A 72,089-nucleotide genomic window follows, 5' to 3' on the forward strand; every position below is an offset into this window, starting at 1 on the left:
ACCTTGTGTGAACTTGTTGATTTGTCTTCTATGGATGAATGTTCATGAATGTATCTTGGCTGAAATTATTCCCCCTTGTGTGAACATGACTATTTGGCTTCTTGCATGAATGGATGAATTTAAAAGACTTTGAATGAATCCTTGCACCTCCTCACAAATGTTCTGATTCATTTTAATATTATTTTCTCGTCCATGCATGTCTTCATTAATTCATCCCATGCATAAGTCCTTTGAAGGAGATGAATGGTTGCAAATCCCGTACTAATTTCCAGCCTGCACTGTCTTCAGTAATTTGGGCATATCTCAAGCTCCCGATATCGGATTGATGTGATTAAAAATGCGTTGGAAAGCTACGTGATGTGATCCAATTCAGCATCATATTTACCATGGCTATTCCAACCTCTCCAGGGAAGAACCTTTCTATCTTTATACCTATAGATGCTTATTTCATATGTTATAAGATAGTTATTTTCATATATATATATATTATACCTATAGTTATTATGATAATAAGTTATCCATTTAAATATGAGATACAAGTTATTATCATATACTATAGTCACATTTTTATAATATACACATTATATAAGTTTATATACTTAGTTTATTTTCTTATGTTACGCATGTAGGCACATTTGGCCAACACTTGGGAGCTTTATTGGAGCTAAATGGAGCATGTAACAGCAAGGAAACTTACCTGGGATCGATTAGGAGAGCACAAGGAACAATTGGTGAAAAGTTATCCGGAGGCCGTGAACTCATAGCTAGATTGAGCTGAAGATTTGAGCTACAAGATGACCTTATTTCAGCTGGGGAGTTGCACCATCATCATCACCACTTAGGACACTTCAAATATGTCCTAAGTTAAAATTTGTGAAATCGTACCTTTTCGCGAATAGTTGCCACCTCAAGAGGTATCTTTTCACAAGGAGCTGCCCAAACGTTCACGATGTTACAAGTCATCTAAGGCCAGCTCACCACCAGCTCATTCACACCCAAAGTATCTCAAACATGAAGGGTTACTTTTCCAAACACTGTGACCTTTCATGAATGATGCTGCCCATGAAGATGCCTTTTCAACAAGGAACACGTGGATGAAGAGATCACACTAATTGGAAGCTTAAATCGCCAAGAGATATGAGCTAAAGGGTCCATGCCTATTCGGCCACATCACATGCCATGCACATGAGAGCCTTTGGCACCAAACATGAAGAGACACACCACCATTCGACCAAGGGAAGAAAATGGCGCCAAGATGAACATGCATGCCTATTCGGCCAAGGGAGATGTCTTCCCATTCATTAAGGCCTTTCATGAAGAGTTAGCCGAACCATCACAAGTCCAAAGGACTTATTCATTCATCTCAAGCATTATGTATTTTCTAGAGACATGTATCTAGCCGAAACAACTTGTAACCATTCGGCCAAGCCCTCTCATTTCCTATAAATAGAGTGGCTTGCCTTCATTTGTACCCATATCATCTCTTATATAAAATATACTCTTGTGAGTTATTTCTCTTCAAAGTTCTTTGTGAACTTTATCGATTAAACAAGTATAGTTCCTATACTTGTGGCGTCATTCCTCCCATTTTGATTCCAAAATTCCTAGATTGATATCTAGTGGGTTGAAGACACTATCACCACCCCTCAAGCAAGTTTGTAAAGACCGGGATTGTGCTTCATAGCATAGTTTCCTCTTTGGCGTGTTTGAGATACAACATCACCACCATTGCCATTTCATCATCAACATCATCCATCTCTTCCTTCAATTCCGCAGCCATCTCTATCCTTTATTTATTTCATTTCATTCTTATTATTTATTTTCATTACTTATATTATTATCCCCTTTATTAAATTCCATTATTAATCATTATTTTCTTATCTTATTTTGCAGCCCAAACTTATAAATTCAAGGACATCATTACTTGTCAAACCTAGATCGGGACACAATAAGGCTATCTACTCTGTTCCATCAAAGCGTGTAGATTCACCTTACATCAAGCGGTAATCAGAGCATAGTTGGATTGACAACAAAAGTGTCATTTGGCGTGCAAAGCTAAAGAAAAAGACTCCTACATCAAAATTAGAGTACAAAAAGAAAGAAAAGACAAAAAAAGAAGAAAATTCAGAAAAAGAAAAGAAGAAAAGAAAAAGAAAGAAAGCCAAGGAAAGTGCTCTACCATTGCAAAGTACATCAAAGAGGCCATCTACACTAAGGGAAGATAACCTTATTATTTCTTGAGAAAGGTTGCAGTAAGTGTTGTTTCTTGAGAAGATAACCATTTTATCTTTTAATACCTTTAAATCCTTTCTTCTATCTTTCCATTTCTTCTATTATTTCTACCCTAACCTATCTGCAGTCGACGCACACAAGGAAGGAATTAACTTATTCTAATCTTGAGTAAGTTCTTCAAAGGACTTAGCAAGAGAAATTGGAGTGGAAAAAGGCTATTGAGAGAGTGAGATCAGAAGGGGAATTGTTAAAAGCTAAATATATATATTCCCGAGAGTAAACACGAGTGTTGAGTGGAGTGATCTTATCTTTTCTTTGGAGTGAAATTGTGAGACTTTGTGAGTGTGCTGGTAAGGTTTATTTTTGTTTTATTTACTAACCATGTCTCAAAGTCCTAAAGGAAATGCAGGTCAACCCAATTTGCAAATGCAAGCACTAATTGGAGAAATGATAAGAATGTTTCGAACAGAATTTAATGCTCTCCATGAGAAACTAGACCAAATATAAGATCAACCACAAACCAGAAACAATGATACTCCTCGAAGGCAACAATCTCTTCCAGAAGATGATGTTCCAAATCCTTATGATGATGAAGAACCAGTAATGATACAAGGACCTAGGCATGCCAATGTTGATGATAATATGAGCAACATCAAAATCAAAATTCCTCAATTTCAAGGGAAGACTGATCCAGAAGCCTATCTTGAATGGGAAAGCAAGGTGGAACTTGTGTTTAGTTGCCATAACTATTCCGAACTCAGGAAAGTAAGATTGGCAGCTATGGAGTTTGTTGATTATGCTTTGATATGGTGGGATCAACTTACTATTACCCGAAGGAGGAATGGAGAGAGACCAATTTTAACATGGCTCGAAATGAAAGGTATCATGCGTAAACGTTTCATTCCTACTCATTATCACCGAGACATGTTTCAGAAATTGCAGAATTTGAAGCAAGGCCAACGGAGTGTGGAGGATTATTATAAAGAAATGGAAGTGGCAATGATCCGAGTTAATATTGAGGAGGATCGTGAAGCAACCATGGCTAGATTTCTAGCTGGACTTAATCCTTAGATTGCCAACACACTAGAATTGTATCATTATATTGAACTTGATGAAATGGTGCAAATGGCTATGAAAATAGAAAGAAAACTACGGAGAAGACCTATCTCTCGTACTTCAGTGCCTACATTTTCAATATGGAGTCCAAACAACAATTTGAGGAAGTCTACCCCTATTCCTACCAAAGAGAAGGCTGAATCATTAATGCTTCCCAAATTGGTAAGGAGAATCGAGGAAAAGAGATCCCTGAACGATCAAGAGACATCTGTTGCTTTAAATGTCTAGGGAGGGGACATATATCCACACAATGTCCCAACAGAAACACCATGTTACTACTTGGAAATGGTGAGATCGAATCTGACCATGAAGAATAAGAAGCGCCACCACCACCAACAGAAGTTGAGGAAGAAACAAAAATTAGTGCTCCGGTGGAAGGTGAAGCCTTAGTGGTTAAAAGAAGTCTAAATGCCCAAGTAATATAAGATGACGCATAACGGGAAAACATCTTTCATACTTTCATGATTATAGACAGTGAGAGTTGTACTAATGTTGCCAGTGCCATCATGGTGGAGAAATTGGGATTGCAAACGTTGTAACATCCAAATCCTTACAAACTACAATGGCTCAATGAACAAGGTGAACTTAATGTCAACAAACAGGTGATGGTTCCTTTTTCAATTGGTAAGTACAAGGACGAGGTTATGTGCGATGTTGTTCCTATGCATGCTAGCCATTTACTCCTTGGAAGACCATGGCAATATGATAGGAGGACCATTCATGATAGTTTTACCAATCGGTATTCATTAAACCATGGAGGAAAGAAGATCATCCTAACACCCTTGACGCCTAAACAAGTCCAAGTTGAGCAAATCAAGATGAAACAAAGTGTTGAGGCCATGAGGAAAGGAAAATTGAAGTTAATCCAGGAAGAAAACATTCCAAAAACAAGTGCTTATACATCTAGGTGCTTGTTAAAAAGATGTTTACTGACGAGGCGCAAGGTCAATGAAGATTTTTCTAACTTTGACAATGCAAGAATTTCCTTTGATTTGCAGGATGATCCAAGTGACACAATCCATCAATTTGGGAAATTAATGGACGTGACCTTTCAAGAGCCAAAAGGTGCGATTTTTGAAAAGCAAAGAGTGGTAATTCTTCATCCAAAGGATGTGATCCTTCAAGAATCAAGAGTTATGCCTAATGAAAATCAGAGGGAATCGATTTTTCAACCAAGGGGCGTGACTTATGAGAATATCACCATTTCAAGAGTTATCATCTTTCACGAATCAATGCAAACATCTATTAAAGAACAAAAGGACATGATTTTTGGAATACAAAAGGGCGTAAACGTTCAAAGCAAAATGACTTCAATAGACATGAACTTTGAACATTCAATATACATGAAGTATTTCTTAACTTTAGTTATGTGTGATCACATTTTTTCTAATGAAAGTTTTCTTTCTTTTCAGGTTAAGAACTTCCAAAGCAGTCTTTCAACGGATATAAACCTTTTTGTAAAGATTGAATGGAAGGACACTAGGAAAAGATGATCATTCGATTTGAGGACAAAACGATTAAAAGAATGGGAGGATGATGTGATCCAATTCAGCATCATATTTACCATGGCTATTCCAACCTCTCCATAGAAGAAACTTTCTATCTTTATACCTATAGATGTTTATTTCATATGTTATAAGATAGTTATTTTCATATATATATATTATACCTATAGTTATTATGATAATAAGTTATCCATTTATATATGAGATACAAGTTATTATCATATACTATAGTCACATTTTTATAATATACACATTATATAAGTTTATATACTCAGTTTATTTTCTTATGTTACACATGTATGAACATTCGGCCAATACTTGGGAGCTGCATTGGAGCTAAATGGAGCATGTAATAGCAAGGAAACTTACATGGGATCGATTAGGAGAGCACAAGGAACAATTGGTGAAAAGTTGTCCAGAGGCCGTGAGCTCATAGTTAGATTGAGCTGAAGATTTGAGCTACAAGATGACCTTATTTCAGCTGGGGAGTTGCACCATCATCATCACCACTTAGGACACTTCAAATATGTCCTAAGTCAAAATTTGTGAAATCGTACCTTTTCACGAATAGTTGCCACCTCAAGAGGTACCTTTTCACAAGGAGCTGCCCAAACGTTCACCATGTTACAAGTCATCTAAGGCCAGCTCATTCACACCCAAAGTAGCTCAAACATGAAGGGTTACTTTTCCAAACATTGTGACCTTTCATGAATGATGCTGCCCATGAAGATGCCTTTTCAACAAGGAACACGTGGATGAAGAGATCACTCCAATTGGAAGCTTAAATTGCCAAGAGATATGAACTAAAGGGTCCATGCCTATTCGACCACATCACATGCCATGCACGTGAGAGCCTTTGGCGCCAAACATGAAGAGACACACCACCATTCGGCCAAGGGAAGAAAATTGCACCAAGATGAACAAGCATACCCATTCGGCCAAGGGAGATGTCTTCCCATCCTTTGCCGAATCATTAAGGCCTTTCATGAAGAGTTAGCCGAACCATCACAAGCCCAAAGGACTTATTCATTCATCTCAAGCATTATGTATTTTCCTAGACACATGTATCTAGCCGAAACAACTTGTAACCATTCGGCCAAGCCCTCTCATTTCCTATAAATAGAGTGGCTTGCCTTCATTTGTACCCATCTCATCTATTATATAAAATATACTCTTGTGAGTTATTTCTCTTCAAAGTTCTTTGTGAACTTTATCGATTAAACAAGTATAGTTCCTATACTTGTGGCGTCATTCCTTCTATTTTGATTCCAAAATTCCTATATTGATATCTAGTGGGTTGAAGACACTATCACCACCCCTCAAGCAAGTTTGTGAAGACTGAGATTATGCTTCATAGCATCGTTTCCTCTTTGGTTTGTTTGAGATACAACATCACCACCATTGCCATTTCATCATCAACATCATCCATCTCTTCCATCAATTCCGCAACCATCTCTATCCTTTATTTATTTCATTTCATTCTTATTATTTATTTTCATTACTTATATTATTATCCCCTTTATTAAATTCCATTACTAATCATTATTTTCTTATCTTATTTTGCAGCCCAAACTTATAAATTCGAGGACATCAGTACTTGTCAATCCTAGATCAGGACACAATAAGGCTATCTACTCTCTACCATCAAAGCGTGTAGATTCGCCTTACAACACTACGAGATAGGGAATTAAATGTTAAGAAGACTTCATCACCCAAAGATGCTTGGAACATGTTCAACAAATGAGATCTCTATGAGTGATGTGAATCTGTCCATTGGATTGCCTTGAATGTACCTTGTACTAAATACAAAATGTATATAAGTTACAATGCTCAAGGTAATTAATAAGTAATAAGCAATATTCTAATGTAACACATGATGCCATGGCTAATATAATAATGCAATTTATATGATAACATAAGTAAGGAATGTGTAACATATGCATGAAACAAGCTAATTAAAGATGTGACATGCATGAATATCATATAGGATGCAAAGATAGGACAATATATGAATATTCAAGCATAGTTTAGAATGTAAAAACATGCTTATAATACATATAAAGCATAAATGAGTAAATAATTAATAAAATATGGAAGAACTCCCATAGAATCAGCTTGGAAGAACTTCAAAGTTGTGAGCATATTTTGTTTGAACTTGGTGGTCGGTATCAGAACCCTTTTGATAAATTAAACTCTTGTGAGATTATTCTCTCTTCAAGTTCTTTTTAGAACTATATCGATTAAGCAAGCTTAATTCCTAAGTTTGTGGCGTCATTCCTTCCCCTTGATACTTCTTGTTCCTAGTTCATATAACTAGTGGGTCAAAGTCCTTGCTACCATCCCTTATAAAACTTATTAGAAACGGGTCTTTGTTCTTTATAACATTAGTTCCTTCTTAGTTTTATAAGATACTATTTCCATCACCATCAATCCTTCACCATAGTCCATCACCTTCACGCCAAACTATATCACCATTCCATTACTATTTGTCATTTCTTCATCCTTGAATTATCCTTCAATCATTTACAAGACATACGTCCAGAAACATTATTTGGAGACCGAATTCATCAACCTTTGAAGGATTCTTCTACAATACTTCCGCATCCTAATTTGATATCATTTCTTTCCATTTCCTTTTTTATCATTTCCATTCATCATCCATTTCTTATTTCATATTTCCATTTTAAACATTTCTTTCTTTTAATTTTGTAGATTAATTAACAATTCAAAGTGTAGCATTTGGTGTCTCTCCTAGATCGGGAAACAACAAGGCTACCAACTTCTTCATTATTGAAGAAGCCTGAATAGCCTTACATCAGTATAAGTGAATAGGAAGTGTCTTTTGACACAACCTATAAACTACATTCCATATACTAATCATACTTCCAAGAACCATTATTCTCTACCTTTGTAGGCTGAACAAATGGAGTTGAATGTTTTACATGGAGTTTATTCATGATATAAGATGTCGCACGCCTGTTGATGATGAAGACGACAATAACTTGATTGTTGGATCTAGGTAGGAAGCAAGGAACTGCAATGCAAAATAGGCTTAAAAAGAGGTTTACAAGGTAAGTAAATGTAATGGTGATTAGGTGGGCTAGAAATATGAAAGTAGAAAGAAATAATGGAAGTATGAATGGGCTATTTTTATGATGATGGTTGTGGTGAAGAATAGAAAGAAATGGTGATGGTAGTATCTTAATGAATGCTCAAAGAAGAACCTATGCTAATGAATATAGACCCAAACTTTATATGCTTCTTTAAGGGATGGTAGAATCGGATTTGTCCCCTCTAGTTATATAAAAACTAGGATGCACATGTATCTATGGAAAGAAGAAGGGTGATGCCACAAGCAAAGCTTGATAAGTCGATAAAGTTCAATCAAGAACTTGAAGAGAGAAAAACTCATAAAGGTTTGATTAATGTATAAAATGAGATGATTACAAATGCCAAATGACTTGGCTATATATAGGAAACTAAGGGCATGGCCGAACCATCACATATCTATTCGGCTAATGCATGCACCCTTATGAAGATACATGACTCTCTAAATGAAAGTACATGATGAATTGAATTGAATAAAGATATCTTCTCATGTTGGCGCTAAATCCATACATGTGCCATCCATGGTCTTGTGTGGACGAATGGTTAGGTTGCTTATCTCGTGTCTCTTCATGATTTGGGCACCCTTTTGGCCGAAATAACATCACCAATGCACTCCTCCCTTCAATGGCGACCTTCCATGGCAGCACCTTTCACGAAAGGTATGATGCAAGGTGAGTGAGTTGATGATGAGCTGGTCATTGATGCTCCTTGATGATGTGAACCGATTCAGCATCATATTCATCCTTGCATCTCCAACCTTTCATTAGATTCAAAGGGGGGCTTTATCTAACTTATTACTTTCCTACACTATGATAATAATGATTATATTCATAATACATGACTCATATCTTTTTTATGAAATATATATATTTATATACATATATTGTGATGCAAGCACGTTTTCAACTATAAAGGGAGTACTCTTGAACATCTTTTAATGCATTTACTTTATAATAGCCTTATAATATATACTATTATATTACATATCATGCTAAGGATATTAGTTATGAAGTTAAAGAATAACTTAGTATGAATACATCTTACACATTGTTATTTTAATATGTTAAGCATGTTAGGATAGCTATATAATTATATTATGCATGATTATAACATATACATCAAGGCAACATACTTATAATGCATTTCATTAGTTCATTTGCATTCATATTAGCTCTTAGGCTTTATATGATACGATCCAAACTAGATCCAATTTTCTCCATGACTTGAACACACCATGGATGTTCTTCAAAGCTGTTTCTAAGGGAGTTCTTCATTACCCTGTCTTATACTATATCATTTATACATTCTATTCTATCATAAGCATGCATTCACATGTTAGTATAAATTATCATATTATTATCCTATGCTTATTTGATCATGTTTTTCATATTATTCAAATATATGTTATGATTACATATCATTTCTTAGGATATTATTTGATGTGATCCGATTCAGCATCAAAAATGGACTTGCATCTCCAACCTTTCTCAATGTTCAAAGGGGGATTTTCTTTAACTTAATCTTTCTTTATACCATAGTTATGATAATGGCTTACATACATTATATTTATAGTTATGATGATGATATTATGAATGTATGAAGTTATTATTATGAACCACATATTTATATCTTATATTACTTAGCTTATAAATGCTTTCTTTTGTAGGTACATGTTCGGCCACATCATGGGAGCTGATTTAAAGCTAGAATTGAAGTCAATGAGCTAGGAAACCTTACATAGGATGACTTGGGAGATCATGAAGAACAAATGGTGAAAAGTTGTCAGCTGACCCTCGAGCTCATAGCTCACTTGAGCTGGACTTTTGAGCTAGCTAGAGACTTCATTTCAGCTGGAGAGTTGCACCATCATCTTCACCACACAGAGCACTACAAATATGGTCTAGGTCAAATTTTGTGAATTCGTACCTTTTCGCGAAGAGTTGCCAAACCGAGAAGTGACCTTTCACAAGGAGCTGTCCTATGACTCATCTTCATGCAATTCATCTATGGCCATCTCATCTTCAGCTCAAACTCATGGGAAGTAGCTCAAATGATGAAAGGTTGTTTCACACAAATGTGACCTTTCATAATTAGTTGCTGCCCCATTGATGCCAAGTCACCTAGACACATGTTTGATGCCAAGTCACACCTAAGTTGTTGTTCATCTACACACCATGGAAGAGTCCACGCCTTAAGCATTCAACACCAACCATGTGAGTGCCACATGACCAGCCACCCATGTGCTTTGCATGTGAATAAATTAGGCGCCAAGATGAATAGGCTTCTCTCTATTCGGCCTAAACATCATCATGCTTCAAATTGGCGCCAAGATGAAGAGTTATGGGAACCATTCGGCCAAAGACATCTCCCCTCATCCAAGCATCATTTATTTTCGTTTTAAGACATGTACTTTGCCGAAAAGGCATCTGTTTATTCGGCCAAGCCTTTACAAAACTATAAATAGGCTTTGGCATTCATTTGTAAACTTAACCCTTTGATAATTAAAAATCCTTTTGTGAGATTATTCTCTCTTCAAGTTCTTTTCAGAACTATATCGATTAAGCAAGCCTTTTCTAAAGCTTGTGGCGTCATTTCCTCATTGATACTTATGGTTCCTAGTTTAAATAACTAGTGGGTCAAAGTACTTTCATACCATCCCTTATAGAACTTATAAGAAACGGGTCTTTGCTCCTTTATAGCATTGGTTCCTTCTTAGTTTTATAAGATACAATCTGTCCATCACCATTATCACGCCTATATCATCACCATATTCCATCACCATATCATGCCAATAACATCATCCTTCCATTACCATTTCATCACCATTAAATCATCCTTCATTCATCAACAAGGCATACTTCATCACCACCATTGGAGGCCGAAGTCAACATCACTTGAAGGAGATTTATTCAACACTTCCGCAGCCCATCTTTGATAACTATTCTATCCATTTCAAATCCTTCCATTTCTATTTACTTTTCATTTCTTAATTATCATATTACTTAATCAATTCTTCTTCTTTTTGTGCATATTACTTTCAATCCAAGGTGTAGCATTTGGTGTCTCTCCTAGATCGGGAAACAACAAGGTTGCCAACTTCTCCATCATTGAAGAAGTCTGGTTAGCCTCACATCAAGCGGTAATCAGAGCTTTGGTGGATTGACATTAAAAGTTCTACAACAAAAAGCAACAAGAAAGAAGAAAAGAAAAGAGAAAAGAAAAGACTCCTACAACAAATTTGGAGTGCAAAAGAAAGAAAAGAAAAGAAGAAATTCAAAAGCAAAAGAAAAGTGAAGCAAGTTGCAAAGTACACTCAAAGAGAAGCACCATACAATCTGCCCAACATCAAACTTGAAGGAGGTATCCTTGTTGTTTCTTGTGAAGGAAGATAGTAAGTGTTGCAACTTGAGTTGTAAGTCATCTTCACTTATTTACTATTTCATTTCCTTTTCTTTCATCTTTTCTTATTCCATTACCTTATCATCTTTCTTAACTTTTTCTAGCCTATCCTTTATCATATACCTTAACCATTTCTAAACCGACGCACAAACTAAAGAAACTTGCTCAATCTTGAGTTAGTTCTTTAAAAGGACCCACAAGAGAGAATTGAGCGGTAAAAGGCAAACGAGAGGGTGAGATCAGAAGGGGGATCAAAAAAAGCCAAGGATCATATCCCCGAGTGCAAACACGAGAGTAAGTGGAGTGCAATCTGAATTTTCTTGGAGAGACCACGTGAGGTTTTTGTGAGTGTGCTGGTAAGGTTTTTAAATTACTTTATTTCACTAACCATGTCTCAAAGTCCCCGAGGAAATGCAGGAACACCAAACTTACAAATGCAGGCACTCATTGGTGAAATGATGAGAATGTTTCGTGAAGAGTTCGATGCTCTTCATGAAAAGATAGATCAACGCCATGATTTACCACCAACCCGACATAATGGAACCAATAGAAGGCAACAACAACCACCCCCTCCAGAAGAAGGTGTTCAAGAAAATTTTGATGAGGGTGAACAAGCAGCATTCCAAGGCCCTAGACGTGCCATTATTGATGACAATTTGAGCAACATTAAGATCAAAATTCCTCAATTCCAAGGAAAGACTGATCCTGAAACCTATCTTGAATGGGAAAGCAAAGTGGAACATGTTTTTACTTGCCATAACTATTCCGAGATGAAGAAAGTAAGATTGGCAGCCATGGAGTTTATAGACTATGCCTTAATATGGTGGGATCAACTTACCCTTAACCGAAGGAGGAATGGAGAACGACCGGTCTCAACTTGGCATGAAATGAAAGGTATTATGAGAAAACGATTCATTCCTGTTCACTATCACCGTGACTTGTTTCAAAAGTTACAGAATCTTAAACAAGGCCATAGGAGTGTGGAGGACTACTACAAAGAGATGGAAGTGGCTATGATCCGAGTCAACATTGAGGAGGATCGTGAAGCAACTATGGCAAGATTCCTTGCTGGACTTAATCCCGAAATTGCCAATACCTTAGAGTTGTATCATTACATCGAATTAGATGAGACGGTACAAATGGCAATGAAGATTGAAAGGCAACTGAAGAAGAGACATACATCTCGTAATGTTGCGCCAACACCATCAAAATGGAGTCCAAACATAAAGAAACCTACTCCTCCTGTTAAAGAACAAGCTGAATCTTCAAAGACTCAACAAGTAAGTAAAGACCCCAACCGAGGAAAGCAAACCACTGAACGATCAAGAGACATTAGATGTTTTAAATGTCTTGGAAGGGGCCATATAGCTACACAATGTCCTAACCGGAATACCATGCTCTTACATGGAAATGGTGAAATAGAATCAGAACCAGAAGAGGAAGAAGAGGCACCCATTGAAGTCAATGAAGAAATAACTCTTGCTGATCCCGTTGATCAAGGAGAAGCCTTGGTAATTAGAAGGAGTTTGAATCTTCAAGTTACGGAAGACAATGCACAACGAGAGAACATATTCCATACCCGATGTCATATAAATGAAAAGGTATGTTTTGTTATCATAGACGGTGGAAGTTGTACTAATGTGGCTAGTACAATAATGGTGGAAAAACTTGGTTTGAAAACAATGAAGCACCCAAATCCATATAAGTTGCAGTGGCTCAATGAACGAGGAGAACTCAACGTTAGCAAACAGGTGATAGTTCCTTTTTCCATTGGCTAATACAAAGATGAGGTTATGTGTGATGTTGTCCCTATGCACGCTAGCCATCTACTTCTTGGAAGGCCATGGCAATATGACAAAAGGACTATTCATGATTGTTTTACCAATCAATACTCGTTCAGCCATAAAGGAAAGAAGTTTATCCTAACTCCTTTAACGCCTAAACAAGTTCAGAATGATCAAGTCAGAATGAAACAGAGTGTTGAGGCTATGAGGAAAGGAAAAGCAACAACTGTGGAAGAAACTTATACAAAAACAAGTTCTTATTCTTCAAAGTGCTTGATTCGAGAATGCCTATTGACAAAATGCAAGGTTAAAGATGATTATTCTAACTTTGAACATGCAGATTTTTCCTTTGACTTGCAGGATTTACCAAGAGGCACCAATTGCCAAAAGGAAGATTTAGGAGACGTGACCTTTGGGAACCCAAAAGATGTGTCCATTAAAAAGCAAAAGGACATCAATTTTCATTCAAAGAATGTGTCTTTAGAAGAACCAATGGACGTGACCTATGAGAATCCAATGATCATGCCTATTGGAGTATTAAAAGACACCACTTTTGGGATATCAAGGGACCACAATATTCAAAGCAAAATTACATGGGCATATCTCACTCAAGAGCCTAAAGAAGGGATCCCAATTTCTGACGAAACAGCAACTATGGAATGGAGGAATGTTGAAAAGAAACCACCCTTCGATTTGATGACAAATCGCTTTAAAGAAGGGGGGATGATGTGATCCGATTCAGCATCAAAAATGGACTTGCATCTCCAACCTTTCTCAATGTTCAAAGGGGGATTTTCTTTAACTTAATCTTTCTTTATACCATAGTTATGATAATGGCTTACATACATTATATTTATAGTTATGATGATGATATTATGAATGTATGAAGTTATTATTATGAACCACATATTTATATCTTATATTACTTAGCTTATAAATGCTTTCTTTTGTAGGTACATGTTCGGCCACATCATGGGAGCTGATTTAAAGCTAGAATTGAAGTCAATGAGCTAGGAAACCTTACATAGGATGACTTGGGAGATCATGAAGAACAAATGGTGAAAAGTTGTCAGCTGACCCTCGAGCTCATAGCTCACTTGAGCTGGACTTTTGAGCTAGCTAGAGACTTCATTTCAGCTGGAGAGTTGCACCATCATCTTCACCACACAGAGCACTACAAATATGGTCTAGGTCAAATTTTGTGAATTCGTACCTTTTCGCGAAGAGTTGCCAAACCGAGAAGTGACCTTTCACAAGGAGCTGTCCTATGACTCATCTTCATGCAATTCATCTATGGCCATCTCATCTTCAGCTCAAACTCATGGGAAGTAGCTCAAATGATGAAAGGTTGTTTCACACAAATGTGACCTTTCATAATTAGTTGCTGCCCCATTGATGCCAAGTCACCTAGACACATGTTTGATGCCAAGTCACGCCTAAGTTGCTGTTCATCTACACACCATGGAAGAGTCCACGCCTTAAGCATTCAACACCAACCATGTGAGTGCCACATGACCAGCCACCCATGTGCTTTGCATGTGAATAAATTAGGCGCCAAGATGAATAGGCTTCTCTCTATTCGGCCTAAACATCATCATGCTTCAAATTGGCGCCAAGATGAAGAGTTATGGGAACCATTCGGCCAAAGACATCTCCCCTCATCCAAGCATCATTTATTTTCGTTTTAAGACATGTACTTTGCCGAAAAGGCATCTATTTATTCGGCCAAGCCTTTACAAAACTATAAATAGGCTTTGGCATTCATTTGTAAACTTAACCCTTTGATAATTAAAAATCCTTTTGTGAGATTATTCTCTCTTCAAGTTCTTTTCAGAACTATATCGATTAAGCAAGCCTTTTCTAAAGCTTGTGGCGTCATTTCCTCATTGATACTTCTGGTTCCTAGTTTAAATAACTAGTGGGTCAAAGTACTTTCATACCATCCCTTATAGAACTTATAAGAAACGGGTCTTTGCTCCTTTATAGCATTGGTTCCTTCTTAGTTTTATAAGATACAATCTGTCCATCACCATTATCACGCCTATATCATCACCATATTCCATCACCATATCACGCCAATAACATCATCCTTCCATTACCATTTCATCACCATTAAATCATCCTTCATTCATCAACAAGGCATACTTCATCACCACCATTGGAGGCCGAAGTCAACATCACTTGAAGGAGATTTATTCAACACTTCCGCAGCCCATCTTTGATAACTATTCTATCCATTTCAAATCCTTCCATTTCTATTTACTTTTCATTTCTTAATTATCATATTACTTAATCAATTCTTCTTCTTTTTGTGCATATTACTTTCAATCCAAGGTGTAGCATTTGGTGTCTCTCCTAGATCGGGAAACAACAAGGTTGCCAACTTCTCCATCATTGAAGAAGTCTGGTTAGCCTCACATCATTATTATTACATGTTTCCATTTATCATTTATGAATACCATATTATATGATATTCATGCATTCACATCTTTATAACTGATGCACAATTTTATTTCAAGGATGTTAAGCATGTTAGGATAGTTTTATTATCATATTAAGCATGATTATTATATATACATCAAGGCAGCATACTTATAATGCATTTCATTAGTTTATTTGCATTCATATTAACTCTTAGGCTTTATACATTATCTTACACATATTAGGAGATGATGTACTTAGCTCATGACCATCATACTTAGCTCACATTACCATAAACAAACATGGCAGCAAGGTATTTAGCTCGTTTTAGCTCAATATCATGAACTTACCTTGTTTCCTTGCACATATAGGTACAATGGAGTGTGATGCACGTTGAGGTAGCTTGGTGAATAATTTGGACGTCATATATAGCTCACAAATAGCTCACAAAGTACAAGGCAGCTCATGGAATGCTAAGGGAAGCTCGATTCAGCTAGAGAAGCTTCAGGCTAGCTAAACTTAGCTAGTTGGACTATTTGAAGCTGAGTTGCTAAAAGTGATGACAAAGGTAGCTGAATGTAGCTGAACATGCTGTTATGGAGCTCAAAAGGACTCGGCTAGGAAGATCATTCACAAACAGCCCCATGCTTGCTAGCTAGCTCAACAGTCAAGCTAGCTTGGAGGAGACACATGCACGCCTAAGAAGAAGCACATGACCAGCCATCATCCAATGCACATGGGTGCACCACAAGGCTTCCTAGAACACCCATGTGCCATGCATATGACCAGCCCCCATGTGCCTTGCATGTGAACTCATTTAGGCGCCAAGATGAAGAGCCCTCTCCCTATTCGGCCAAGCATCATCTTCCATCCAAATTGGCGCCAACTTGAGGAGACACAAGAACTATTCGGCCAAGGATCATTTCCCTCCATCTAGGGCCGAACCTTCCTCTCTTTTAGCATTTAAATTATGTCTTTATAGGGAGATACATAGGCTGGCCGAATCATCTTGTATTTATTCGGCCATGTCTCTCCATTTCCTATAAATAGGAAAACATTCCATCATTTGTAATAGACCTTTTTATTCAATTAAAGTGAGATTATTCTCTTCTTAAGTCTTGGTGACTTTTTATCGACTTATCAAGTATTTTATACTTGTGGCGTCAACCCCTTCCTTTCATCTTGATACTTCTGGTTCCTAGTTCATATAACTAGTGGGTCAAAGTACTTAACACCATCCCTTGAAGAAACAATATAAAGATTGGGTCTCTGCTCTATATAGCATTGGTTCTTCTTTGAGATTTCTTCAAGATACTATCCTCACAACCATCCTTTTATTTCATCACCATAACCATAGCCTTATCAACTATCTTCCGTTTCTATTACTCATTATTTAAATAGCCTACCAATTCACCCATACGTCTACCACCCTTAACCATTCTATTTTGAGCCATTCACTTTGCAGGTTGTTTTGCTTCCTTCTTAGATCCATAATCATTTGAAAAGGTACAAGTACCTTACATCAAGCGGTAATCAGAGCTTTGGTGGAAGAAGCAACGTGCAACAACAACAAAAAGAAAAATACAAAAAGAAGTGCAAAAGTGAAGTGCAAAGTCAAAGAAAAAGAAAAAAAAATCAGCAAAGAAAATTGAAGGACTCAAAAGTCAAAGCACTCAAAAAGAAGAAAAAGCAAAGAAAAGAAAGAAAAGTTGGAAGCACTTATCAACAATTCTCATCACCAAGCATTTTCAAGTAAGCCTTTAAAATTGATTGTGGTGATAGAAGGTTGTGAAGTGACTTGTGTAAGTAACCCCTTTCATTCTATTCTTTCTAATTTCTAAGCCACCTTTTCAATTATATTTGCTTTCCATTCCTACTAACCATTTGCAGCCGACGCCAAACCAGTGAAATTACTCGATATAGTCTTGAGTAAAAGTTCATTAGAACTTGAGACAAGAGAATTGAGGGAAAAAGGCTGGAGCGTGTGTGAGATCAGAAGAGGACAAGTAAAAGCCATTAAAGTCCTAGAGTACAAACACGAGTGGATTGAGTGACATCAAGTTTTCTTGGAGTGACTCGCGAGGCTTTGTGAGAGTATATTCTGGTAAGGTCCTTTTACACATTTTCTATTTTTTTATTTCACTAACAAAATTTTAATTTCTTCCATGGAATACGAACAACAAAGAGTGAATGCATTTCATACTCGTTGCCATGTAAGCAATGGTAAAGTATGTCTTGTAACCATTGATAGTGGAAGTTGTGCAAATCTAGCTAGCACATATACGATAGAGAAGTTGGGACTTGCAACATTTAAACATCCCAAGCCATATGTTTTACAAGGATTTAACGAAGATGAAGAGTTAGAAGTCATAGAGCAAGTACTTGTACCATTCTCAATTGGAAAATATGAAGATGAGGTCTTGTGAGATGTTGTCTCCATGAGTTCGAGCCACCTTCTTTTTGGTCGACCTTGGCAGTTTGATAAACGAGCAACACATAATTGCTTCACCAATCGCTTTTCATTCATCCATAATGAAAAGAAGATTACATTGGTGCCAATGATGCCAAATATAGTGCATGAAGACCAAACTCAACTTAAATCTCGAATAGAAGAATGGCAGAAAACTAAAGCCATGAAGAAAGCTGAAAAAGAAGTCTTGCAAGAGCAACAAGTTCAACAACCGAAAAACCAGATTGATATGACAAAAGTTGGAATTGAAGAGTGTAGAGAAGAGAAGCAAAGTGTAGAACATATTTTAACCAAGTTTTCTCTTCCATCTATTCTTCCTATTGTTTTGCAGGACAATTCAAGAGATTTATCTTTTCGGGAGGATGACTCCAGGATCATGAATTATGGAGGACTAAAGGATGTGACCTTTGAAGAACCAATAGGCGTGACTCTTTGTGATTCACAAGACATGTCTATTGATGTTTTGAGGGTTATACCATTGAATTTCCAATTAAAGGTGTCACTTGAAGTGCTAAGAAATGGAATCATTGAAATCCCAAGTGCAATGCCTATTATTAGGAGAATTCAGCGACCAGCTCCAATTAAACATCCACAATGGTTTGCTAACTCTACTCATTTTGTTATTAGATTTTCATTTACTAATTTTGATTTCTTTGGCAACAATTGGATTCGTATAAGTGGTGTTGTCCAAGTAATATATGATGATAAGATCATTTCTCATTTTGAATTTGATTGGTGCATCAAATACGACCACTTCAATGGAGATCGAAGGTTAGATGATTCAAGGAGACGTGGAGTTACCAGATTCGAAGCCAAGAGGTTAAACATGTCGTGCAAATCATTTATTGGGGGAAAGCATGAGGAATCAATCTCTCCTACACTAAGAATGTCTTCAATAAGAAACTACTTCAATTTGAGGACAAATCGCTCTAAAGAAGGGGAGGATGATACGATCCAAACTAGCTCCAATTTTCTCCATGACTTGAACACACCATGGATGTTCTTCAAAGCTGTTTCTAAGGGAGTTCTTCATTACCCTATCTTATACTATATCATTTATACATTCTATTCTATCATAAGCATGCATTCACATGTTAGTATAAATTATCATATTATTATCCTATGCTTATTTGATCATGTTTTTCATATTATTCAAATATATGTTATGATTACATATCATTTCTTAGGATATTATTATTACATGTTTCCATTTATCATTTATGAATACCATATTATATGATATTCATGCATTCACATCTTTATAATTGATGCACAATGTTATTTCAAGGATGTTAAGCATGTTAGGATAGTTTTATTATGATATTAAGCATGATTATTATATATACATCAAGGCAGCATACTTATAATGCATTTCATTAGTTTATTTGCATTCATATTAACTCTTAGGCTTTATACATTATCTTACACATATTAGGAGATGATGTACATAGCTCATGACCATCATACTTAGCTCACATTACCATAAACAAACATGGCAGCAAGGTATTTAGCTCGTTTTAGCTCAATATCATGAACTTACCTTGTTTCCTTGCACATATAGGTACAATGGAGTGTGATGCACGTTGAGGTAGCTTGGTGAATAATTTGGATGTCATATATAGCTCACAAATAGCTCACAAAGTACAAGGCAGCTCATGGAATGCTAAGGGAAGCTCGATTCAGCTGGAGAAGCTTCAGGCTAGCTAAACTTAGCTAGTTGGACTATTTGAAGCTGAGTTGCTAAAAGTGATGACAAAGGTAGCTGAATGTAGCTGAACATGCTGTTATGGAGCTCAAAAGGACTCGGGTAGGAAGATCATTCACAAACAACCCCATGCTTGCTAGCTAGCTCAACACTCAAGCTAGCTTGGAGGAGACACATGCACGCCTAAGAAGAAGCACATGACCAGCCATCATCCAATGCACATGGGTGCACCACAAGGCTTCCTAGAACACCCATGTGACGTGCATATGACCAGCCCCCATGTGCCTTGCATGTGAACTCATTTAGGCGCCAAGATGAAGAGCCCTCTCCCTATTCGGCCAAGGATCATTTCCCTCCATCTAGGGCCGAACCATCCTCTCTTTTAGCATTTAAATTATGTCTTTATAGGGAGATACATAGGCTGGCCGAATCATCTTGTATTTATTCGGCCATGTCTCTCCATTTCCTATAAATAGGAAAACATTCCATCATTTGTAATAGACCTTTTTATTCAATTAAAGTGAGATTATTCTCTTCTTAAGTCCTGGTGACTTTTTATCGACTTATCAAGTATTTTATACTTGTGGCGTCAACCCCTTCCTTTCATCTTGATACTTCTGGTTCCTAGTTCATATAACTAGTGGGTCAAAGTACTTAACACCATCCCTTGAAGAAACAATATAAAGATTGGATCTCTGCTCTATATAGCATTGGTTCTTCTTTGAGATTTCTTCAAGATACTATCCTCACAACCATCCTTTTATTTCATCACCATAACCATAGCCTTATCAACTATCTTCCGCTTCCATTACTCATTATTTAAATAGCCTACCAATTCACCCATACGTCTACCACCCTTAACCATTCTATTTTGAGCCATTCACTTTGCAGGTTGTTTTGCTTCCTTCCTAGATCCACAATCATTTGAAAAGGTACAAGTACCTTACATCATTATACCTTACCTTACACATATTAGGAGATGATATAATTAGCTCATGACGTTCAAACTTAGCTCACATTACCATAATCAAACATGGCAGCAAGGTAATTAGCTCATATTAGCTCAATACCATGGAATTACCTTGTTTCCTTGCACATGTAGGTACATTGGAGCATAATTAACGTTGAGGTAGCTTGGTGAATGATTTGGATGTCATATGTAGCTCACAAATAGCTTACAAGGTACAAGGCATCTTATGGAACACTAAGGGAAGCTCGATTCAGCTGGAGGAGCTTAAGGCTAGCTAAACTTAGCTAGTTGCACTATTTGGAGCTGAGTTTCCAAAAGTGATGTCAAAGGTAGCTGACTGTAGCTGAATATGATGTTATGGAGCTTATAAGGACTTAGCTAGGAAGCTTGTTCACAAACAGCGAATGATTGCTAGCTAGCTCCACAACTCAAGCTAGCTTGGAGGAGACACATGCACGCCCAAGAGAGAGCACATGACCAGCCATCATTCCATGCGCAAGGATGCACCACAAGCATCCTAGAGGATCCATGTGCACGCCTTGTGACCAGCCCACCATGTGCTAGGCGTGTGACTTCATTTAGGCGCCAAGATGAAGAGTCCTCTCACCATTCGGCCAAGCACTCCTTTCTCTCCAATTTGGCACCAACTTGAAGAGATACAATAACTATTCGGCTAAGGGATATTTCCCTCCATTTAAATCGAACCATCATCTCTATTTGTGATTAAATTATGTCTCTATAGGAAGGCACAAGGCTGGCCGAATACTCTTGTAACCATTCGGCCATGTCTCTCTAATTCCTATAAATAGGAAAGCATTCATCATTTGTAAACAGACCTTTTATTTTAATTGAAGTGAGATTATTCTCTTTCTTAAGTCCTGGTGACATTTTTTCGACTTATCAAGTATTTTATACTTGTGGCGTCAACCCTCTTCTTTCATCTTGAAACTTCTGGTTCCTAGTTCATATAACTAGTGGGTCAAAGTACTTAACACCACCCCTTGAAGAAACAATATAAAGATTGGGTCTTTGCTCTCTATAGCATTGGTTCTTCTTTGAGCATTCTTCAAGATACTATCCTCACAACCATCCTTTTTGTTTCATCGCCATAACCATAACCATTTCAATCATCTTCCGCTTCCATCTCTCATTTATTAAATAGCCTACCTATTAAACCATACGTTTACCACCCTTACCCATTCTGTTTTGAGTCATTCACTTGTGCAGGTTGTTTTGCTTCCTTCCTAGATCCACAATCAAATGAGAAGGTAGAATTACCTTACATCATATTGCATCTATAACTATAATGATAATATTTCATTCATTATTATTTGAAGCATGAAGTCATCATTATAGCCTTAGCCCACATCTTTATATTTAATATTTATTAGGGTAAAGTATAGTAATGGTCATTAAACTTTTCTAAAGCTTTCATTTAGGTCCCTCAACTTTTAAAACTTACAATACAGTCCCCCAACATTTAATCTGTTTGTAATATGGTCCCTCAATATTTAGTCTGTTTGCAATATGGTCCCCAACAATATGTCCCAACGTAACTGTTAGGGACCATATTACAAATGGACTAAATATTAGGGGACTATATTGTAAGTTTTAAAAGTTAGGGACCTAAATGAAAGCTTTAGAAAAGTTTAGTGACCATTACTATACTTTACCCTAATACAAATTGTAGCGGAAATGATGTTATGCGAAATAGGTTATTGGAGATTTCTTTAGCATTACGAACGACAAAAAGAATGATTCATTTTTTTAATGTTGTAGTTGGAGCTAAGGCTGAAGATGATAGGATAGAGTTGCTATTGTCCAAAGTTAAAGGAAAAGATATTACCGAATTAATTGCTTGTGGAAGGGAGAAGTTGGCTTCAGTTCCTTCTGGTGGTGGTGTTGTTGTAGCTGCACCTCCTTCCACTGGTGGCAGTGGTGGTGGTGCTGCTATTACAGCTGAGGCCAAGAAAGAGGAGAAGGTCGAGGAGAAAGAAGATTCCGATGATGTAATTACCTTTTCATGTTGTAATTGTCTATTGATTCTTATTTTGGTGTGTGCTTAACTAATTCAATTTCATTTTCATGCAAGATATTGGTTTCAGCCTCTTTGACTAAGCAGGCAAAGCAAAATATCAATGCTCGACGGTTCCTCGTACAATTGCAGGCTTTGTTTGAGTTTTAAAAGTATTTTTTCATGTTTTTTGATTCTTAGCTCTTCTGGGATCTTTAAGTTTTGTTTGAGAAAATATATTTAAATAACATTAACATTTTTGTTATAATTATGGATTTCCGGATTAAATGGTTGAATTTGGCTGAATGGTTCTTAATGCTTATCATGTTTTAGTTACCTGTAGATATTGTTGTGGTCGACAGTCGTGTCTGAATGAATCTCTATTGTAGTCTTTGTTAAGTAAGTTAAACTTTCTTATTCTAGGCTTGTGATATTTAACTGCTTAATCCTGTTGGGAATTGTTTAGTTCCATTTTGCCTATAAGTGTGAGAAATGGTCTTGATGCCTTTGTTAATGGCTTAGGGTCTAGTCAGTGTTACTTTCTCATGCATTCATGTTATACAATTAGACGCATTTGTATAGAGCTGGTTTACATCCAATATGTTTAGTTTTCTTTTTTTAATTATTCTACAAAAATAAAGGGTTTAACCGGGGATGGTACCGAAGGCTATAGGTTTTTGGGATGCTGTGGATCTATATTTATCTATATAATATTAGTTTTACAATACAAACATATAGATGAGAATGGGTAGTTGTGTATTGTTATTCATGTTATGCAATAAAAGCTCGTGTGCTCCTAGGTTAAAGTAGTTCTTCAGTCCTTCATTGAGCATAAGATTTTGTGGTCTGGATTGTTTTGGAACGGTCTTTGGTTCAGATTCTACTGCCTCTGAATGATGTCTACTTGCTTGTAGAATATTAAATTTTTTTTATAGGGAATTCATAACTCTCCAGCTGATATCCTGATAATTTTAAAGTCGTTTTCTTTATCCTTTAAGTCGAGGGTGTGCCTTGCCTCATTGGTGAGATGATGCTTCTATCCATCCATTTATATGTACCGGGATATTCCCTCACAGTCAACCAGAAACTTGTATAATTTTATGAACTCACACTTTGATGCAATGGATAAGCATTATAGATATATAATGACTTAAACTTGGTTTCTTAAGCATTTAAAATAAAGAGTAAATACACGATAGAGTAAATAAATATAAATTTTTTCATTAATTGAGGATATGCATCGGTGATGTGATCCAATTCAACATCATATTTACCATGGCTATTCCAACCTCTCCAGGGAAGAAACTTTCTATCTTTATACCTATAGATACTTATTTCATATGTTATAAGATAGTTATTTTCATATATATATATATTATACCTATAGTTATTATGATAATAAATTATCCATTTATATATGAGATACAAGTTACTATAGTCACATTTTTTATAATATACAAGTTTATATACTTAGTTTATTTTTATGTTACGCATATAGGAACATTCGGCCAACACTTGGGAGCTGCATTGGAGCTAAATGGAGCATATAACAGCAAGGAAACTTACATGGGATCGATTCGGAGAAGACAAGGAACAATTGGTGAAAAGCTGTCCGGAGGCCGTGAGCTCATAGCTGGATTGAGCTGAAGATTTGAGCTACAAGATGAACTCATTTCAGCTGGGGAGTTGCACCATCCGCATCACCACTTAGGACACTTCAAATATGTCCCAAGTCAAAATTTGTGAAATCGTACCTTTTCGCGAATAGTTGCCACCTCGAGAGGTACCTTTCCACAAGGAGCTTCCCAAACGTTCATCATGTTACAAGTCATCTAAGGCTAGCTCACCACCAGCTCATTCACACCTTAAATAGCTCAAACATGAAGGGACACCTTTCTCAAACATTGTGATATTTCATGAATGATGCTGCCCATGAAGATGTCTTTTCATCTAGAAGCACGTTGGTGAAGAAATTGCAACCATTGGAAGCTTAAATCATCATGAGGAAGAATGCCATGCATATTCGGCCACATCACATGGCATGCACATGAGAGCCTTTGGAGCCAAACATGATAAAGCACATGACTATTCGGCCAAGGAGAGGAAATTGGCGCCAAGATGAACAAGCATGAACCATTCGGTCAAGGGAGATGTCTCTCCACCCTTTGACCGAATCATTAAGGCCTTTCACGAAGAGTTAGCCGAACCATCATAAGCCCAAAAGACTTATTCATTCAACTCAAGCATTATGTACTTTCCTAGAAACATGTATCTAGCCGAAACAACTTGTAACCATTCGGCCAAGCCCTCTCATTTCCTATAAATAGAGTGGCTTGCCTTCATTTGTACCCAATCTCATCTCATATATAAAATTACTCTTGTGAGTTATTTCTCTTCAAAGTTTTTTGTGAACTTTATCGATTAAACAAGTGTAGTTCCTATACTTGTGGCGTCATTCCTTCCATTTTGATTCCTAAATTCCTATATTGTTATCTATTGGGTTGAAGACACTATCACCACCCCTCAAGCAAGTTTGTGAAGACCGGGATTGTGCTCCTTAGAACTATTTCATCTTTGGCGTGTTTGAGATACAACATCACCACCATTGCCATTTAATCATCAACATCATCCATCGCTTCCATCAATTCGGCATCCATCTCTATCTTTTATTTATTTCATTTCATTCTTATTATTTATTTTCATTACTTATATTATTACCCTTTATTAAGTCCATTATTAAACATATTTTCTTATCTTATTTTGCAGCCCAAACTTATAAATTCGAGGACATCAGTATTTGTCAATCCTAGATCGGGACACAATAAGGTTATCTACTATTCTCACCAAAGTGTGTAGATTCGCCTTACATCAAGCGGTAATCAGAGCATAGTTGGATTGACAACAAAAGTGTCATTGGCGTGCAAAGCAAAAAAAAAAGAAATTCAAAAGAGAAAAAGACTCCTTCAACAAAATTGGAGTGCAAAAAGAAAGAAAAGACAAAAAGAAGAAAATTCAGAAAAGAAGAAAAGAAAAGAAAAATAGAAGTTCAAAAAGAGAAAGCAAGCCAAGGAAAGTGTTCTACCATAGCAAAGTACATCAAAGAGGCCATCTACACTAAGAGAAGATAACCTTATTGTTTCTTGTGAAAGGTTGTAGTAAGTGTTGTTTCTTGAATTGTAAGTCACCTCTTCCTTTTCTATCCTTTCATTTTCCTTGTCTTCAACCATTTCATTCTTTTAAATACCTTTGAATCCTTTCTTCTACCTTTCCATTTCTATTCTTTCTACCCCAACCATATTTGCAGCCGACGCACATAATGAATGAATTAACTTGTTCTAATCTTGAGTAAGTTCTTCAAAGGACTTAGCAAGAGAAATTGAGTGGAAAAAGGCTATTGAGAGAGTGAGATCAGAAGGGGAATTGTTAAAAGCCAAATATAGATATATTCCCGAGAGTAAATACGAGTGTTGAGTGGAGTGATCTTATCTTTTCTTTGGAGTGAAATTGTGAGACTTTGTGAGTGTGCTGGTAAGGTTTATTTTTGTTTTATTTACTAACCATGTCTCAAAGTCCTAAAGGAAATGTAGGTCAAACCAATTTGCAAATGCAAGCACTGATTGGAGAAATGATGAGAATGTTTCGAACATAATTTGATGCTCTCCATGAGAAACTAGACCAAAGACAAGATCAACCACAAACCAAAAACAATGATACTCCTCAGAGGTAACAACATTTTCCAGAAGATGATGTTCCAAATCCTTATGATGATGAAGAACCAGCATTGATACAAGGACCTAGGCGTGCCAATGTTGATGATAATATAAGCAACATCAAAATCAAAATTCCTCAATTCCAAGGAAAGGCTGATCCAGAAGCCTATCTTGAATGGGAAAGCAAGGTGGAACATGTGTTTAGTTGCCATAACTATTTCGAACTCAAGAAAGTAAGATTGGCAGCCATGGAGTTTGTTGATTATGCATTGATATGGTGGGATCAACTTACTATTACTCGAAGAAGGAATGGAGAGAGACCAATTTCAACATGGCTCGAAATGAAAGGTATCATGCGTAAACGTTTCATTCCTACTCATTATCACCGAGACATGTTTCAGAAATTGCAGAATTTGAAGTAAGGCCAACAGAGTGTGGAGGATTATTATAAAGAAATGGAAGTGGCAATGATCCGAGTCAATATTGAGGAGGATCGTGAAGCAACCATGGCTAGATTTCTTGCTGTACTCAATCCTGAGATTGCAAACACGTTAGAATTGTATCATTACATCGAACTTGATGAAATGGTGCAAATGGCTATGAAAATAGAAAGGCAACTTCGGAGAAGACCTATCTCTCGTACTTCAGTGTCTACATCTTCAAGATGGAGTCCAAACAACAATTTGAGGAAGTCTACTCCTATTCCTACCAAAGAAAAGGCCGAATCATCAAATGCATCTCAACTTGGTAAGGAGAATCGAGGAAAAGAGATCCTTGAACGAACAAGAGACATCCGTTGCTTTAAATGTCTTGGGAGGGGGCATATATCCACACAATGTCCCAATAGAAACACCATGTTACTACTTGGAAATGGTGAGATTGAATCTGACCATGAAGAAGAAGCAACACCAACCGAAGTCGAGGAAGAAGCAGAAATTGGTGCTCCGGTGGAAGGTGAAGCCCTAGTGGTCAAGAGAAGTCTAAGTGCTCAAGTAGTAGAAGACGATGTACAACGGGAAAACATCTTTCATACTCGCCGCCATGTGAATGAAAAGGTGTGTTTCATGATCATAGACGGTGGAAGCTGTACGAATGTGGCAAGTACCATCATGGTGGAAAAATTGGGATTGCAAACATTGAAACATCCAAATCCCTACAAACTTCAATGGCTCAATGAACGAGGTGAACTTAATGTCAATAAACAGGTGATGGTTCCTTTCTCTATTGGTAAGTACAAGGACAAGGTTATGTGCGATGTTGTTCCTATGCATGCTAGCCACTTACTCCTTGGAAGACCATGGCAATATGATAGGAGGACCATTCATGATTGTTTTACCAATCAGTATTCATTCAACCATGGAGGGAAGAAGATCATCCTAACACCTTTGACGCCTAGACAAGTTCAAATTGATCAAATCAAGATGAAACAAAGTGTTGAGGACATGAGGAAAGGAAAATCGAAGTTAATCCAGGAAGAAAACATTCCAAAAACAAGTGCTTATACATCTAAGTGCTTGTTACAAAGATGTTTACTGACGAGGCGCAAGGTCAATGAAGATTTTTCTAACTTTGACAATGCAGGAATTTCCTTTGATTTGCAGGATGATCCAAATGACACAATCCATCAATTTGGGAAATTAAAGGACGTGACCTTTCAAGAGCCAAGAGGTGCAACTATTGAAGAGCAAAGAATGGTAACTCATCATCCAAAGGACGTGATCCATCAAGAATCAAGAGTCATGCCTATTGAAACCCAAAGGTAAATGATTTTTCATCCAAAGGGCGTGACTTATAAGGACATCACCATTCCAAGAGTCACCACCTTTCATGAATCAATGCATCTATCTATGAAAAGGAGCATGATTTTTGGAATACAAAAGGGCACTAACGTTAAAAGCCACATGTCTTCAATAGACATAAACTTTGAACCTACATTTTTCAGGAAGTATGTCTTAACATTAAATTTGTTTGATCACATTCAAACTAATGAAAGTTTTCTTTCTTTTCAGGTTAAGAACTTCCAAAGCAGTCTTTCAACGGATATGAACCTTTTTGTAAAGATTGAATGGAAGGACACTAAGAAAAGACGATCATTCGATTTGAGGACAAATCGATTAAAAGAAGGGGAGGATGATGTGAACCAATTCAACATCATATTTACCATGGCTATTCCAACCTCTCCAGGGAAGAAACTTTCTATCTTTATACCTATAGATACTTATTTCATATGTTATAAGATAGTTATTTTCATATATATATATATATTATACCTATAGTTATTATGATAATAAATTATCCATTTATATATGAGATACAAGTTACTATAGTTACATTTTTTATAATATACAAGTTTATATACTTAGTTTATTTTTATGTTACGAATGTAGGCACATTCGGCCAACACTTTGGATCTGCATTGGAGCTAAATGGAGCATATAATAGCAAGGAAACTTACATGGGATCGATTCGGAGAACACAAGGAACAATTGGTGAAAAGCTGTCCGGAGGCCGTGAGCTCATAGCTGGATTGAGCTGAAGATTTGAGTTACAAGATGAACTCATTTCAGCTGGGGAGTTTCACCATCATCATCACCACTTAGGACACTTCAAATATGTCCTAAGTCAAAATTTGTGAAATCGTACCTTTTCGCGAATAGTTGCCACCTCACCACCAGCTCACCACCAGGAGCTGCCCAAACGTTCATCATGTTACAAGTCATCTAAGGCCAGCTCACCACCAGCTCATTCATACCTTAAATAGCTCAAACATGAAGGGACACCTTTCTCAAACATTGTGACCTTTCATGAATGATGCTGCCCATGAAGATGCCTTTTCATCTAGAAGCACGTTGGTGAAGAAATTGCAACCATTGGAAGCTTAAATCATCATGAGGAAGAATGCCATGCATATTCGGCCACATCACATGGCATGCACATGAGAGCCTTTGGAGCCAAACATGATAAAGCACATGACTATTCGGCCAAGGAGAGGAAATTGGCGCCAAGATGAACAAGCATGAACCATTCGGCCAAGGGAGATGTCTCTCCACCCTTTGACCGAATCATTAAGGCCTTTCATGAAGAGTTAGCCGAACCATCATAAGCCCAAAAGACTTATTCATTCAACTCAAGCGTAGTTCCTATACTTGTGGCGTTATTCCTTCCATTTTGATTCCTAAATTCCTAGATTGTTATCTAGTGGGTTAAAGACACTATCACCACCCCTCAAGCAAGTTTGTGAAGACCGGGATTGTGCTCATTTGCACTATTTCATCTTTGGCGTGTTTGAGATACAACATCACCACCATTGCCATTTCATCATCAACATCATCCATCGCTTCCAATAATTCCGCAACCATCTCTATCTTTTATTTATTTCATTTCATTCTTATTATTTATTTTCATTACTTATATTATTACCCTTTATTAAGTCCATTATTAAACATATTTTCTTATCTTATTTTGCAGCCCAAACTTATAAATTCGAGGACATTAGTACTTGTCAATCCTAGATTGGGACACAATAAGGCTATCTACTCTTCTCACCAAAGTGTGTAGATTCGCCTTACATCAATCGGTTAATTATCACAAAAAGAAAAGAGTACAAGTATAACATAATTTAAATAAAAGGGTAAAGTATAGTAATGGTCACTGAACTTTTCTACTAAAGATTTCATTTAGGTCCTCCAAATTTTAAAACTTACAATACAGTCTCCTAACATTTAGTCCATTTGCAATATGGTCCCCAACAATTACGTCGAGGACCATATTGCAAACGGACTAAATGTTGAGTGACCATATTGCAAATAGACTAAATGTTGGGGGACTGTATTGTAGGTTTTAAATGTTTAGGGACCTAAATAAAAGCTTTAGAAAAGTTTAGTGACCATTATTATACTTTACCCTATTTATTACTTTAAATACTTAGCTTATATTGTGTTTCCTTTGGAGGTACATTCGGCCACACATACTGATGCAAGCACGTTCTTACCATATGCAAGCATGGTTTAATACATTACTTTCTATATATCATTCTGATCATATATCAACTAATCATGCATACCGTGCTAATGTTGTTATTTATGTGATCTAATAAGTAAAGTAACTTAACATATCCACATCTTTATATTTTCTGTACAATGTTATTTCAAGAATGTTATTATGTTATATTAGTTTTGTATTCATTTAAGTATGTTTCAATTCATTCATGAAATGGTAGCATGCTTAATCATTCATTTCTTAGCTCATTTGCTCATTTGCATTCAATTCAGCTCCTAAGTATTATACATTAGCTTACATATGCTATATCCTATAGTTCTTAGCTCATGACATGCATTCATAGCTCATAAGGCCATAAACATGCACGGCTGCATGGTAATTGATTCATTTCAGCTCATTTCCTTTGATTTTCCTTATTTTCTTTGTACATATAGGTACATGGAAGCTAGGCACACATTTGGACAGCTTGTTGGAATATTTAGCACACTATGGCAGCTCACAATTAGCTCACAAGCTTTATAGCAGCTCATGGAACACAATGGAAAGCTCAAATTAGCTGGAGGAGCTAAAGGATGGTTAAACTCATCTAGGTGGACAACATCATCTTCCCCTTCTTTTGGGTGATTTGTCCTCATATCAAAAGGTGACTTCTCCTTAGCGTCCTCCCGTCCGATAGATGCAACAGGGATCTTTATGAAAAGATTCTTTTCATAAGTCATGTCCTTTGAATAAGTGCTTTAAATGTACATGACTTGAAAAGAAAGATAACTCTCATAAGTAAAAACACGATTGAATACAAATAAAGGAAAATTGTACTTCCTGTTGGTATTTGATGGTTGGTTAAAAATCATGTCTATTGAAGACATGTTGCTTTGAATGATCATGTCCCTTATGTTGCGATCATGCCAATGACCAAACTTCTTCAACACATGATCACTTCATTGACCTTCTACCTTGTTGATTCTAAGAGAGTCTTACCTTATTTTATTATTTATTTACTCATTTATGCATTACATGTCATGCAAATATGTTTATCTTATTCTTAATTTTGTTTGAATATTATATCATGTCATTTATATGTATAATATATGATATTCATGCATGACTTATTAATTCACATCTTTATATAACTCATTCAATGCATATGCATTCATAGTTAGCTCATTTGCATTACTAACATAGGTGGAAGCATGCATTCATAATTATCATAGCTCAATTCCTATCTAATTATTTGTTTACAAACTTTGTCTAGGTACATTGGATGCTAAGAAGACTAAAGGCAACTGAAGAGTTGGTTGGGCAGATTCACGTCACTCATAGAGATCGCAATTTTTGAACATATTCCAAGCATATTTAGGTGATGAAGTCTTCTTAACATTTAATTCCCTACCTATTAGGTTTCCAACACACTTTGAATCATATCAATCCAATATTGGGAGCTCAAGATATACCCAGATTAATTAAGACAGTGCAGGCTGGAAATAAGTACGGGATTTACAGCAAATGAAGAGCCATGTTCACACCTGATGCATTTCCACCTTCATGAATACATTTATGGCGTGTACAATCATACAAGGAGGCTAAAGGACTTGTTCACATTCAAGGGAGATGAATGCATTATTTTCAAACTCATTCACCAAATCCAAGTGCATGAAGGGAGCCTATGAGTCACGTTCACACTTGGTGCATGCATTCCAAAGGAGGCCGAACATACAATGAAACATTCCTCCAAATTCATGAAAGGGAATGAACCAACATGTTCACATCAAGAGAGGATGAATTTGACTATGAAGATGTATTCACTTAAGGATGAACATTCATCCATGAATGTTAAATCATTAAATCTTGTATGTGAATCCTAGACATCTCTTAGGCCTATAAATAGCTTTCCATTTCATTTGTAAAGGAAATTCATTTTGTTTAATCAAATATTTGTGAGAGTTTCTCTCTTTAGTTCTTAAGTGAACTTTATCGACTTATCAAGCTTATGCTTGTGGCGTCACCCCTATCTATGTCACCCTGATACTTATGGTTCCTATCTCTTTATAGATAGTGGGTCTTGTTTACCATCCCTTAAAGAAGCAATATAAAGTCTGGGTCTTTGTTCTTTAACATTGGTTCTTCTTTGAGATACTGCTTTTCATATTCATCTCCATCACCTTCATTCTACTTCCATTACCATACTTCATCATTTCCTTGAAACATATCACCAACTTATATATATTTTCCGCTGCCATATTTATCTTTCCATTTCATTACTTTCATTTAACCATTTTTTTAGTTTTATTGTTTGTGCAGGATACTTGTTGCTTTCCTAGATCGAAACAATCAAACGTAAAACCTTGACTTCACCATCCATCCAAGTGAGGCTAGGTTGAACTGTATCATATGGTAATCAGAGCTAAGGTGGATTGTAACAAGGACAAGCAAAAGCAACATCCTGCCATTCAATAAAAAAAAATCAAAAAGAGAGGTGCCAAAAGAAAAAAATCAGCAAGTTAATCCCAACATCAACAAGGGATTCCAAGTGAAGAAAAAATAAAGAAAGGAAACAAAGAAATCCAAATGCAAATAAGTGCCAAAGGTGACAAGCAACATCATTATTTCAACCGACCCTAAGGAAGTCTTCAAGACCTTTGATTGTTCTTATAGGAAGGTGGTGAGTATCTTTGCACAGTAAGTGAATCTTTCTTTCTTTTTCTTCCTATTATAAGACCACCCTTCATTATTTAATCTTTCTACCTTTCTATTTTTTCCTCTGCATTAACAAATTTTTCAGCCGACGTCCATAGCACTTGAAAGGTCTCGAGTCAGTTCTTTTAAGAACTTTACAAGAGACGAACGAGTGGAAAAAGGCTAATCGAGTGTGTGAGATCAGAAGGGGAATTACAAAAGCCAAAGACATATTCCCGAGTGAAACACGAGTGCTTGAGTGGAGTGACATCACAATGTTTTTTTTGGAGTGACCGTGAGGTTTTGCTGTGTGAAATTTGGTAAGGTCCTAATTTTCACATTTCAAAGTTTTACTAACAATGTTATTTGATCTTTCCTCTTCCCAAGCAATGGAGAACATTCAACAAAGAGAGAATGCATTTCATACTCGTTTCCATGTAAACGGTAAAGATGGCAAAGTATGTCTTGTAGCCATTGATAGTGGAAGTTGTACAAACATTGCAAGCACATACATGGTCAAGAAGTTGGGACTTACAACATTCAAACATCCCTGCCCATACGTTTTGCAAGGATTAAATGAAGATGAAGAGTTTGAAGTCATAGAGCAAGTACTTGTGCCCTTTTCAATTGGGAGATATGAAGATGAAGTCTTTTGTGATGTTGCCTCAATTAATTCAAGCCATCTTCTTTTTGGTCGACCTTGGCATTTTGATAAACAAGAATTGTATGATGGGTTCTCCAATAAGTATTCATTCAAACACCAAGGGAGAAAGATCACGTTGGTTCCAATGTGCCCAAATCAAGTCCATGAATGCCAATAGACCCTTAAGTCACGTATAGAGGAATAGGAGGAAACTAAAGCCATGAAGAAAGTTGAAAGAGAAGTTTTACATGAAAAATAAATAAGAGTGGAGAGAGTTGAACATGCACAAATCAAAGAAGAAAATCGTGAGAAAACCAAGACATTTGGAGTTGAAAATAAGAGTGTGATTTTGCGTGAGAAATCCATTGGGGTAATTGAAAATGAGAGTAAGAGCATTGAGAGTGAAGATGAGTTTGTTGTAAAACATGAGAGTGAGATTGAAGAGAGAATTCAAAACAAACATGAGCATGAGAGAAAAGAATGTGAGGAGAAGGAAGTTTTACTTTATACTAATCAATCTTTTCTTCCTATTATTTCATTTGATTTGCAGGTTATTCCAAAGGCCATACCATTGCAAATTGATGAATCACATTTGGCCATTGAAGTTCCAAAGGTTGTAATATTTGGTATTCCAAAGCATGTGCTCTTTGACATTTGAAGTAAATTCACTTCATATTCAAGATCCAATGAACCTTATGAAATGGAAGTTTCAACGAACTAAATTCCATTCATGAACCTTAATGAATCTTGTACGCTCATTCACATTGTTAATGATGTTTCATGTTCTAACTTATTTCTTTTTTGCAACACATTGAATCATTTACGTGCAAGTGTCCTTGATTGTGATCATCAATTCAAGGAAAAGAAACGAGCATTATCCAACTATTCAAGATTCATAATGTGGAAGGATACAAAGACTAAAGATGGTGTGACTTACCTACTTGAAGGATTCAAAGAAATTCATGCATACCCTGATAGGCATAATGATCTTTATTCATTCTTTCTTACACTAATGGATCAATCAATGGAAGAAGCCTTCGATTTGAGGACAAATCGCTCTAAAGAAGGGGGGATGATGCGATCATGCCAATGACCAAACTTCTTCAACACATGATCACTTCATGGACCTTCTACCTTGTTGATTCTAAGAGAGTCTTACCTTATTTTATTATTTATTTACTCATTTATGCATTACATGTCATGCAAATATGTTTATCTTATTCTTAATTTTGTTTGAATATTATATTCTGTCATTTATATGTATAATATATGATATTCATGCATGACTTATTACTTCACATCTTTATATAACTCATTCAATGCATATGCATGCATAGTTAGCTCATTTGCATTATTAACATAGGTGGAAGCATGCATTCATAATTATCATAGTTCAATTCCTATCTAATTATTTGTTTACAAACTTTGTCTAAGTACATTGGATTCTAAGTAGACTAAAGGCAATTGAAGAGTTGGTTGGACAGATTCACGTCACTCATAGAGATCGCAAATTTTTAACTTGTTCCAAGCATCTTTGGGTGATGAAGTCTTCTTAACATTTAATGCCCTATCTATTAGCTTTCCAAGCATCCCAGATTAATTAAGACAGCGCAGGCTGGAAATAAGTACGGGATTTACACCAAATGAAGAGCCATGTTCACACCTGATGCATTTCCACCTTCATGAATCCATTTATGGCGTGTACAATCATACAAGGAGGCTAAAGGACTTGTTCACATTCAAGGGAGATGGATGCATTATTTTCAAACTCATTCACCAAATCCAAGTGCATGAAGGGAGCCTATGAGTCACGTTCACACTTAGTGCATGCATTTCAAAGGGGCCCGAATATACAATGAAACATTCCTCCAAATTCATGCAAGGGAATGAACCAACATGTTCACATCAAGAGAGGATGAATTTGGCTATGAAGATGTATTCACTTAAATGGATGAACATTCATTTATCTTATTAGTCCATGAACTTGCATAGGGGGCGTACATTGTATCTACTTAAGGATGAACATTCATCCATGAATGTTAAATCATTAAATCTTGTATGTGCATCCTAGACATCTCTTAGGCCTATAAATAGCTTTCCATTTCATTTGTAAAGGAAATTCATTTTGTTTAATAAAATATTTGTGAGAGTTTCTCTCTTTAGTTCTTAAGTGAACTTTATCGACTTATCAAGCTTATGCTTGTGGCGTCACCCCTATCTATGTCACCCTGATACTTCTGGTTCCTATCTCTTTATAGATAGTGGGTCAAAGTCCTTGTTTACCATCCCTTAAAAAAGCAATATAAAGTCTGGGTCTTTGTTATTTAACATTGGTTCTTCTTTTAGTCTTCTTTGAGATACTACTTTTCATATTCATCTCCATCACCTTTATTCTACTTCCATTACCATACTTCATCATTTCCTTGAAACATATCACCAACTTATATATATTATTCACTGCCATATTTATCTTTCCATTTCATTACTTTCATTTAACCATTTTTTTAGCTTTCTTGTTTGTGCAGGATACTTGTTGCTTTCCTAGATCGAAACAATCAAAGGTACAACCTTGACTTCACCATCCATCCAAGTGAGGCTAGGTTGACATGTATCACCTTGGCATCCCAAAAGTCGTGTCCATTGGATCATGAAAATTCACGATTTTATGCTCTTAAAGGGTCGCGTCCATTAAGTCTTTATGATTCACATCTCTTGGCTCTTTCCCTTGACAAATTGTGTCTTTTGTATCATCATTGTCATCACAAATTGATAAGATAATGCCACAGACATGAATTGAATTGCTGCAAAATGAATCAAAATAAGTAAATGTAAAACTATTGACAAGATGAATGGTGATGTAAGGTACTTGTACCTTTTCAAATGATTGTGGATCTAGGAAGGAAGCAAAACAACCTGCAAAGTGAATGGCTCAAAATAGAATGGTTAAGGGTGGTAGACGTATGGGTGAATTGGTAGGCTATTTAAATAATGAGTAATGGAAGCGAAAGATAGTTGATAAGGCTATGGTTATGGTGATGAAATAAAAGGATGGTTGTGAGGATAGTATCTTGAAGAAATCTCAAAGAAGAACCAATGCTATAGAGAGCAGAGACCCAATCTTTATATTGTTTCTTCAAGGGATGGTTTTAAGTACTTTGATCCACTAGTTATATGAACTAGGAACCAGAAGTATCAAGATGAAAGGAAGGGGTTGACGCCACAAGTATAAAATACTTGATAAGTCGATAAAAAGTCACCAGGACTTAAGAAGAGAATAATCTCACTTTAATTGAATAAAAGGTCTGTTACAAATGAAATAGGAAAGCCTATTTATAGTTTTTGAAGGGATTTGGCCGAATAGATACATGTTGGTTCGGCCAGCCCTTGTGCCTTCCTAAAATGACATGATTTTTGTGTGAAAATACATGACTTAATGCAAATACATGCTCTTGGCCGAATGGTTATGTGTTGGTTCGTCCCTAAGGATATTTTGAAAGCATTTGGAAGTTATTTGGGCGCCAAAATGAAGAGGAAAGTCTTTGGCCGAACAGCAAGCATCCCTTGGTGTTTTGGCGCCAATTTGATGTCACATGATGTGCACATGCTTGAATGATGCACATGGCAGCCTACATGAATGCACATGGGTCTTCTTGTTATGCTTTGATGAGGTTGCAACCATAGGATGATGTCTTGAAGTCCATGGAATAAAGATAGGCAACAATTAGGCGTGAATTAGCTTCCAACATGCATCTAGGTGACATGGCATCCATTGGGCAGCCTAGAGATGACTAGCTTCAAGGTAAGCTAGTGAGTGTCTTGGTAGCTAACTAGGTGAGTTATAGCTTGATGAACTCAAGCTAGTTAGCTTTGGTCTTCTCAACTCCTCAGCTACTCTCTCAGCTACTTCCAGCTACCTCTAGTCCACTTTTCAGTAATTTGGTCCAAAGCTCTCCTCCAGCTAAGTTCAGCTACATGCTAGCTCCTCTAGCTAAGTTTAAGCTCCTTATGTGATGAAATGAGCTGCCATAATGTTCATGAGCTAGTGTGAGCTGTTGTGCTTGTCCTTTTAGCTAACCAAGCTACCATAATATGCCTTGTTTTGTGTTTCACCTATAGGAATCACCAAACAAATAAAATAAGCAATGTGTGAGCTCATTTAAGGTAAAATGCATGCTGCCGTGAGGTGTTTGAGTGATATGAGCTATGAATGCATGTCATGAGCTAAGTACATAATGATATAACATATGTAAGCTAATGTATAAGACCTAGGAGCTAGAATGAATGCACGTGAGCTAACAAATGAATGATTAAGCATTCTGCCATTTCACGAATGAATTGAATCATGCTTAAATGAATGCAAGACTAATATAACATACTTAACACACTTGAAATAACATTGTGCATCAATTATAAAGATGTGAATGCATGAATATCATATAATATGGTATTCATAAATGATAAATGGAAACATGTAATAATAATATCCTAAGAAATGATATGTAATATTAACATATATTTGAATAATATTAAAAACATGATCAAATAAGCATAGGATAATAATATGATAATTTATACAAACATGTGAATGCATGCTTATGATAGAATAGAATGTATAAATGATATAGTATAAGATAGGGTAATGAAGAACTCCCTTAGAAACAGCTTTGAAGAACATCCATGGTGTGTTCAAGTCATGGAGAAAATTGGAGCTAGTTTGGATCGTATCAAATGGACATATCAAACCAGGGTGGATGTTTAATGGGAGTTGGTTGTTGAATTCTTTTCATAATTAGCAATGTACTTGGAATGTCAACAGACACAACTCTTGGCACTTCAAGTGACATTTCTCTTGGAACTTCAAATATGTTTCAAAGATCACCAAAAGTAACAACTATTTATTCTTCAAAAGTCACATCTTCTAGTCCTCCAAAAGCCATGATTCTTGAATCATCACCTTGAAAAGATACGTCTCTGAAATTGCCTTGCAGAACATAAGGAAGCATAGGAGAAGAAAGGTTAGATAAAATTTGTTCTTCACTCTCCTCTTTTTCTCCAAATTCATCTTTCTCATTTTCAACTCCAACGTTTTCTTCATCTACTCTTTGATTCTCATTATTTTCAACGTTTTCGAATGTTTCCATTCTTTTCAAAGAAAAGAAAATGAAATAGAGAGAAAAATGAAGATAACTTACAACCCAAGTTGCAACACTTACTATCTTCCTTCACAAGAAACAATGATGCCTCCTTCTAGTTTGTTGTTGGGAAGATTGTTTTGTGCTTCTCTTTGAGTGTACTTTCCAACTTTCTTCACTTCTTTTTTCTTTGAATTGTTTTTCTCTTCTTTTTCTTTTATTTCTTTTGCACTCCAAATTTGTTGTAGGAGTCTTTTCGTTTGCTTTTTGTTGCAGCACTTGATTGTCAATCCAACAAAGCTCTGATTACCGCTTGATGTAAGGCTAACCAGGCTTCTTCAATAATGGAGAAGTTGGCAACCTTGTTGTTTCCCGATCTAGGAGAGACACCAAATGCTACACTTTAAATTGATAAGTAATCTGTAAAATTAAAAGAAAGAAATGATTAAGATGGAAATTGATGCGATCATGCCAAGGACCAAACTTCTTCAACACATGATCACTTCATTGACATTCTACCTTGTTTATTCTAAGGGAGTCTTACCTTATTTTATTATTTATTTAATCATTTATAATTACATGTCATGCAAATATGTGTATCTTATTCTTAACTTTGCTTGAAAATAATATTCTGTCATTTATATGTATAATATATGATACTCATGCATGACTTATTAATTCACATCTTTGTATAACTCATTCAATGCATATGCATTCATAGTTAGCTCATTTGCATTATTAACATAGGTGGAAGCATGCATTCATAATTATCATAGCTTAATTCCTATCTAATTATTTGTTTACAAACTTTGTCTAGGTACATTGGATGCTAAGAAGACTAAAGGCAATTGAAGAGTTGGCTGGACAGATTCACGTCACTCATAGAGATCACCATTTTTGAACATGTTCTAAGAATCTTTGGGTGATGAAGTCTCTTAAAATTTAATCCCCTATCTCTTATCTTTCCAACGCACTTTGAATCATATCAATCCGATATTGGGAGCTCAAGATATGCCCAGATTAATTAAGACAGTGTAGGCTGGAAATAAGTACGGGATTTACACCAAATGAAGAGCCATGCTCACACCTGATGCATTTCCACCTTCATGAATCCATTTATGGCGTGTACAATCATACAAGGAGGCTAAAGGACTTGTTCACATTCAAGGGAGATGGATGCATTATTTTTAAACTCATTCACCAAATCCAAGTGCATGAAGGGAGCCTATGAGTCACGTTCACACTTGGTGCATGCATTCCAAAGTGGGCCGAACATACAATGAAACATTCCTCCAAATTCATGCAAGGAAATGAACCAACATGTTCACATCAAGAGAGGATGAATTCGGCTATGAAGATCTATTCACTTAAATGGATGAACATCCATTTATTTTATTAGTCCATGAACTTGCATAGGGGACGTACTGATACGATCCAAACTAGCTCCAACTTTCTCCATGACTTTAACACAACTTGGATGCTCTTCATTGCTGTTTCTAAGGGAGTTGTTTGTTACGCTATCTTATATTATATCATTTATACATTATATTCTATAATGAGCATGCATTCACATTTTAGTATAAATTATCATATTATTATTTCCATCCTATGCTTAGTTGATCATGTCTTTCATATCATTCAAATATATGCTATGATTACATATAATTTCTTAGGCTATTATTATTACATGTTTCCATTTATCATTTATGAATACCATGTTATATGATATTCATGCATACAACATATACCCACATCTTTATGATTGATACAATGTTATAAGTATGTTAGATTAATCTTACATCCATTTAAGCATGTTATTGTTTCATATTCGTTTTGCATTCATTTAAGCATGATTATCACATATACATCAAGGCAGCATAATTATCATTCATTTTATCAGCTCCTATGCATTCATTTTAGCACTTAGGCTTTATGTATTAGTTCATACATATTATAAGATAATATATTTAGCTCATGACCTTCAATCATAGCTCACATTACCATATTCATGCATGACAGCAAGGTATTTAGCTCATATCAGCTCAATGCCATAGACTTACCTTGTTTCCTTGTACATGTAGGTACATTGGATCATGGCACACGTTGGGGTAGCTTGGTGGATTATTTGGACACCAAATGTAGCTCACAAATAGCTCACAAGGAACATGGCAGCTCATGGAACACTAAGAAAAGCTCAATTTAGCTGGAGGAGCTCAAGGCTAGCTAAACTCAGCTAGTTGGACTATTTGGAGCTGAGTTGTCAAAAATGATATCAATTGTAGCTGAATATAGCTGAACATGCTGTTATGGAGCTCACAAGGACTCGGCTAGGAAGCTTGTTCACAAACAACCCCATGCTTGCTAAGCTAGCTCCACATTCAAGCTAGTTAGGAGGAGACACATGCACGCCCAAGATGGAGCACATGACCAGCCATCATTCCAGGCTGCACCACAATGATCCCTAGATCACCCATGTGCATTCAAGTAGGCTGCCATGTGCATCATTCAAGCATGTGCACTCCATGTGACATCAAATTGGCGCCAAAACACCAAGGGATGCTTCCTATTTGGCAAAATACTCTTTCCTCTTCATTTTGGAGCCCAAATAACTTCCAAATGCATTCAAATCATCCTTGGGGCCGAACCAACACATAACCATTCGACCAAGAGCTTGTATTTTCATTAAAGTCTTGTTTTTTCATTAAAAATCATGTCATTTTAGGAAGGTACAAGGGCTGGCCGAACCAACATGTATCTATTCGTCCAAGTCCCTTCAAAAACTATAAATAGGCCTTCCTATTTCATTTGTAAGGAGACCTTTTGATCAATATAAGTGAGATTATTCTCTTCCTTAAGTCCTGGTGACTTTTATCGACTTATCAAGTATTTTATACTTGTGGCGACAACTCCTTTCTTTCATCTTGATACTTCTAGTTCCTAGTTCATATAACTAGTGGGTCAAAATACTTAACACCACCCCTTGTAGAAGCAATATAAAGTCTGGGTCTTTTCTCTCTATAGCATTGGTTCTTCTTTGAGACTTCTTCAAGATACTATCCTCACTTCCATCCCCTTTGTTTCATCACCATAACCATAGCCATATCAACCATCTTCCTCTTCCATCTCTCATTTTAAACAGCCCACCTATTTCATCCATACGTTTACTACCTTAACCATCTCTTTTTGAGCCATTCACTTGTGCATGTTGTTTGCTTCCTTCCTAGATCCACAATCAGTTTGTTAAGGCATCAGAAGAGCCTTACATCACGTACATTGTATCTACTGAAGGATGAACATTCATCCATGAATCTTCAATCATTAAATCTTGTATGTGCATCCTAGACATCTCTTAGGGCTATAAATAGCTTTCCATTTCATTTGTAAAAGGCAATTCACTTTGTTTAATCAAATATTTGTGAGAGTTTCTCTCTTTAGTTCTTAAGTGAACTTTATCGACTTATCAAGCTTATGCTTGTGGCGTCACCCCTATCTATTTCACCCTGATACTTCTGTTTCCTATCTCTTTATAGATAGTGGGTCAAAGTCCTTGTTTATCACCCCTTAAAGAAGCAATATAAAGTCTAGGTCTTTGTTCTTTAACATTGGTTCTTCTTTGAGTCTTCTTTGAGATACTACCTTTCATATTCATCGCCATCACCTTCATTCTACTTCCATTACCATACTTCATCATTTCGTTTAAACATATAACCAACTTATATATATTTCGCTGCCATATTTATCTTTCTATTTCATTACTCTCATTTAACCATTTTTTTAGCTTTCTGTTTGTGCATGATCCTTGTTGCTTTCCTAGATTGAAACAATCAAAAGTACAACCTTGACTTCACCATCCATCCAAGTGAGGCTAGGTTGAACTGTATCAAATGGAAATCAGAGCTAAGGTGGATTGCAACAAGAACAAACAAAAGTAGCATCCTATCATTCAATAAAAAAGAGAAGTGCAAAAAAAATCAGCAAGTTAATCCCAACATCAGCAAGGGATTCCAAGTGAAGAAAAACTAAAGAAAGGAAACAAAGAAAGCAAAATGCAAAGAGGTGCCAAAGGTGACAAGCAACATCATCATTCCAATCGATCCTAAAGAAGTCTTCAAGACCTTTGATTGTTTCTTCTAGGAAGGTGGTGAGTATCTTTGCATAGTAAGTGAACCTTTCTTTCTTTTTCTTCCTTTTAAAAGACCACCCTTCATTATTTAATCTTTCTACCTTTCTATTGTTTTCCTCTACACTAACAAATTTTTCAGCCGACGTCCATAGCACTTGAAAGGTCTTGAGTTAGTTCTTTTAAGAACTTTACAAGAGAGAAACGAGTGGAAAAATGCTAATTGAGTGTGTAAGATCAGAAGGGGAATTGTAAAAGCCAATTTATATTCCCGAGTACAAACACGAGCTTTGAGTGGAGCATCATCATTTTTTTTGGAGTGATCGTGAGGATTTGTGAGTGATCGTGAGGATTTGTGAGTGATTATTGGTAATGTCCTTTCATCTTATTCAACTATTAATTTTTCACTAACAATTCTCCCATCTTTCGAATGGAATACGGACAAAAAATGAGGAATCCATTTCATACTCATTTTTATGTGAATGATAATGTATACCTTGTAGCCATTGATGGTGGTAGTTGTGCAAATCTTGCAAGCGCATACATGGTTGAGAAGTTGGGGCTTATAACATTCAAACATCTCAATCCATATGTTTTGCAAGGATTAAATGAAGATGAAGAGTTAGAAGTCATAGAGCAAGTACTTGTGTCATTTTCAATTGGGATATATGAAGATGAAGTCTTGTGTGATGTTGTTTCTATGAATACAAGCCATCCACTCCTCGGACGTCCGTGGCAGTTTGATAAACGAGCATTGTATGATAGGTTCTCCAACAAATATTCATTCAAACAAAAAGGGAGAAAGATCGCGTCGGTTTCAATGTGCCCAAATCAAGTCCATGAATGCCAAGTTATCATTAAATCACGTATAGAAGAATGAAATAAAACAAAAGCCATGAAGAAATTTGAAAGAGAAGTTTCACGTGAGAAACAAATAACAGTGGAGGGAGATAAGAATGAAAATGAGAAAATTGATGTGAGAAACGTTGGAGTCAAAAATGAGAAAGTTGAAAAGATTGAATTTGGGAGAAAAGGGGGAAGTACGTGTGGAAGAGAAAATGAAAAGATTCCAAGTGAGGTTGTGGTTAAAAGATATTGTGGAGTTGAACATGCACAAATCAAAGAAGAACATTGTGAGAAAAATAAGATATTTGGAGTTGAAAATGAGAGTGTGATTTTGCATGAGAAAGCCATTGGAGTAATTGAAAATGTGAGAAAGAGCATTGAGAGTGAAGATGAGCGTGTTGTAAAACATGAGTGTGAGAGTGGAACTAAAAAAGAACAGGAATGCAAAGAGAGCAAATAAAGATTGTGTTGGTTCCAATGTGCCCAAATCAAGTCCATGAATGCCAAGTTATCATTAAATCATGTATAGAAGAATGGAATAAAACTAAAGATGATGTAAGGCACTTGTACCTTAACAATTGATTGTGGATATAGGAATGAAGCAAAACAACATGCACAAGTGAATGGCTCAAAAAGAGATGGTTAAGGGTGGTAAACGTATGGGTGAATAGGTGGGCTATTTAAATGAGAGATGGAAGCGGAAGATGTTTGATATGGCTATGGGTTATGGCTGATGAAACAAATGGATGATTGTGATGATAGTATCTCAAAGAAGACTCAAAGAAGAACCAATGCTATAGAGAGAAAAGACCCATACTTTATATTGCTTCTTTAAGGGGTGGTATTAAGTACTTTGACCCACTAGTTATATGAAATAGGAACCAAAAGTATCAAGGTGAAAAGAGGGTTGACGCCATAAGTATAAAATACTTGATAAGTCGATAAAAGTCACCAGAACTTAAGTAAGAGAATAATCTCACTTATATTAATAAAAAATGTCTGAATACAAAATTATATATGCTTTCCTATTTATAGGAAATGGAGAGGCATGGTCGAATGGTTACAAGGGGATTCGGCCAGCCTTGTGCCTTCCTATAGAGATATAATTTAATTACAAAAAAGAGATGATGGTTCAGTTTAAATGGAGGGTAATAACCCTTGGCTGAATAGCTCTTGTGTCCCTTAATGTTGGTGCCAATTTGGATGGGAGATTATGCTTGGCCGAATAGGGAGAGGGCTCTTCATCTTGGCGCCTAAATGAGACCACATGGGGGCTAGTCATATGGCACGCACATAGGTGTTCTAGGGAACTTTGTGGTGCAGCGTTGTGCATGGAATGATGGCTGGTCATGTGCTCCATCTTGGGCGTGCATGTGTCTCCTTCCAAGCTAGCTTGAGTGTGGAGCAACTAGAAAACATGGACTGTTTGTGAACAAGCTTCCTAGTCGAGTCCTTGTGAGCTCCATAACTACATGTTCAGCTACATTCAGCTACCTTTGACATCACTTTTGGCAACTTAGCTTCAAATAGTCCAACTAGTTGAGTTTAGCTAGCCTTAAGCTCCTTCAGCTGAATCGAGATTTCCTTAGTGTTCCATAAGCTATCTTGTACTTTGTGAGCTGTTTGTGAGTTGCATATGACGTCCAAATCATCCACCAAGCTACCTCAACATGCATTACACTCCAATGTACCCATATGTGCAAGGAAACAAGGTAAGTCCATGATATTGAGCTGTTATGAGCTAAATACCTTGCTGCCATATATGATTATGGTTATGTGAGCTATGTTTGAAGGTCATGAGCTAATTATATCATCTTAAAATATGTGTAAGATAATGTATGAAGCTTAAGAGCTAATATGAATGCATATGAACTAATGAAATGATTTATAATGATGTTGTGATATAATCACCTCTAGACCAGATCCGGAAGTCATGCCACATGGTCCCATTACTAGGTCAAGAGCCAAACAATTCAGGGAAGTTTTCTTAACTAAGTGTTTAGAAGCTTTTGATTCATTTGATAACTTAACACCCCCTATGTTATGTTACATAATGTTTTAATAGTTAAAGAATAACTTAGTATAAATACATCTTACACATTGTTAATTTTTAATATGTTAAACATGTTAGGATAGTTTTATAATCATATTAAGCATGATTATTATATATACATCAAGGCAGCATACTTATAATGCATTTCATTAGTTCAATTGCATTCATATTAGCTCTTAGACTTTATACATTATCTTACACATATTAGGAGATGATATAATTAGCTCATGGCCTTCAAACTTAGCTCACATTACCATAATCAAACATGGCAGCAAGGTAATTAGCTCGTCTTAGCTCAATAACATGAACTTACCTTGTTTCCTCGCACATATAGGTACATTGGAGTGTGATGCACGTTGAGGTAGCTTGGTGAATGATTTGGACGTCATAAACAGCTCACAAACAGCTTAAAAAGTACAAAGCAGCTCACGGAACACTAAGGGAAGCTCGATTCAGATGGAGGAGCTTAAGGCTAGCTAAACTTAGCTAGTTGGACTATTTGGAGCTGAGTTGCCAAAAGTGATGTCAAAGGTAGCTGAATGTAGCTTAATATAATGTTAAGAAGCTCACAAGGACTTATCTAGGAAGCTTGTTCACAAATATCCCATGTTTGCTAGCTAGTTCCACAACTCAAGCTATCTTGGAGGAGACACATGCACGCCCAAGAGAGAGCACATGACCAGCCATCATTCCATGCACAAGGATGCACCACAAACATCCTAGAGAAGCCATGTGCACGCCTTGTGACCAGCCCACCATGTGCTAGGCGTGTGACTTCATTTAGGCGCCAAGATGAAGAGTCCTCTCACCATTCGGCCAAGCACTCCTTTCTCTCCAATTTGGTGCCAACTTGAGGAGACATAAGAGCTATTCGACCAAGGGTTATTTCCCTCCATCTAGGGCCGAAACATTATGTCATTTAGCATTAAAATATGTTGATATAGTCACGTCTACACCAGATCCGGAGGTCATGCCACATGGTCCCATTACTAGGTCAAGGGCCAAACAATTCAGGGAAGTGCTCTTAACTAAGTGTCTTGAAGCTTTTAATTCATTTGATAACTTAACACTCTCTAATGTTATGTTATATAATGTTTTAATAGCTAAAGAGTAACTTAGTATGAATTCATATTACACATTGTTATCTTAATATGTTAAACATGTTAGGATAGTTTTATTATCATATTAAGCATGATTGTTATATATACATCAAGGCAGCATACTTATAATGCATTTCATTAGTTTATTTGCATTCATATTAACTCTTAGGCTTTATAAATTATCTTAGACATATTAGGAGATGATGTACTTAGCTCATGACCATCATACTTAGCTCCCATTACCATAAACAAACATGGCAGCAAGGTATTTAGCTCGTTTTAGCTCAATATCATGAACTTACCTTGTTTCCTTGCACATGTAGGTACATTGGAGCATGGCACACGTTGAGGTAGCTTGGTGAATGATTTGGACTTCATACATAGCTCACAAACAGCTCACAAAGTACAAAGCAGCTCATGGAATGCTAAGGGAAGCTCGGTTCAGCTGAAGAAGCTTCAGGCTAGCTAAACTTAGCTAGTTGGACTATTTGAAGCTGAGTTGCTAAAAGTGATGACAAAGGTAGCTGAATGTAGCTGAACATGTTGTTATGGAGCTCAAAAGGACTCGGCTAGGAAGATCATTCATAAACAGCCCCATTCTTGCTAGCTAGCTCAACACTCAAGCTAGCTTGGAAGGAGACACATGCACGCCTAAGATAGAACCCATGACCAGCCATCATTCCATGCGCAAGGCTACACCACAAGCATCCTAGAGATACCATGTGCACACCTTGTGACCAGACCACCATGTGATTGGCGTGTGACTTCATTTAGGCGCCAAGATGAAGAGTCCTCTTACCATTCGGCCAAGCACTCCTTTCTCTCCAATTTGGCGCCAACTTGAAGGGGTACAAGCACTATTCGGCCAAAGGATATTTTCCTCCAATTAAACCGAACCATCCTCTCTATTTGTAATTAAATTATGTCATTTCATAGAGGCACAAGGGCTGGCCGAAACCTCTTGTAATCATTCGGCCATATCCTTCCATTTCCTATAAATAGGAAAGCATATTTCATTTGTAAACAGACCTTTTTATTCAATTAAAGTGAGATTATTCTCTTCTTAAGTCCTGGTGACTTTTTATCAACTTATCAAGTATTTTATACTTGTGGCGTCAACCCCTTCCTTACATCTTGATACTTATGGTTCCTAGTTCATATAACTAGTGGGTCAAAGTACTTAATACCACCCCTTGAAGAAGCAATATAAAGATTGGGTCTCTGCTCTCTATAGCATTGGTTCTTCTTTGAGATTTCTTCAAGATACTATCCTCACAACCATCCCTTTATTTCATCTCCATAACCATAGCCTTATCAACTATCTTCCGCTTCCATTACTCATTATTTAAATAGCCTACCATTTCACCCCTACGTCTACCACCCTTAACCATTCTATTTTGAGCCATTCACTTTGCAGGTTGTTTTGCTTCCTTCCTAGATCCACAATCATTTGAAAAGGTACAAGTACCTTACATCAAGCGGTAATCAGAGCTTTGGTGGAAGAAGCACGTGCAACAACAATAAAAAAGAAAATACAAAAAGAAGTGCACAAGTGAAGTGCAAGTCAAAGAAAAGAAAAAATCAGCAAAGAAAATTGAAGGACTCAAAAGTCAAAGCACTCAAAAAGAAGAAAAGCAAAGAAAAAAAGAAAGTTGAAGCACTCATCAACATTTCTCATCACCAAGCCATTCAAGTAAGCCTTTTAAATTGATTGTGGTGATAGAAGGTTGTGAAGTAACTTGTGTAAGTAACCCTTTCATTCTCTTCTTTCTAATTTCTAAGCCACCTTTTCAATTATATTTACTTTCCATTCCTACTAACCATTTGCAGCCGACGCCAAACAAGTGAAATTACTCGATATAGTCTTGAGTAAAAGTTCATTAGAACTTGAGACAAGAGAATTGAGGAAAAAGGCTGGAGCGTGTGTGAGATCAGAAGAGGACAAGTAAAAGCCATTAAAGTCCTAGAGTGCAAACACGAGCGGATTGAGTGACATCAAGTTTTCTTGGAGTGACTCGTGAGGCTTTGTGAGAGAATATTCTGGTAAGGTCCTACACACATTTCAAATTTTTTTTATTTGCTAACATGTCTCTTCCATCCAATATTTTTGTAGTCAAAAGGACTTTGAACATTCAAAGTCAAGATGATGAACAAAGAGAAAACATCTTCCATACCAAATGTCACGTGAGAGATAAAATTTGTGTGGTGATCATTGATGGAGGAAGTTGTACCAATGTAGCAAGCACTCACATGGTGGAAAAGTTGGGTCTCAAGACTTCCAAACATCCTCATCCTTACAAACTCCAATGGCTCAACGATGTGGGAGAAGCCAAGGTAACCAAGCAAGTGATTGTACCTTTCTCAATTGTAAGATACAATGATGAAGTCCTTTGTGACGTGGTACCCATGAGTGCAAGTCACCTTATACTAGGACGTCCTTGGCAATATGATAAGAAAGCCACCCATGACGGATTCTCTAACAAGTACTCATTCCAACATCAGGGAAAGAAAATCATATTGGCACCTTTGTTACCAAGCCAAGTTCAGGAATGTCAAGTGACCCTCAAATCACGCATAGAAGAATGGGAGAAAGAAAGAAGGCCAAAGAAATCCATACTCCAAAAATGAATATCTATGCCAGCAGAGGAGATATTCGGAAACATTTATCAACTAAGAAAGCTCTACTTATACTTATGTATAGGAAAGTTTTCTTCTTACTAACCCTCCTTTTGCAGGAATTTGAGGATGTTTCCTGAGGAAATTCCTGATGGATTGCCACCGATTAGAGGAATTGAACATCAAATTGATTCATTCTGGAGCCACCATTCCTAATAGACCAGCATATAGGAGTAATCCTGAAGAAAACAAAGGAATTGCAAAAACAAGTCAAGAACTCCTAAAAAAGGTTACATTCGAGAAAGCTTAAGTCCATGTGCTGTCCCCGTTTTGTTGGTACCAAAGAAAGATGGAACTTGGAGAATGTGCGGTGGATTGTAGAGCAGTGAATCAATCACTATCAAATATAGGCACCTATACCTCGGTTGGATGATATGCTTGATGACTTAGCGGGCCAATATCTTCTCCAAAATTGATTTGAAAAGTGGCTACCACCAGATAAGAATGAAGGAAGGTGATGAGTGGAAAACTGCGTTCAAAACCAAACAAGGTTTGTATGAATGGTTAGTCATGCCTTTTGGCTTGACTAATGCCCCTCCTAGTACCTTTATGCGTTTAATGAATCTGTCCTTCGGCCTTATATTGGTAAGTTTTGTGTTGTTTACTTGATGATATCTTGATATACAGTAAGTCATTGAAAGATCATGTTGAACACTTACGATCTATTCTTAGCACTTTGAGAGAAGAACATTTATATGCTAATCTCAAGAAGTGTGATTTTTGTACTAATCAAGTTACTTTCTTAGGCTTTATTGTAAGTTCACAGGGATTATCAGTGGATCCAGAGAAGATTAAGGCAATACAAGAATGGCCAAAACCGGTTAATGTCAGTCAAGTTCGAAGTTTCCATGGATTAGCCAGCTTTTACAGAAGGTTTGTACCAAACTTTAGTTCCATTGCTGCACCCTTAACAGGGATTATTAAGAAGAATTCAAACTCTCTTGGGGCAATGAACAAGACAAATCTTTCAACGAACTCAAAGATTGTTTGACAAAGGCCCCATTACTAGTCTTGCCAAACTTTGAGAAAACATTGAAGTTGAATGTGATGCTTCCGGAATTGGAATTGGTGCTGTCCTAAGTCAAGAAGGAAAACCCATTGCCTATTTTAGTGAAAAAACTAAATGGTGCAACTCTGAACTATCCAACATATGACAAAGAGATGTATGCACTCATTCGAGCATTGGAAACTTGGCAGCACTATTTATTGCCAAAGGAATTCGTGATACACACTGACCATGAGCATTAAAGCATATCAAAGGACAACACAAACTCAACAAGAGACATGCCAAATGGGTTGAATTCTTGAGTCTTTTCCCTATGTCATCCTATAAGAGAGGAAAGGATAATGTCGTGGCAGATGCTCTTTCACGCAGGTATGTCTTACTTAACACTTTGGATTCCAAACTTCTTGGTTTTCATTCATTAAGGAACATTATGCTACTGATTTGGACTTTGGAGAAAGGTATAAGTTATGTGAAACAGGTGCTCATGATAAGTATTATCAGCATGATGGATATCTTTTCAAAGAAGGACGATTATGTATTGCACAAGATTCCATAAGAGAAGTGTTAACCAAAGAAGCACATGAAGGAGGACTCATGGGACACTTTGGAGTTGAAAAGACTCTTAGCATTCTGAAAGAACACCTCTTTTGGCCAAAGATGAAAGGTATGTTGAAAAGGTATGTGAAAGGTGTTTAGTATGTAAAAGGGCAAAATCAAGAGTCATGCCTCATGGATTATACATGCCTTTGCCAATACCAACCATGCCATGGATAGATATTTCAATGGACTTTGTTTTAGGTTTACCAAAAACAAAGAGTGGAAAGGATTCAATATTTGTGGTGGTTGATCGTTTCTCCAAAATGGCTCACTTATACCATGTCACAAGACTGATGATGCTATTTTTGTTGCCAACTTATTCTTCCGAGAAGTGGTAAGGTTACATGGACTTCCTCGAACTATTGTGTCAGATAGAGATGTTAAGTTCTTAAGTCATTTTTGGAGGACTTTGTGGAGTAAAATAGGCACAAAACTGCTATTCTCTACTACATGTCATCCTCAAATGGATGGTCAAACTGAAGTAGTTAATAGAGTTTTATCAACGCTGCTACGATCCATTATCAAGAAAAATATTAAGACATGGGAAGAATGCCTACCACACGTGGAATTTGCATACAACCGAACCATTCACTCGGCAACTAAACATTCTCCATTTGAGGTAGTGTATGGTTTCAATCCTTTAACTCCTTTGGACTTACTTCCTTTACCTTATGATCAGATAGTGAACAAAGATGGAAAGAACAAAGCAGAATTTGTTAAAAAACTCCATCAACAAGTCAAGGACAATATTGAGAGAAGAACAAGACAATATGAACAACAAGCAAACAAAGGAAGGAAGAAGGTAACTTTTGACGTAGGAGATTGGGTTTGGATACACTTTAGGAAGGAAAGATTCCCAAACCAAAGGAAGTCTAAACTATTACCCCGAGGAGATGGTCCATTTCAGATTAAAGAAAAGATCAACGACAATGCCTATAAAATTGAATTGCCCAGTGAGTTTGGTGGCGTCAGTGCATTCAACATCACTGACTTATCTCCCTTTGAGGATGGACACGATTTGGGGACAAATCGCTTAAAAGAAGGGGGGGATGATATAGTCACGTCTACACCAGATCCGGAGGTCATGCCACATGGTCCCATTACTAGGTCAAGGGCCAAACAATTCAGGGAAGTGCTCTTAACTAAGTGTCTTGAAGCTTTTAATTCATTTGATAACTTAACACTCTCTAATGTTATGTTATATATGTTTTAATAGCTAAAGAGTAACTTAGTATGAATTCATATTACACATTGTTATCTTAATATGTTAAACATGTTAGGATAGTTTTATTATCATATTAAGCATGATTGTTATATACATCAAGGCAGCATACTTATAATGCATTTCATTAGTTTATTTGCATTCATATTAACTCTTAGGCTTTATACATTATCTTAGACATATTAGGAGATGATGTACTTAGCTCATGACCATCATACTTAGCTCCCATTACCATAAACAAACATGGCAGCAAGGTATTTAGCTCGTTTTAGCTCAATATCATGAACTTACCTTGTTTCCTTGCACATGTAGGTACATTGGAGCATGGCACACGTTGAGGTAGCTTGGTGAATGATTTGGACTTCATACATAGCTCACAAACAGCTCACAAAGTACAAAGCAGCTCATGGAATGCTAAGGGAAGCTCGGTTCAGCTGAAGAAGCTTCAGGCTAGCTAAACTTAGCTAGTTGGACTATTTGAAGCTGAGTTGCTAAAAGTGATGACAAAGGTAGCTGAATGTAGCTGAACATGTTGTTATGGAGCTCAAAAGGACTCGGCTAGGAAGATCATTCATAAACAGCCCCATTCTTGCTAGCTAGCTCAACACTCAAGCTAGCTTGGAAGGAGACACATGCACGCCTAAGATAGAACCCATGACCAGCCATCATTCCATGCGCAAGGCTACACCACAAGCATCCTAGAGAGACCATGTGCACGCCTTGTTACCAGACCACCATGTGATTGGCGTGTGACTTCATTTAGGCGCCAAGATGAAGAGTCCTCTTACCATTCGGCCAAGCACTCCTTTCTCTCCAATTTGGCGCCAACTTGAAGGGGTACAAGCACTATTCGGCCAAAGGATATTTTCCTCCAATTAAACCGAACCATCCTCTCTATTTGTAATTAAATTATGTCATTTCATAGAGGCACAAGGGCTGGCCGAAACCTCTTGTAATCATTCGGCCATATCCTTCCATTTCCTATAAATAGGAAAGCATATTTCATTTGTAAACAGACCTTTTTATTCAATTAAAGTGAGATTATTCTCTTCTTAAGTCCTGGTGACTTTTTATCGACTTATCAAGTATTTTATACTTGTGGCGTCAACCCTTCCTTTTCACCTTGATACTTCTGGTTCCTAGTTCTTTATAACTAGTGGGTCAAAGTACTTGTAAACCACCCCTTAAAGAAGCAATTTAAAGTCTGGGTCTTTGCTCTATATAGCATTGGTTCTTCTTTGAGTCTTCTTTAAGATACTATCTTCACAACCATCCCTTTGTTTCATAAACCATAACCATAGCCATATCAACCATCTTCCGCTTCCATCTCTCAATTAAACAGCCCACCTAATCACCCATACGTTTACCACCCTTAACCATTCTGTTTTGAGCCACTCACTTTGCAGGTTGTTTTGCTTCCTTCCTAGATCCACAATCAAACGAGAAGGTAGAATTACTTTACATCAAGCGGTAATCAGAGATTTGGTGGAAGAAAGCAACGTGCAACAACAATAAAGAAGAAAAATACAAAAAGAAGTGCAAGTGAAGTGCAAAAGTGAAAGAAAGCAAGAAAAATCAGCCAAGAAAATAAAATCACTCAAAAGAAAAAATTGAAAGCACTCGAAAAGAAGAAAAAGAAAGAAAGAAAAGTTGGAAGCACTCATCAACAATTCTCATCACCAAGCCATTCAAGTAAGCCTTTGATTGTGGTGATAGAAGGTTGTAAAGTGACTTGTGTAAGTAATCCCTTTTTGTTCTTTTCTTTCTATTTCTAAGCCACCCTTTCATTATATTTTGTTTTTCCATTCCTACTAACCTTTTTTGCAGCCGACGCCAAACAAGTAAAATTTACTCGATATAGTCTTGAGTAAAAGTTTTCTATAACTTGAGACAAGATAATTGAGAGGAAAAAGGCTGGAGCGTGTGTAAGATCAGAAGAGGACAAGTAAAAGCCATTAAAGTCCTAGAGTGCAAACACGAGCGGATTGAGTGACATCAAGTTTTCTTGGAGTGACTAGTGAGGCTTTGTGAGAGTATACTCTGGTAAGGTCCTATACACATTTCAAATTTTCCTTATTTGCTAACATGTCTCTTCCTTCCAACATCCTTGTAGTCAAAAGGACTTTGAGCATTCAAAGTTAAGACGATGAAAAAAGAGAGAACATCTTCCATACCAAATGTCACGTGGGAGATAAAGTTTGTGTGGTTATCATTGATGGAGGAAGTTGCACAAATGTAGCAAGTACTCATATGGTTGAAAAGTTGGGTCTCAAGACTTCCAAGCATCCTCATCCTTACAAACTTCAGTGGCTCAACGATGTGGGTGAAGCCAAGGTAACCAAACAAGTTGTTGTACCTTTTTCAATTGGAAGATACAATGATGAAGTTCTTTGTGATGTGGTGCCCATGAGTGCAAGCCACCTTATACTAGGACGTCCTTGGCAGTATGATAAGAAAGCTACCCATGACAAATTCTCTAATAAATACTCTTTCCAGTATCAAGGAAAGAAAATTATATTGGCACCCTTGTTACCAGCCAAGTTCATGAATGCCAAGTGACCCTCAAGTCACGCATAGAAGACTGGGAGAAAGAAAAGAAGGCCAAAGAAATTCATACTTTGAAGATGAATATTTATGCCAGCAGAGGAGATATCTGAAAATATTTATCAACTAAGAAGGCTTTACTTATACTTATGTATAAGGAAAATTTTCTTCTTACTAACCCTCCTGAAGGCTTGCCTTATTCTATTTCTAATCTTTTGCAGGAATTTGAGGATATGTTTCCCGAAGAAATTCCTGATGGATTGCCACTAATTAGAGGAATTGAACATCAAATTGATTTCATTCCTAGAGCCACTATTCCCAATAGACCAGCATATAGGAGCAATCCTGAGGAAACAAAGGAATTACAAAGACAAGTCAAAGAACTCCTCGACAAAGGTTACATTCGGGAAAGTTTAAGTCCTTGTGTTGTACCCGTTTTGTTGGTACCAAAGAAAGATGGAACTTGGAGAATGTGCGTGGATTGTAGGGCAGTGAATCAAATAACTATCAAATATAGGCACCCTATACCTCGGTTGGATGATATGCTCGATGAACTTAGTGGAGCCAACATCTTCTCCAAAATTGATTTGAAAAGAGGCTATCATCAAATAAGAATGAAGGAAGGTGACGAGTGAAAAACTGCATTCAAGACCAAACAAGGTTTGTATGAATGGTTAGTCATGCCTTTTGGTTTGACTAATGCTCCTAGTACCTTTATGTGACTCATGAATCATGTTCTTCGGCCTTACATTGGTAAGTTTTGTGTTGTTTACTTTGATGATATCTTGATATACAGTAAGTCACTAAAAGATCATGTTGAACATTTACGTTCCATTCTTATCACTTTGAGAGAAGAGCACCTATATGCTAATCTCAAGAAGTGTGCTTTTTGTACTAATCAAGTTACTTTCTTAGGCTTCATTGTAAGTTCACAGGGGTTATCAGTGGATCCAGAAAAGATTAAGGAAATACAAGAGTGGCCAAAGCCTATCAATGTAAGCCAAGTCCGGAGTTTCCATGGATTAGCCAGTTTTTATAGAAGGTTAGTACCAAATTTCAGTTCTATTGCCTCCCCCTTAACAAGGATTATTAAGAAGAATTCAAACTTCTCTTGGGGTAAAGAACAAGAAGAAGCATTCAATGAACTCAAGGATTATTTGATAAAGGCTCCACTACTAGTCTTGCCAAACTTTGAGAAAACATTTGAAGTTGAATGTGATGCATCTGGAATTGGAATTGGTGTTGTTTTAAGTCAAGAAGGAAAGCCCATTGCCTACTTTAGTGAAAAACTAAATGGTGCAACTTTGAACTATCCAACATATGACAAAGAAATGTATGCACTCAATCGAGCATTGGAGACTTGGCAGTACTACTTATTGCCAAAAGAGTTCGTGATACACACTGACTATGAAGCTTTAAAGCATATCAAAGGACAACACAAACTCAACAAGAGACATGCCAAATGGGTTGAATTTCTCGAGTCTTCTTTTTATGTCATCCACTATAAGAGAGGAAAGGATAATGTCGTGGGAGATGCTCTTTCACGCAGGTATGTCTTACTTAACACTTTGGATTCCAAACTTCTTGGTTTTTCATTCATTAAAGAACATTATGCTACTGATTTGGACTTTGGAGAAAGGTATAAGTTATTTGAAACAGGTGCTCATGATAAATATTATCAGCATGATGGACATCTTTTCAAAGAAGGACGACTATGAATTCCACAAGGTTCCATAAGAGAAGTGCTAACCAAAGAAACGCATGAAGGAGGACTCATGGGACACTTTGGAGTTGAAAAGACTCTTAGCATTTTGAAGGAACACCTCTTTTGGCCAAATATGAAAAGGTATGTGAAAGGTGTTTAGTATGTAAAAGGGCAAAATCAAGAGTCATGCCTCATGGATTATATATGCCCTTGCCAATACCGACCATTCCATGGATAGATATCTCAATGGACTTTGTTTTGGGCTTACCAAAAACAAAGAGTGGAAAGGATTCAATATTTGTGGTGGTTGATCGATTCTCCAAGATGGCTCACTTTATTCCATGCCACAAGACCGATGATGCTATTCATGTAGCTAACCTATTTTTTCGAGAAGTGGTAAGATTACATGGACTTCCTCGAACCATTGTGTCAGATAGAGACGTTAAGTTCTTAAGTCACTTTTGGAGGACTTTGTGGAGTAAAATCGGCACAAAACTACTATTCTCTACTACATGTCATCCTCAAACGGATGGTCAAACTGAAGTAGTTAATAGAGTTTTATCAACACTACTACGATCCATCATCAAGAAAAATATCAAGACGTGAGAAGAATGCCTACCACACGTGGAGTTTGCATATAATCGAACCATTCATTCGGTAACCAAATTTTCTCCATTTGACGTAGTGTATGGTTTCAATCCTTTAACTCCTTTGGACTTACTTCCTTTACCTTATGATCAATTAGTGAACAAAGATGAAAAGGACAAAGCAGAATTTGTAAAAAGACTCCATCAATAAGTTAAGGACAATATTAAGAGAAGAACGAGACAATATGAACAGCAAGCAAACAAAGGAAGGAAGAAGGTAACTTTTGACATGGGAGATTGGGTTTGGGTACACTTTAGGAAGGAAAGATTTCCAAACCAAAGGAAGTCTAAACTACTACCCCGAGGAGATGGCCCATTTCAGATTGTAGAAAAGATCAACGATAATGCCTATAAACTTGAATTGCCCAGTGAGTTTGGTGGCGTTAGCGCTTCATTCAACATCACCGACTTATCTCCCTTTGAGGATAGACACGATTTAGGGATAAATCACTTAAAAGAAGGGGGGATGATATAATCACACCTACACCATATCCGGAAGTCATGCCACATGGTCTCATTATTAGGTCAAGAGCCAAACAATTCAGGGAAGTTTTCTTAACTAAGTGTTTAGAAGCTTTTGATTCATTTGATAACTTAACACCCCCCGATGTTATGTTATATAATGTTTTAATAGTTAAAGAATAACTTAGTATAAATACATCTTACACATTGTTAATTTTTAGTATGTTAAACATGTTAGGATAGTATTATAATCAAATTAAGCATGATTATTATATATACATCAAGGCAGCATACTTATAATGCATTTCATTAGTTCAATTGCATTCATATTAGCTCTTAGGCTTTATACATTATCTTACACATATTAGGAGATGATATAATTAGCTCATGGCCTTCAAACTTAACTCACATTACCATAATCAAACATGGCAGAAAGGTAATTAGCTCATCTTAGCTCAATAACATGAACTTACCTTGTTTCCTCGCACATATAGGTATATTGGAGTGTGATGCACGTTGAGGTAGCTTGGTGAATGATTTGGACGTCATATACAGCTCACAAACATCTTACAAAGTACAAGGCAGCTCACGGAACACTAACGGAAGCTCGATTCAGCTGGAGGAGCTTAAGGCTAGCTAAACTTAGCTAGTTGGACTATTTGGAGCTGAGTTGCCAAAAGTGATGTCAAAGATAGCTGAATGTAGCTGAATATAATGTTAAGAAGCTCACAAAGACTTAGCTAGGAAGTTTGTTCACAAACAACCCATGTTTGGTAGCTAGCTCCACAACTCAAGCTATCTTGGAGGAGACACATGCATGCCCAAGAGAGAGCACATAACCAGCCATCATTCTATGCACAAGGATGCACCACAAACATCCTAGAGAAGCCATGTGCACGCCTTGTGACCAGCCCACCATGTGCTAGGCGTGTGACTTCATTTAGGTGCCAAGATGAAGAGTCCTCTCACCATTCGGCCAAGCACTCCTTTCTCTCCAATTTGGCGCCAACTTGAGGAGACATAAGAGCTATTCGACCATGGGTTATTTCCCACCATCTAGGGCCGAAACATTATGTCATTTAGCATTAAATTATGTCATTTTATAGAGACACAAGGGCTGGCCGAATCCTCTTGTAACCATTCGGTCATGTCTCTCCATTTCCTATAAATAGGAAAGCATTCATCATTTGTAATCAGACCTTTATTTTAATTGAAGTGAGATTATTCTCTTTCTTAAGTCCTGGTGACTTTTTATCGACTTATCAAGTATTTTATACTTGTGGCGTCAACCCCTTCCTTTTCACCTTGATACTTCTGGTTCCTAGTTCTTTATAACTAGTGAGTCAAAGTACTTGTAAACTACCCCTTAAAGAAGCAATATAAAGTCTGGGTCTTTTCTCTATATTAGAAGAAGATTTGTTAGGTAAAATTTGTCCTCCACTTTGCTTTTATTCTCTACACTTATCCTTTTCAGATTTTTCAACCCCAACAGTATTATTTCCAATTGTTCTTGTCTCCTTAAAATGTTCTTCTTCAAAGTTTCTTTTCATGGCCTTCGTTTTCTCCCATTCTTCTATGCGTGACTTAAGGGTCATTTGGCATTCATGGACTTGGCTTGGAAGCATCGGTGCTAATATGATTTTACTCCCTTGGTGTTGGAATGAATACTTATTGGAAAATCCATCGTGAGTAGCCTTCTTGTCAAATTGCCAAGGACTTCCTAATATAATGTGACTTGCACTCATGGGCACCACGTCACAAAGGACTTCATCATTGTATCTCCCAATTGAGAAAGGTACAACAACTTGTTTGGTTACCTTGGCTTCACCTACATCGTTGAGCCGCTGAAGTTTGTAAGGATGAGGATGCTTGGAAGTCTTGAAACCCAACTTTTCCACCATGTGAGTACTTGCTACGTTTTTACAACTTCCTCCATCAATGATCACCACACAAACTTTATCCCCAACGTGAAATTTTGTATAGAAGATATTCTCTCTTTGTTCATCTTCTTGACTTTGAATGTTCAAAGTCCTTTTGACTACAAGGATGTTGGATGGAAGAGACATGTTAGCAAATAAGAAAAAATGAAATGCACATAGGACCTTACCAGAATATACTCTCACAAAGCTTCACGAGTCACTCCAAGGAAACTTGAATGTGACTCAATCCGCTCGTGTTTGCTCTCTAGGACTTATGGATTTTACTTTCCCTCTTATGATCTCACACACGCTCCAGCCTTTTTCCTCTCGATTCTCTTGTCCCAAGTTCTAGAGAACTTTACTCAAACCGTATCAAGTAAATTTTTACTTGTTTGGTATCGGCTATAAAAGGGGTAGTAGGAATGAAAACAGCTATAATGAAATGGTGGCTTAGAAAATAGAAAGAAGAGAACAAAAGGGGTTACTTACACAAGTCACTTCACAACCTTCTATCACCACAATCAATTTAAAAGGCTTACTTGAATGGCTTGGTGATGAGAATTGTTGATGAGTGCTTCAACTTTCTTTCTTTTCTTTGTTTTTTTTCTTCTTTTTGAGTGTTGGAACTTTCTTTCTTTTGGAGTGCTTCAATTTATTTTCTGATTTTTCTTGATTTCTTTGACCTTGCACTTCTTTTTGTATTTTTGTTTTTGTTGTTGTTACACGTTGCTTTCTTCCACCAAAGCTCTGATTACCGCTTCATGTAAGGCACTTGTACCTTATCAATTGATTGTGGATCTAGGAAGGAAGAAAAACAACCTACACAAGTGAATGGCTCAAAAGAGATGGTTAAGGGTGGTAGACGTATGGGTGAATAGTTGGGCTGTTTAAATGAGAGATGGAAGCGGAAGATGATTGATATGGCTATGGGTTATGGCTGATGAAACAAAGGGATGGTTGTTAGGATAGTATCTTAAAGAAGACTCAAAGAATAACCAATACTATAGAGAGCAAAGACCCAGGGTGGTATTAAGTACTTTGACCCACTAGTTATAAGAACTAGGAACCAGAAGTATCAAGGTGAAAAGGGGGTTGACGCCACAAGTATTAAAATACTTGATAAGTCGATAAAAATCACCATGACTTAAGGAAGAGAATAATCTCACTTATATTAATCAAAAAGGTCTGAGTACAAATGATATATGCTTTCCTATTTATAGGAAATGGAGAGGCATGGCCGAATAGTTACAAGGGGATTCAGCCAGCCTTGTTCCTTCTTAAGAGTCATAATTAATTACAAAATAGAGATGATGGTTCAGTTTAAATGGAGTGTGATAACCCTTAGCCGAATAGCTCTTGTGTCCCTTCTTGTTGGCGCCAATTTGGATGAGAGATGATTCTTGGCCGAATAGGGAGAGGGCTCTTCATCTTGGCACCTAAATGAGACCACATGCAAGGCAGATGGGGGCTGGTCATATGGCACGCACATGGGTGTTCTAGGGAACCTTGTGGTGCAGTGTGCATGGAATGATGGCTGGTCATGTGCTCCATCTTGGGCGTGCATGTGTCTCCTTCCAAGCTAGCTTGAGTGTAGAGCTAGCTAGCAAGCATGGGCTGTTTGTGAACAAGCTTCCTAGTCGAATCCTTATAAGCTCCATAACAACATATTCAGCTACATTCAGCTACCATTGATATTAATTTTGACAACTCAGCTCCAAATAGTCCAACTAGCTGAGTTTAGCTAGCCTAAATTTAGTTCCTCCAGCTGAATTGAGCTTTCCTTAGTGTTCCATGAGATGCCATGTCCATCACCATTATCACGCCTATATCATCACCATATTCCATCACCATATCACGCCTATATTATCCCCAACTTATAAATTTCCATTTCTTCATATTTGAATTATCCTTCATCCTCAACAAGGCATTCGTCTATCACCACCATTGGAGGCCGAATCCATCATCACTTGAAGGATCATTCTACAACACTTCCGCAGCCCTTCTTGATAACATTCCTTTCCATTTCTATTCTTTCCAATTCCATTCACTTTTAATTTCTTAATTATCATATTAATTAAACAATTCTTCTTCATTGTACAGATTACTTTCAATCCAAGGTGTAGCATTTGGTGTCTCTCCTAGATCGGGAAACAACAAGGTTGCCAACTTCTCCATTATTGAAGAAGCCTGGTTAGCCTTACATCAAGCGGTAATCAGAGCTTTGGTGGATTGACAATCAAGTGCTGCAACAAAAGCAACAAAAAGAGAAGAAGAAAGAAGAAAAACAAAAAAGAGAAAGAAAAGACTCCTACAACAAATTTTGAGTGCAAAAGAAAGAAAAAAAAAGAAAAAACAGAAATTCAAAAAAAGAAGCAAGTTGCAAAGTACACTAAAAAAGAAGACATTACAATCTGCCCAACATCAAACTTGAAGGAGGTATACTTGTTGTTTCTTGTTAAGGAAGATAGTAAGTGTTGCAACTTGAGTTGTAAGTTATCTTCATTTTCTTACTATTTCATTTTTTTTCTTTCATCTTTTTCTTATTTCATTACCTTATCTGTTCTTAACCTTTCTACCCTATCATAACCATTCCTATTCCTAACCATTCTAAACTGACACACAAACTAAAGAGACTTGCTCAATCTTGAGTTAGTTCTTAAAAAGGACCCACAAGAGAGAATCGAGTGGAAAAAGGCATACGAGAGGGTGAGATCAAAAGGGGGATCGAAAAAACCAAGATTATATCCCCGAGTGCAAACACGAGTGTGAGTGGAATCTGAACTTTCTTTGGAGTGACCAAGTGAGGCTTTGTGAGTGCACTGGTAAGGTTTAGTTTTTTTTTCTACTAACAATGCCTTGTGATCTTCCATCTTTCCAAACATTAGAGGACGAACAACAAAGAACAAACACATTTCACACTCATTGCCATGTAGATGGTAAAGTTTGTCTTGTAGCTATTGACGGAGGAAGTTGTACAAACATTGCAAGCATATACACGGTGAACAAATTGGGGCTTTTAATGATTAAACATTCCAGCCCATATGAATTGCAATGGTTTAATGAAGAGGAAGAGTTGATGGTCACTGAACAAGTACTTGTGCCATTCTCAATTGGAAGGTACAAAGACGAGATTCTATGCGACGTGGTGCCTATGAATACGAGTCATTTGCTGTTTGGACGACCATGGCAATTTGTCAAACGGGCTATCCATGATGGATTCACAAATCGATACTCAATCATCCACAATGAAAGAAAATTCATTTTGACTCCATTATCTCCTAGCCGAGTGAGTGAAGATCAAACTCATTTGAAAATGAGAATTGAAGCAATGAACAAGAAACTTAAAGACAATGCAACTGAAGGAGAACGTTTGGAGGAAGAATCAAATGAAGAAAATCTTTTTGAAGTTGAATAAAAGAGAGCGGATGTAGAAAATGTTGGAGTTGAAAATGAGAAGAATGAATTTGGAGAAAAAGAGGAGAGTGAAGAACAAATTTTATCTAACCTTTCTTCTCCTATCATTCCTTTTGTTTTGCAGGACCATTCAAGGGACATATCTTTTCAAGGAGATGAATCAAGAATCATGGCTGTTGGAGGACTAAAAGATGTGACTTTTGGTGATCCACAAAACATGTCTTTTGATATTTCAAAGGAAGTGTCACTTGAAATACCTAGAGTAGCAGCCGTTGACATTCCAAGTACATTGCCAATTATGAAAAAAATTCAGCAACCAACTCCCATTAAACATCCACCCTGGTTTGATATGTCTATTCATCTTGTCAATAGTTTTTCATTTACTTATTTTGATTCATTTTGTAGCAATTCAATTCATGTCTGTGGCATTGTCTTATCAATTTGTGATGACAAGGATGATTCAAAAGGCACAATTTGTCAAGGGAAAGAGCCAAGAGACGTGAATCATAAAGGCTTAATGGACGTGACCCTTCAAGAGCATAAAATCGTGAATTTTCATGATCCAATGGACATGACTTTTGGGATGCCAAGGGACATGATCATTCAAAGCAACATGTCTTCAACAGACATGATTTTTAACCAACCATCAAACACCAACAGGAAGTACAATTTTCCTTTATTTGTATTTAATCGTGTTTTTACTTATGAGAGTTATATTTCTTTTCAGGTCATGTACATTCAAAGAACTTATTCAAAGGACATGACTTATGAAAAGAAACATTTCATAAAGATCCCCGTTGCATATACCGGATTGGAGGACACTAAGGAGAAGTCACCTTTCGATTTGAGGACAAATCGCTCAAAAGAAGGGAGGATGATGTGATCCTGTCTAGCTCCAAATTTCTCCATGATTTGATCACACCATGGAGGTTATTCAAATCTGGTTCTAAGGGAGTTCTACCTTACTTTATCTTATATTTACTTATTTATGCACTATATATTATTATAAGCATACAATTTCATATTAGACTATGCTTGAATTATCATAACATGTGCATTCATTCATTATGTCCTATGGTTTGCATCATTGATTGATATTCATGCATATAATCTATAGTTGTAATAATAATATTCATTCATTATCATATGATGCATGAGTTATTATTATAACCTATAGTTCATATCTTTATAATATGCACATTCTTATTACTTTATAATAATTCATATACTTAGCTTATATTATGCTTTCTTTTGTAGGTGCATATTCGGCCACATCATGGGAGCTGACTTAAAGCTCGAATTGGAGTCAATAAGCTAGGAAATCTTACATAGGATGACTCGGGAGATCATGAAGAACAAATGGTGAAAAGTTGCTAGCTGACCCCCGAGCTCATAGCTCACTTGAGCTGGACTTTTGAGCTAGCTAGAGACTTCATTTCAGCTGGAGAGTTACACCATCATCTTCACCACACAGAGCACTACAAATATGGTCTAGGTCAATTTTTGTGGATTCGTACCTTTCCGCGAAGAGTTGCCATTCCGAGAAGTGCATTTTCACAAGGAGCTGTCCTATGACTTGTACACATGTCCTTCATCTATGGCCAGCTCAACTTCAGCTCAAACTCATGGGAAGTAGCTCAAATGATGAAAGGTTGCTTCACACAAATGTGACCTTTCATAATTAGTTGCTGCCCCATGCCATGTCACCTAGACACATGTTTGATGCCAAGTCACGCCTAAGTTGTTGTTCATCTTCACGCCATGGAGGAGTCCACGCCTTAAGCATTCTACACCATCCATGTGAGTGCCACATGACCAGCCACCCATGTGCTTTGCATGTGAATGAAATAGGTTCCAAAATGAAGAGGCTTCTCTCTATTCGGCCTAAACATCATCATGCTTCAAGTTGGCACCAAGATGAAGAGATATGGGAACCATTCGGCCAAAGACATCTCCCCTCATCCAAGCATCATTTATTTTCGTTTTAAGACATGTACTTTGCCGAAAAGGCATGTATTTATTCGGCCAAGCCTTTACAAATCTATAAATAGGCTTTGGCATTCATTTGTAAACGAACCTTTGATGAATTAAAAATCCTTTGTGAGATTATTCTCTCTTCAAGTTCTTTTTAGAACTATATCGATTAAGCAAGCCTTTCTAAAGCTTGTGGCGTCATTCCTTCACCTTGATACTTCTGGTTCCTAGTTTAAATAACTAGTGGGTCAAAGTCCTTTCATACCATCCCTTATAAAACTTATAAGAAACGGGTCTTTGCTCCTTTATAGCATTGGTTCCTTCTTAGTTTTATAAGATACAATCTGTCCATCACCATCATCACGCTTATATCATTGCCATAGTCTATCACCATTATCACGCCTATAACATCACCATATTCCATTACCATATCACGCCTATATTATCCCCAACTTATAAATTTCCATTTCTTCATATTTGAATTATCCTTCATCCTAAACAAGGCATTCGTCCATCACCACCATTGGAGGCCGAATCCATCATCACTTGAAGGATCATTCTACAACACTTCCACAACCCTTCTTGATAACATTCCTTTCCATTTCTATTCTTTCCAATTCCATTCACTTTTAATTTCTTAATTATCATATTAATTAAACAATTCTTCTTCATTGTACATATTACTTTCAATCCAAGGTGTAGCATTTGGTGTCTCTCCTAGATCGGGAAACAACAAGGTTGCCAACTTCTCCATTATTGAAGAAGCTTGGTTAGCCTTACATCATAATATGTCTCTTGGATTGTCCTGCAAAACAAAAGTTATAATTGGAGGAAAAGAGTTGTTAGGTGAATCATACTCTCCATTCTCCCTTTCTTTTCCAATGTTTCTCGTATCAATCTGACTTTCCACTTGTTCTACTTGATGCTCTTGCAAGACTTCTCTTTCAACACTAACAGTTTCATTTACAATTGTTCTTGTCTCCTCAAAACGTTCTTCTTCAAGGGTTCTTTTCATGGCTTTCTTTTTCTCCCATTCTTCTATGCGTGATTTGAGGGTAACCTGACATTCATGGACTTGATTTGGATGCATAGTCGGCAATATGATTTTCTTTCCTTGATGTTGGAAAGAGTACTTGTTAGAAAATCCATCATGGGTAGCCTTTTTGTCAAACTGCCAAGGACGTCCTAATATAATGTGGCTTGCACTCATGGGCACCACGTCACAAAGGACTTCATCATTGTATATTCCAATTGAAAAAGGAACAATAACTTGTTTGGTTACCTTGGCCTCCCCCACATCATTGAGCCACTGAAGTTTGTAAGGATGAGGATGCTTGGAAGTCGTTAAACCCAACTTTTCCACCATGTGAGTACTTGCTATGTTTGTACAACTTCCTCCATCAATGATCACCACACAAACTTTATCTCCCACATGACATTTTGTATGGAAGATATTTTGTCTCTGTTCATCTTCTTGACTTTGAATGTTCAAAGTCCTTTTGACTACAAAGATGTTGGATGGAAGAGACATGTTAGCAAATAAGGAAAAACGAAATGTGTGTAGGACCTTACCAAAATATTGCTCTCACAAAGCCTCACAAGTCACTCCAAGAAAACTTCAATTTCACTCAATCCACTCGTGTTTGCACTCTAGGACTTTAATGGCTTTTACTTGTCCTATTCTGTTCTCACATACACTCCAGCCTTTTTTGATGTAGGGTACTTGTACCTTTTCAAATGATTGTGGATCTAGGAAGGAAGCAAAAGAACCTGCAAAGTGAATGGCTCAAAATAGAATGGTTAAGGGTGGTAGACGTATGGGTAAATTGGTAGGCTATTTAAATAATGAGTAATGGAAGCGGAAGATAGTTGATAAGGCTATGGTTATGGAGATGAAATAAAAGGATGGTTGTGAGGATAGTATCTTGAAGAAATCTTAAAGAAGAACCAATGCTATAGAGAGCAGAGACCTAATCTTTATATTGCTTCTTCAAGGGATGGTGTTAAGTACTTTGACCCACTAGTTATATGAACTAGGAACCATAAGTATCAAGATGAAAGAAAAGGGGTTGACGCCACAAGTATAAATTACTTGATAAGTCGATAAAAAGTCACCAGGACTTAAGAAGAGAATAATCTCACTTTAATTGAATAAAAGGTCTACTTACAAATGAAATAAAATGGCCTATTTATAGTTTTTGAAGGGACTTGGCCGAATAGGTACATGTTGGTTCGGTCAGCCCTTGTACCTTCCTAAAATGACATGATTTTTAATGAAAAAACAAGACTTTAATGAAAATACATGCTCTTGGCCGAATGGTTATGTGTTGGTTCGGCCCTAAGGATGATTTGAATGTATTTGGAAGTTATTTGGGCGCCAAAATGAATAGGAAAGAGTCTTTGGCCGAATAGGAAGCATCCCTTGGTGTTTTGGCGCCAATTTGATGTCACATGGAGTGTACATGCTTGAATGATGCACATGGCAGCCTACATGAATGCACATGGGTCTTCTTGTTATGCTTTGATGAGGTTGCAACCATAGGATGATGTCTTGAAGTCCATGGAATAAAGATAGGCAACAATTAGGCGTGAATTAGCTTCCAACATGCATCTAGGTGACATGGCATCCATTGGGCAGCCTAGAGATGAACTAGCTTCAAGGTAAGCTAGGTGAGTGTCTTGGTAGCTAACTAGGTGAGTTATAGCTTGATGAACTCAAGCTAGTTAGCTTTGGTCTTCTCAACTCCTCAGCTACTCTCCCAGCTACTTCCAGTTACCTCTAGTCCACTTTTCAGTAATTTGGTCCAAAGCTCTCCTCCAGCTAAGTTCAGCTACATGCTAGCTCCTCCATCTAAGTTTAAGCTCCTTATGTGATGAAATGAGCTGCCATAATGTTCATTAGCTAGTGTGAGCTGTTGTGCTTGTCCTTTTAGCTAGCCAAGCTACCATAATATGCCTTGTTTTGTGTTTCACCTATAGGAATCACCAAACAAATAAAATAAGCAATGTGTGAGCTCATTTAAGGTAAAATCCATGCTGCCGTGAGGTGTTTGAGTGATATGAGCTATGAATGCATGTCATGAGCTAAGTACATAATGATATAACATATGTAAGCTAATGTATAAGACCTAGGAGCTAGAATGAATGCACGTGAGCTAACAAATGAATGATTAAGCATTCTGCCATTTCACGAATGAATTGAATCATGCTTAAATGAATGCAAGACTAATATAACATACTTAACACACTTGAAATAACATTGTGCATCAATTATAAAGATGTGAATGCATGAATATCATATAATATGGTATTCATAAATGATAAATGGAAACATGTAATAATAATATCCTAAGAAATGATATGTAATCATAACATATATTTGAATAATATTAAAAACATGATCAAATAAGCATAGGATAATAATATGATAATTTAAACAAACATGTGAATGCATGCTTATGATAGAATAGAATGTATAAATGATATAGTATAAGATAGGGTAATGAAGAACTTCCTTAGAAACATCTTTGAAGAACATCCATGGTGTGTTCAAGTCATGGAGAAAGTTGGAGCTTGTTTGGATTGTATCATCCTCCCCTTCTTTTAGGCGATTTGTCCTCAAATCGAAGTAGTTTCTCATTGAATACCTTCTTGATGTATGAAGGATTGAATCCTTATGTTTTCCTCCAATAGATGATTCACACGATATGTTCAACCTCTTGGCTTCAAATCTGGTAACTTCACATCCTTTGATGGGAGGACACAATGTTTGGGAATCATCACATGTCCTTTGAACAGGAGAGACATAGCCCTTCACGAACCAACTTGATCCCTTTTCTTTATTCTTTGAATCATCACAATGCTTGGAAAGGACCTCTATATCTTCAATTCCTCCTTTTAATTCACCATGGTTGTTGGTGAAAAGGTTTGTCTCTTGGTTGGAGTCATCACGTCGCTTGGTGAAGATAAGTGTTCTTTGAATGACTTTTTGGGGCTGATTTAAATCATCGTGTCCTTTCACCATTGTGCCTCTCCAAATGATTGCCTTAAGGGTTGGTATGATTTCTTCACCATAAGGATGAAACAAGTTGCTGCAGAATAAATCAAAGTTAGTAAATGAAAAATTATTAACAATATGAATGGAAATAGCAAACCAAGGTGGATGTTTAATGGGCATTGGTTGCTTAATGATGAAAAACTCCATTGGTTGTTGAATTCCCTTCAATATGTGCAATGTTCTTGGAGTCTGAATGATCTCAACTCTTGGTATTCCAATTGGCTCATTCTTTTGAATTTCAAGAGGTACATCCTTTGAAATGTCAAAGGACATATCTTGTGCATCACCAAAAGTCACGTCTATTGATTCTTCATAAGACATGTTTCTTGAATCTTCAACTTGAAGTGACATGTCTATTGGATTGTCCTGCACGTCAAAAGAAAGAATAGGAGTAGGATTAGATAAAATATGTTCTTCACCCTCATTTTCCTTTTCCTCTTTGCTCCCATATTCAATCCTTTCATTTTGTCCATTTCAACTCTCTCCACTCTTTTCTCATGCAAAAATTCTCTTTCAACTTTCTTCATGGCTTTAGCTTTCTCCCATTCCTCTATACGTGATTTGAGGGTCACCTGACATTCATGGACTTGATTTGGAAGCATAGGCGCCAATATGATTTTCTTTCCTTGATGTTGGAAAGAGTACTTGTTAGAAAATCCGTAATGGGTAGCCTTCTTATCATATTGCCAAGGACGCCCGAGTATAAGGTGGCTTGCACTCATGGGCACCATGTCACAAAGGACTTCATCATTGTATCTTCCAATTGAGAAAGGTACAATCACTTTCTTGGTTACCTTGGCTTCTCCCACATCGTTGAGCCATTGGAGTTTGTAAGGATGAGGATGTTTGGAAGTCTTGAGACCCAACTTTTCCACCATGTGAGTACTTGCTACATTGGTACAACTTCCTCCATCAATGATCACCACACAAATTTTATCTCCCACGTGACATTTGGTATGGAAGATGTTTTTTCTTTGTTCATCATCTTGACTTTGAATGTTCAAAGTCCTTTTGACTACAAAAATGTTGGATGGAAGAGACATGTTAGCAAATAAGAAAAAAATTGAAATGTGTGTAGGACTTTACCAGAATATACTCTCACAAAGCCTCACGAGTCACTCCAAGAAAACTTGATGTCACTCAATCCGCTCGTGTTTGCACTCTAGGACTTTAATGGCTTTTACTTGTCCTCTTCTGATCTCACACACGCTCCAGCCTTTTTCCCTCAATTCTCTTGTCTCAAGTTCTAATGAACTTTTACTCAAGACTATATCGAGTAATTTCACTTGTTTGGCGTCGGCTGTAAATGGTTAGTAGGAATGGAAAACAAATATAATTGAAAAGGTGGCTTAGAAATTAGAAAGAAGAGAATGAAAGGGTTACTTACACAAGTCACTTCACAACCTTCTATCACCACAATCAATTTTAAAGGCTTACTTGAAAATGCTTGGTGATGAGAATTGTTGATGAGTGCTTCCAACTTTTCTTTCTTTTCTTTGCTTTTTCTTCTTTTTGAGTGCTTTGACTTTTGAGTCCTTCAATTTTCTTTGCTGATTTTTTTTCTTTTTCTTTGACTTTGCACTTCACTTTTGCACTTCTTTTTGTATTTTTTTCTTTTTTTGTTGTTGCACGTTGCTTCTTCCACCAAAGCTCTGATTACCGCTTGATGTAGGGTACTTGTACCTTTTCAAATGATTGTGGATCTAGGAAGGAAGCAAAACAACCTGCAAAGTGAATGGCTCAAAATAGAATGGTTAAGGGTGGTAGACGTATGGGTAAATTGGTAGGCTATTTAAATAATGAGTAATGGAATCGGAAGATAGTTGATAAGGCTATGATTATGGAGATGAAATAAAAGGATGGTTGTGAGGATAGTATCTTGAAGAAATCTCAAAGAATAACCAATGCTATAGAGAGCAGAGACCCAATCTTTATATTGCTTCTTCAAGGGATGGTGTTAAGTACTTTGACCCACTAGTTATATGAACTAGGAACCAGAAGTATCAAGATGAAAGAAAAGGGGTTGACGCCACAAGTATAAATTACTTGATAAGTCGATAAAAAGTCACCAGGACTTAAGAAGAGAATAATTTCACTTTAATTGAATAAAAGGTCTACTTAAAATGAAATAAAATGGCCTATTTATAGTTTTTGAAGGGACTTGGCCGAATAGGTACATGTTGGTTCGGCCAGCCCTTGTACCTTCCTAAAATGACATGATTTTTAATGAAAAAACAAGACTTTAATGAAAATACATGCTCTTGGCCGAATGGTTATGTGTTGGTTTGGCACTAAGGATGATTTGAATGTATTTGGAAGTTATTTGGGCGCCAAAATGAAGAGGAAAGAGTCTTTGGCCGAATAGGAAGCATCCCTTGGTGTTTTGGCGCCAATTTGATGTCACATGGAGTGTACATGCTTGAATGATGCACATGGAAGCCTACATGAATGCACATGGGTCTTCTTGTTATGCTTTGATGAGGTTGCAACCATAGGATGATGTCTTGAAGTCCATGGAATAAAGATAGGCAACAATTAGGCGTGAATTAGCTTCCAACATGCATCTAGGTGACATGACATCCATTGGGCAGCCTAGAGATGAACTAGCTTCAAGGTAAGCTAGGTGAGTGTCTTGGTAGCTAACTAGGTGAGTTATAGCTTGATGAACTCAAGCTAGTTAGCTTTGGTCTTCTCAACTCCTCAGCTACTCTCCCAGCTACTTCCAGCTACCTCTAGTCCACTTTTCAGTAATTTGGTCCAAAGCTCTCCTCCAGCTAAGTTCAGCTACATGCTAGCTCCTCCAGCTAAGTTTAAGCTCCTTATGTGATGAAATGAGCTGCCATAATGTTCATGAGCTAGTGTGAGC

General features: G+C 37.0%; 1 protein-coding gene across 1 annotated transcript; it reads left to right on the forward strand.

The window, feature by feature from the left end:
- Positions 1-22,464: 22,464 nt before the first annotated feature.
- On the forward strand, positions 22,465-22,828 carry LOC120195654 (60S acidic ribosomal protein P2-2-like). Its single transcript, XM_039197610.1, has 2 exons — positions 22,465-22,719; positions 22,802-22,828. The coding sequence occupies exons 1-2, from the start codon at positions 22,465-22,467 to the stop codon at positions 22,826-22,828; spliced, it is 282 nt and encodes a 93-aa protein (XP_039053541.1).
- Positions 22,829-72,089: the final 49,261 nt, after the last annotated feature.

The sequence above is a fragment of the Hibiscus syriacus genome, unplaced genomic scaffold, assembly GCF_006381635.1.
Source record: "Hibiscus syriacus cultivar Baekdansim isolate YM2019G1 unplaced genomic scaffold, ASM638163v2 tig00117017_pilon, whole genome shotgun sequence".
NCBI lineage: Eukaryota > Viridiplantae > Streptophyta > Magnoliopsida > Malvales > Malvaceae > Hibiscus > Hibiscus syriacus.

Coding starts and splice junctions, on each gene's coding strand:
- LOC120195654 (XM_039197610.1), top strand. CDS start 22,465: ATGATTCATTTTTTTAATGTTGTAGTTGGAGCTAAGGCTGAAGATGAT. Junction 22,720..22,801: donor AGAAAGAAGATTCCGATGAT/GTAATTACCTTT, acceptor ATTTTCATGCAA/GATATTGGTTTCAGCCTCTT.